At 41.6% G+C, this 72,089-nt stretch overlaps 1 protein-coding gene and 3 long non-coding RNA genes across 4 annotated transcripts; 1 reads left to right on the top strand and 3 right to left on the bottom strand.

Annotated features, from left to right (window-relative positions):
- Positions 1–27,787: 27,787 nt before the first annotated feature.
- On the bottom strand, positions 27,788–29,069 carry LOC117519728. Its single transcript, XM_034180976.1, has 3 exons — positions 28,923–29,069; positions 28,458–28,745; positions 27,788–28,254 (listed from the first exon to the last, which is right to left on the bottom strand). The coding sequence occupies exons 2-3, from the start codon at positions 28,672–28,674 to the stop codon at positions 27,788–27,790; spliced, it is 684 nt and encodes a 227-aa protein (XP_034036867.1). The 5' UTR covers positions 28,675–28,745; positions 28,923–29,069.
- Positions 29,070–29,216: 147 nt separating this feature from the next.
- LOC117519640 lies at positions 29,217–30,774 on the bottom strand. Its single transcript, XR_004563384.1, has 3 exons — positions 30,682–30,774; positions 29,539–30,236; positions 29,217–29,369 (listed from the first exon to the last, which is right to left on the bottom strand). It is a non-coding gene; the product is annotated as an uncharacterized LOC117519640 (long non-coding RNA).
- A 2,690-nt stretch (positions 30,775–33,464) lies between these two features.
- Positions 33,465–48,080, top strand: LOC117519639. The gene is made up of 3 exons (XR_004563383.1): positions 33,465–33,823; positions 35,326–35,448; positions 48,070–48,080. It is a non-coding gene; the product is annotated as an uncharacterized LOC117519639 (long non-coding RNA).
- Positions 35,330–57,915, bottom strand: LOC117519641. Its single transcript, XR_004563385.1, has 4 exons — positions 57,895–57,915; positions 57,432–57,435; positions 43,382–43,389; positions 35,330–35,445 (listed from the first exon to the last, which is right to left on the bottom strand). It is a non-coding gene; the product is annotated as an uncharacterized LOC117519641 (long non-coding RNA).
- Between the last annotated feature and the right edge of the window lie 14,174 nt (positions 57,916–72,089).

The following is a 72,089-nucleotide window of genomic DNA, read 5'->3' as shown; positions in this document are numbered from 1 at the left end:
TACAGGTAAGAAAGTTTTATTGTGTTTTCACATCATGTGGTCCTCAGAAAGAGAGTTTAGGTGCATTTGAGTGGAAAATAGTGTTAGTTGTTGACACGCATCGCGGAGGATCAGCTGTTTTTAACGAGACGATACGGAGCGACTCAGCTCAGAATTCTAAATAAAGGAGAAAAATAAAGCATAAAAATGACTTTGTAAAGCTCAGTTCGGGTGTGCTGTTTTCACCGCGCTTTAAGAGGTGAGGACGAGTCGGAGCTGATGAAAAGCTCACAGCTCGCTTAAAGTGGGCATTTCAGTCAAACCCCGACCTCCTGCCCACGGACAAAGTTTAATGCTGCTATCGACCCACAATTCAAAAATAATAGTAACGCACAGTGACTTGGAGAAGTAACTTTAATATGATTACTGATTTGGAAAGATTAACGCGTTAGATTACTCGTTACAAAAAAAGTGGTTAGATTAGAGTAATGCGTTACTAAGTAACGCGTTACCGGCATCACTGGTGGTGAGGACAGGACAGGTGAGACAAGATTTCATTTACTTAAGATTGGCTGACCAAAACTTAAATAATGAACCATGCAGAGAAACAACACCACATGGTAATAGAGAGGACCAGAAAAGTTGAGTGAAATTAGTATGAAACTAACAAGGTGTTGTAAATTATAGATACTGTAAATGAAGCTTCACTTTATCTGCTGTATGAGGCTGGATTCAAAGGCTCCCAGCAGAGTTGACTCATTTTCTCTCACTTTCAAAGATTTCTATCAGCAAGCCACATGCAGATTTTGCTTTTATGCTTTTGAACAGGTTTAATAAAATGATTATAATTAAAAAGAGATAACAGAAATTACACCATGTGAGAAATCTGGAATCCAGAATCCATATGCTCATTTGTTACTTGCTGATCATTTCAGGTCAACTCAGGAGAAATTTGCTTGGATTATACATTGAAAGGGGTCAACAAAAATTCCCATTGCACTGGCACTGTCTGATGTGAATACCAAAAAATTAAAAAAATAAATTCTCACAAGGAACCCAGGAACACCTCTTTGGCACAATTTAAAGATTTTTTTGTCAACTGTCAACTGACACTCCTCTGCGTTAAAAGTCACGTGACCTAATTAAGCAGACATAGCACGCAATCCGCTCCACTGAGTCTCTGTATGAATGCATGTTGAACGGTAGAATTGAAAATGTATACCACTTTTTAAATTTTGTTAATAGGCCAGATATAACTTGAATTATGATTAATATGTTATGTGTCGGACGCAGCTCGGAGAACCGACCAGCGTTTGAAGGACCCAGTATGAAATAAGCAGAGCACGGTACAAAGGCTAACTGAATTTAATACATAACAGTGAAAATGTAATAACAGAAAGGTGCGGCCTGGCGTGGTGCGCTCCCAGCAGCGCTAACGGTCCGGAGCCAGAAGCTGTTTCGGACCCAAGGACCCCGCCGACACCCCCCAGGTGGCCGCAACAACCGAGTCTGTGAAAGAAGGAACCATTATGTGAGTCCACACTCTACACACAGAACACTTAAAGGTGTACAAACAGCAAACACTTCCTGGCTTGATTGCTGATCAGCTTCCAACCTGCGGGCATGGAACATCCAGTTCACAAAACTCCACCGCAGTGGAAGCTGATACATGACTAACAAACAGCTCAATACAATAAGGTGTGAGGGACACCACATTTACTGACTGTATAACTGTTAGTCACAAAATCTAACGTACCTCAGGAAGTGTGCTGACGAGCGTGAGACCTCACCCCCTCCTCTTTCACAGACCGTGCATCAAACCTGGACATTCTCAGCATCCGCTGCTGATGAGATGGCTCCCGAGACGACGATCTCACCCGTCTGGTCACAAGGTCGAGTCTCTGGCAAATACACACTGTGCACTCCAGTCTTAAATGCCAACATGCTCCAATCCATCCAGATGCACCTCAGCTGTGAGTCCTGACGAGTCGCAGGTGATCAGGGTGAGGTCCTGACAGCCTCAGCAACACAGCCACTCAGTCCCAAATGCACGCCACCTGGGAGGAAAACAAAAAGACAAACAAACCGGCAGCCAGGCCCCCCCAGCCATATAACAGTACCCCACCCCCACGGGAAGCCTCCCGGCGACCACACACACCTGGCCCAGGAGAAACACCCCCCTCCAGGGACCATGGCTGGAAACCGCGTCTGCGTTCGTCCTCCAACAGACTGGTGAACTGGCTGCATCTTTGCCCTTGTTTGACAGTCTCAGCACAGGTGTGGCCAGGAGTTCCTACACCTGTGCGGTCAGCCTTTAACCAACATGTGGGATCAGTCATAACACAAAACAACCAAAACACCCCCCCCGCCCCAGGGGACCGTCCCATCAAACCCCAGGGAAGGGGAGAAAAGAAAAACAACCCACATGTAAACTCACAAACAAAAATGCCAAAATACCCCCCCTCCTCCCCCCCAAACGACACGCAGGGACCAACACCCCCCAGAGGGCCACCCGCCAGCTCCAGGAGTAATAACCACGGCCGAGGTCCCTCTGGGATCCACCGTCACCCACGGGGACTACCAGCGCCCCCCAGAGGACCACTCGTCAACCCCAGGAGACGCCTCCCCTCACGACCAATGGACCCAGCCCCGGCCGTCCACGGCTAGATGGACCCAACGCCTTTTCCCCCCCAGAGGACACCACAGTCAAACCCTGAGGGCGGAAACTGGGGGAGGGAAAACAAAAAAAACCCCAAACCCCCCCCCCCCTCCCCTCCCGGGTGCAGAGGCCACCTGGGAAACGCCCAGCACAACCTAACTGCACCCCTCCAGCAATGCCGACACTACGGCACACCCGGCTGGAGTCAGAGGAGAAGAGAGGGCACAACAAAAAACAAAGAGAAAAAACAACCCAAATACCACCCCATCACCCCCCAGGGGACCGTTCCATCTAACCCTGGGGATGTGAAACAAAAAGAAACAAAAGAAAAAAAAAAAACAGACCAACACACAGTTGTTTGGGTCCCCGTTTTTCTTTCTTTTTTTTTTTTTTTTTTTTTTGTTTTTGTTCTTCTTTAGCAAAGGCTACAGGGTCACACCCCCAGACAAATAGTGGACAACAAAAAAGAAAAGCCCACACAAAAACCAACTCAAAAAACACCCACACAAAATGAACTAACACAAAACAAATCAGTGAGTTATACCGTCAAGCTCAACCAAATGGAACACACCTGTTCCTACTCCAGAGCTTGACGGTACCGTGATTCAGTCACCACAAGGGGGAACCAGAGTGCTAAAAATGAAAAAACCCCTTGGGCGACAGAAAAAAACAAACGAGCTGCTTTTGTGTGCGCAGCTGAGTGCAACACACAACCAAAATGTGCTCAACTAAATAACGCCGGAGCTGATACAACAGACGCAGTAGTTACCTTTATCCGGGGAAACGGGGCTACGACTGTAACACCGGAAGCCCAGCGACCCGTGCTAACAGAGCTCCGCCGTGCGTGTGAACCCATTACAAACGCACTCTTGCAGCTCCCGTTTACACCTCCCATCCGGTCGGAGTGTGACGCGAAGCCGTCGCCAGTCACACTCCACCACGATCCACGGATGAGGCACAACACAGGAACACGGCTGCAAGAGAGCACAAATTAGTATCCAGTAATGGGTCTCAAACACGCACCTTCCGGGCGGAGAGCCCCGCAACTGATCCGGATAACCACTGAACGTCTGCTGCCGCCTTCCCGGCGCGTTACCGTCTCTGCTAACGCTGGGTCCGTGATGTTTGGCCAGAGACTACTGTTATGTGTCGGACGCAGCTCGGAGAACCGACCAGCGTTTGAAGGACCCAGTATGAAATAAGCAGAGCACGGTACAAAGGCTAACTGAATTTAATACATAACAGTGATAATACAAAAAGGTGCGGTCTGGTGTGGTGCGCTCCCAGCAGCGCTAACGGTCCGGAGCCAGAAGCTGTTTCGGACCCAAGGACCCCGCCGACACCCCCCAGGTGGCCGCAACAACCGAGTCTGTGAAAGAAGGAACCATTATGTGAGTCCACACTCTACACACAGAACACTTAAAGGTGTACAAACAGCAAACACTTCCTGGCTTGATTGCTGATCAGCTTCCAACCTGCGGGCATGGAACATCCAGTTCACAAAACTCCACCGCAGTGGAAGCTGATACATGACTAACAAACAGCTCAATACAATAAGGTGTGAGGGACACCACATTTACTGACTGTATAACTGTTAGTCACAAAATCTAACGTACCTCAGGAAGTGTGCTGACGAGCGTGAGACCTCACCCCCTCCTCTTTCACAGACTGTGCATCAAACCTGGACGTTTCTCAGCATCCGCTGCTGATGAGATGGCTCCCGAGACGACGATCTCACCCGTCTGGTCACAAGGTCGAGTCTCTGGCAAATACACACTGTGCACTCCAGTCTTAAATGCCAACATGCTCCAATCCATCCAGATGCACCTCAGCTGTGAGTCCTGACGAGTCGCAGGTGATCAGGGTGAGGTCCTGACAGCCTCAGCAACACAGCCACTCAGTCCCAAACGCACGCCACCTGGGAGGAAAACAAAAAGACAAACAAACCGGAAGCCAGGCCCCCCCAGCCATATAACATAATAATTTACACAATGACTTTTTTCTGGTTAATATGCTCATATTTACTGTGTATTTTGCAGACATCCACAGCAAAAATGACTCATTTCCTCATTCTGCTGCAGGAGAGAGAGAGAGAGGAGTGGGAAGAAACATGACTCCCACTTCATTATTCATCATTCATTGGTGGACTTTTCTTCTGTCTCTCTGTCTGCAGCAGCGAATGACAAGTAAAAAATATGCACACATTTTTCTTCATCACTGGTGTAAAAAATATATGACCTAATAATCAATGATCCCCAGAAAAATAGTGGTTTTGTGCGGAGCAAAAAGCAGACAGCAATCAGTTTTGTATGGAACCCAGGTGAGGTCACATTTTTTTTTCTGGCCATGATAATTTGTGCACACGTCTTCCTTTAATTCAGCCCACAAATTAATAAAACGTGCTCTCAATAAAACGTGTGCATGTTTTCCTGGCCATGGGGACGGGGAGACGTGTGGCCCTCAGCTTCCTTTTTAATGTGCTTAAACACCAGCTGATGTCATGCTGGGTAGCTAGAGTTCTCTATATGTCCTTGTGCACCCAAACCATGATATACCCTGACCACATCCATTTCTAATAGGGAAATGTATTACACTGTCTGCTGGTTTGTTAGCTCTTTTCTTCTTGCTTGCCTCTACTGGTGGTTGGCTCTCACTGCGGTATTGTATCACTTCCTGTTCCGGAGCACAGCGGTGTTTTTCTGTATCTGTTAGCTGTTTAATCTGCGCAGTTAGATTGATCTAGTTATCTAGATTACGATTTGTTTCCCAGTGTAATCTTTACGTGCCTTAACTAAAGCACTCCTTCTGCTGAATCACCTCTAAATTATTTACACATTATTCACTTTGCGTGTTTTTAGGAATTCGCTAGCTTAGCATAGCTACTAGCTCTTAGCCGATTTAGCATGGCGGCTTCTCCTGTCTCTCCCGCACTTTTCTGCTCTGGGTGTGAAATGTTTAGTTATTCCTCGGCCTCCTTTAGCAGTAATGGTACTTGTAATAAGTGTAGCTTATTCGTAGCTTTGGAGGCCAGGCTGGGCGAATTGGAGACTCGGCTCCGCACCGTGGAAAATTCTACAGCTAGCCAGGCCCCTGTAGTCGGTGCGGACCAAGGTAGCTTAGCCGCCGTTAGTTACCCCCTGGCAGATCCCGAGCAGCCGGGAAAGCAGGCCGACTGGGTGACTGTGAGGAGGAAGCGTAGCCCTAAACAGAAGCCCCGTGTACACCGCCAACCCGTTCACATCTCTAACCGTTTTTCCCCACTCGACGACACACCCGCCGAGGATCAAACTCTGGTTATTGGCGACTCTGTTTTGAGAAATGTGAAGTTAGCGACACCAGCAACCATAGTCAATTGTCTTCCGGGGGCCAGAGCAGGCGACATTGAAGGAAATTTGAAACTGCTGGCTAAGGCTAAGCGTAAATTTGGTAAGATTGTAATTCACGTCGGCAGTAATGACACCCGGTTACGCCAATCGGTGGTCACTAAAATTAACATTAAATCTGTGTGTAACTTTGCAAAAACAATGTCGGACTCTGTAGTTTTCTCTGGGCCCCTCCCCAATCGGACCGGGAGTGACATGTTTAGCCGCATGTTCTCCTTGAATTGCTGGCTGTCTGAGTGGTGTCCAAAAAATGAGGTGGGCTTCATAGATAATTGGCAAAGCTTCTGGGGAAAACCTGGTCTTGTTAGGAGAGACGGCATCCATCCCACTTTGGATGGAGCAGCTCTCATTTCTAGAAATCTGGCCAATTTTCTTAAATCCTCCAAACCGTGACTATCCAGGGTTGGGACCAGGAAGCAGAGTTGTAGTCTTACACACCTCTCTGCAGCTTCTCTCCCCCTGCCATCCCCTCATTACCCCATCCCCGTAGAGATGGTGCCTGCTCCCAGACTACCAATAACCAGCAAAAATCTATTTAAGCATAAAAATTCAAAAAGAAAAAATAATATAGCACCTTCAACTGCACCACAGACTAAAACAGTTAAATGTGGTCTATTAAGCATTAGGTCTCTCTCTTCTAAGTCCCTGTTGGTAAATGATATAATAATTGATCAACATATTGATTTATTCTGCCTAACAGAAACCTGGTTACAGCAGGATGAATATGTTAGTTTAAATGAGTCAACACCCCCGAGTCACAGTAACTGTCAGAATGCTCGTAGCACGGGCCGGGGCAGAGGATTAGCAGCAATCTTCCATCCCAGCTTAATAATTAATCAAAAACCCAGACAGAGCTTTAATTCATTTGAAAGCTTGTCTCTTAGTCTTGTCCATCCAAATTGGAAGTCCCAAAAACCAGTTTTATTTGTTATTATCTATCGTCCACCTGGTCGTAACTGTGAGTTTCTCTGTGAATTTTCAGACCTTTTGTCTGACTTAGTGCTTAGCTCAGATAAGATAATTATAGTGGGCGATTTTAACATCCACACAGATGCTGAGAATGACAGCCTCAACACTGCATTTAATCTATTATTAGACTCTACTGGCTTTGCTCAAAAAGTAAATGAGTCCACCCACCACTTTAATCATATCTTAGATCTTGTTCTGACTTATGGCATGGAAATAGAAGACTTAACAGTATTCCCTGAAAACTCCCTTCTGTCTGATCATTTCTTAATAACATTTACATTTACTCTGATGGACTACCCAGCAGTGGGGAATAAGTTTCATTACACTAGAAGTCTTTCAGAAAGCGCTGTAACTAGGTTTAAGGATATGATTCCTTCTTTATGTTCTCTAATGCCATATACCAACACAGTGCAGAGTAGCTACCTAAACTCTGTAAGGGAGATAGAGTATCTCGTCAATAGTTTTACATCCTCATTGAAGACAACTTTGGATGCTGTAGCTCCTCTGAAAAAGAGAGCTTTAAATCAGAAGTGTCTGACTCCGTGGTATAACTCACAAACTCGTAGCTTAAAGCAGATAACCCGTAAGTTGGAGAGGAAATGGCATCTCACTAATTTAGAAGATCTTCACTTAGCCTGGAAAAAGAGTCTGTTGCTCTATAAAAAAGCCCTCCATAAAGCTAGGACATCTTTCTACTCATCACTAATTGAAGAAAATAAGAACAACCCCAGGTTTCTTTTCAGCACTGTAGCCAGGCTGACATAGAGTCAGAGCTCTATTGAGCTGAGTATTCCATTAACTTTAACTAGTAATGACTTCATGACTTTCTTTGCTAACAAAATTTTAACTATTAGAGAAAAAATTACTCATAACCATCCCAAAGACGTATCGTTATCTTTGGCTGCTTTCAGTGATGCCGGTATTTGGTTAGACTCTTTCTCTCCGATTGTTCTGTCTGAGTTATTTTCATTAGTTACTTCATCCAAACCATCAACATGTTTATTAGACCCCATTCCTACCAGGCTGCTCAAGGAAGCCCTACCATTATTTAATGCTTCGATCTTAAATATGATCAATCTGTCTTTGTTAGTTGGCTATGTACCACAGGCTTTTAAGGTGGCAGTAATTAAACCATTACTTAAAAAGCCATCACTTGACCCAGCTATCTTAGCTAATTATAGGCCAATCTCCAACCTTCCTTTTCTCTCAAAAATTCTTGAAAGGGTAGTTGTAAAACAGCTAACTGATCATCTGCAGAGGAATGGTCTATTTGAAGAGTTTCAGTCAGGTTTTAGAATTCATCATAGTACAGAAACAGCATTAGTGAAGGTTACAAATGATCTTCTTATGGCCTCGGACAGTGGACTCATCTCTGTGCTTGTTCTGTTAGACCTCAGTGCTGCTTTTGATACTGTTGACCATAAAATTTTATTACAGAGATTAGAGCATGCCATAGGTATTAAAGGCACTGCGCTGTGGTGGTTTGAATCATATTTGTCTAATAGATTACAATTTGTTCATGTAAATGGGGAATCTTCTTCACAGACTAAAGTTAATTATGGAGTTCCACAAGGTTCTGTGCTAGGACCAATTTTATTCACTTTATACATGCTTCCCTTAGGCAGTATTATTAGACGGTATTGCTTAAATTTTCATTGTTACGCAGATGATACCCAGCTTTATCTATCCATGAAGCCAGAGGACACACACCAATTAGCTAAACTGCAGGATTGTCTTACAGACATAAAGACATGGATGACCTCTAATTTCCTGCTTTTAAACTCAGATAAAACTGAAGTTATTGTACTTGGCCCCACAAATCTTAGAAACATGGTGTCTAACCAGATCCTTACTCTGGATGGCATTACCCTGACCTCTAGTAATACTGTGAGAAATCTTGGAGTCATTTTTGATCAGGATATGTCATTCAAAGCGCATATTAAACAAATATGTAGGACTGCTTTTTTTGCATTTACGCAATATCTCTAAAATCAGAAAGGTCTTGTCTCAGAGTGATGCTGAAAAACTAATTCATGCATTTATTTCCTCTAGGCTGGACTACTGTAATTCATTATTATCAGGTTGTCCTAAAAGTTCCCTAAAAAGCCTTCAGTTAATTCAAAATGCTGCAGCTAGAGTACTGATGGGGACTAGAAGGAGAGAGCATATCTCACCCATATTGGCCTCTCTTCATTGGCTTCCTGTTAATTCTAGAATAGAATTTAAAATTCTTCTTCTTACTTATAAGGTTTTGAATAATCAGGTCCCATCTTATCTTAGGGATCTCGTAGTACCATATCACCCCAATAGAGCGCTTCGCTCTCAGACTGCAGGCTTACTTGTAGTTCCTAGGGTGTGTAAGAGTAGAATGGGAGGCAGAGCCTTCAGCTTTCAGGCTCCTCTCCTGTGGAACCAGCTCCCAATTCAGATCAGGGAGACAGACACCCTCTCTACTTTTAAGATTAGGCTTAAAACTTTCCTTTTTGCTAAAGCTTATAGTTAGGGCTGGATCAGGTGACCCTGAACCATCCCTTAGTTATGCTGCTATAGACGTAGACTGCTGGGGGGTTCCCATGATGCACTGTTTCTTTCTCTTTTTGCTCTGTATGCACCACTCTGCATTTAATCATTAGTGATCGATCTCTGCTCCCCTCCACAGCATGTCTTTTTCCTGGTTCTCTCCCTCAGCCCCAACCAGTCCCAGCAGAAGACTGCCCCTCCCTGAGCCTGGTTCTGCTGGAGGTTTCTTCCTGTTAAAAGGGAGTTTTTCCTTCCCACTGTAGCCAAGTGCTTGCTCACAGGGGGTCGTTTTGACCGTTGGGGTTTTACATAATTATTGTATGGCCTTGCCTTACAATATAAAGCGCCTTGGGGCAACTGTTTGTTGTGATTTGGCGCTATATAAAAAAATTGATTGATTGATTGATAATAGCCAACATTTATGTGTCAAGACATTATTTAGTAATTGAGTGCACGTTTTACAAATTGTGGCCACATTTAAGTAGATTGTGCCCTTGTTTTACTCAAACAATGCTTAAAACGTGCGCACAATATAATAAAATGTGTGCATAATATAATAAAATGTGTGCACAATATAGTAAAACGTACACACAATATAATAAAATTAGCGCACAATATAATAAAATGAGCGCACAATATAATAAAATGTGCACACAATATAATAAAATGAGCGTACAATATAATAAAACATGCGCACATTCTCTCCACACACAAAATATTTTGCGATGACACTTCCACGGCTCCGTAGTTTTTGGTATTTGAAAGTTGTGTGATATTTGCCATGCTTGGAGTGTGTTTTTAGTGTCTGTGGTTAGTGTGTGGTATTGTAGTTATTTATTTATGTATTTGTGCATCAAAATAATGAGGCGTCTTGGACCAGCACTTCAACTTTTTTTGAACTGAATGAAGATGATCAAAGGGCAGAGCACGTCATCAGAGTCTGATCAGTGAGTGATCAGACTGATGATAAAGTGGACTTTATCGTTCTGGTCTGGACGAACATGAGAGCATTTGGATCCACCGATGTGCGCACAGATCTGCACAGTGGATCAGATCGCTCGCTTCTCTTTCCAGTTTCTCCAGTCTACAGCATTTGTGGTTGGACCCAGAAAAAAATTGCAACAGAATTTCTTTTAGCATGGCTTGCATCTATATACATCCTAGTACTCCAGATAAAAAAAAAAAAAAAAAAAATCTAAAAAAATTTGTGTGGGGGGGACATGTTTAAATCTTGATGTTTCTTACCCACTACTGCCTGTAGGGTTGCGGATAGATGTTTCAAGATGTAGGCCTATATTTATGTAGTGTATGTGGTTTTTATCAATTACTGGTCTCCTCCCATGACTAGAGATATTGCAGTCACTGGCAAGGTGCTTTTGTAGACTATTATAAAGATGCAGACATGGAATTTTATACTAAAAGAAAGCTTTATTTGGCTTTAGGGGCTATACAAGTTTATGTTCAAGTCGCAAGTTGTTTTTATGTACTCAGTCAAAGTCATCAATGTCCTCCCCTTCCACTGCAGATGCATTTCTACAGCTGTTGCCACTCACCACAGGCGACAGAACACTCCAGTCGCATCTTTCTGCATGAACATCTGCACGAGTTGCAGTCTGTTTTGCAACTGCAGGGAACAACTCTTAGCAGTGCCTCTGGTGCAGCAGGTAAGTCCATTGTTGTGGGGTCTAGTCGGCCCTCTACCAGAGTCCATCCCCATTGTTGTGGATCCAATGCACAATGGCCCGTCCAGTCTTGCACCTGGTAGTACACTCTGGCACTGTGGTTCTTAGCAGCTGCTGATGTAGGTGGTAGAGTATGTACTTGTACTGGAGCGGTGCTTGTGGACACTTTCTCATAGAACTGCAATGACGTAGCTTGTCCAATACTTCATTGGATTGGCCACCATATAAACATGCGAGGGCTTCTTCTCTGACATGGTGTATCTCCTTCGTTGCCTCGCCAGAGTACACATGAGCCAGCTTCCTGATGTTCTGGTCACCCTTGTCGATGCCAAACAGGTGAGATGTGATATCACAGCCACTAATAGCACAGGCAAATGGCAGAAGGGAGCACATCTCTGCCTGTAGGGATATCTGAAATCAGTGAATGTCCCAGGCTCTGAACTTCTTACCCTTCTTCTTGTCAGACTGCATGTAGAGTGGGTGAGATTCTGGATCAGCATGACAGATCAACAGAACCAAGAGGTCAGTGTCTTCTCCAGTCACTGGAGTTGGGCTCTCCGTTGCACTCTTCACTGCTTAATTTCTTTCCAGAAATCACTGGATCTATGTATGGATGTATGCTCTCATTCCATATAATAAATCTAAAGGCATATTTAAAACTAGCATTTGCATATTGTAGTCACATAATGTGCCATGTTTTGATAGGACTAATACGGAGAAATTAGGAGTTTTATGTAACAGTCAGCAGTGGATGTTGAAAATAAAATTCTGTACTCACACTCCATTCCAGCAGTGGGTGGTAAATCATCTATATATCAGTACGAAGTGGCCTCTGTGTACACGTATGCGTGTGTGCGTTTGTGCATGAACCTTCAAATATGGACTGGGGAGATCTGACATTTGCCATTTGTAAGCTTACATATTGTGGGTCAAGGATGAACAATGCCAAAATGGAATGTTGATAGGACTAATATTTTTAGAGAAACTGTGGATATTATGTAACAACAGTGAACAACTGACATTAATAATTACATTTTGGACTCACACGTCTTTCCAGCAGGGGATGGTAAATCATCTATATATTAAAAGCGAAGTTGCCTTTGTGTACGTGTATGAGTGTGTGCAGCTTCGAACATGGAGAAAGCGTGGAGAGCCATCATTTGCCGTTTGGTATGGTTATGTATTTTGGTCAAGGAGGAATACGCATTCATAATTTCATCATAAAAGAACACAGCTTTCTATGAGTGTATATCTTACAGTGTATATCACAGCATACTATGACATCCTCTAATGCCTCAATGTTTGCCATGATTTCAGTTTGAAAAGTGCATACTTTATTGTTTAACTCAGTCTAATCCACTTTCTCTGGATAATGTAGATACGAATATCGGTACTGTGATTTGGCTGAGGTATGTTTATTTTTTTTTTATATGTTATCACTGAAGCACTTTTTGTGCTAAAAAAGTCAACTGGTAAATCTGTGAGTTGTGGCCTATCATTGGTTGATATCTGATTAATGTCGTGTGCAATCTGAAGGACAGCCAAAAAACACCAATATTGGGCCAAACCTGGCTCTGAAAAGCCCAGGTGCACTTCAAAACATCTTGAGTGCAATCTATTGCATTCATTTTAAAGGTTTATCATGATATTCAGGTCATCAGTAGTGTTTCAGGGTACTAATTCTAATCAATTTTCTTTTTTTTTTTTTTTTTTTGAAAAATGAAGATTTTTTAATGTTGCCGCACATAAGGGGTTAAAATACCATGTTGTACCATATTAACTTCACCACAAGACCCGATTCCATAAACTACAGATCCAGACGGTCAAAATGAGACCAATTATAGCTGGTTATAGGTCGGGGAGGGGTTGGTCAAAAATTATGAGGTCCTGCCGATAGCCTATAAATCGAACAGAGGAAAACAGCCAGTTGAAGCCAGTGATCAGATTATTTAACCCAGAAACTTTGGAAGCATTTCTCTAGTTTCACATTTCAGCATTTCACTAGTTTAGTGATTCACAGGATTGCTAAAAAAGCAGTTTGAACATAAAAGTTTTGAGTTTGTAGCATCAACAGCAGATGCTACTATTATTATGAACACCCCCTTTTTTCTACTTTTTTTTACTAATAGCCCAATTTCATAGGCTTAAGAGTGTGAATATTATGAATGCTTGGTCTTGTTGGATTTGTGAGAATCTACTGAATCTACTGGTACCTTGTTTCCCATGTAACAATAAGAAATATACTCAAAACCTGGATTAATCTTTTTAGTCACATAGCACTACTATTATTCTGAACACTACTGTATGTTACAACCGAATTTGTACCGAACCATGATGTCTAACTGCAAATATGAACCGAACCGTGACTTCTGTGTACTGTGACACCTCTTTCCTGAAGAGGAGTTTTTGTGTAGTCTTAAGAACTAAAAAAAAGAAAGTGTCATCAAAGTACAATTTTTGTTGTGGAAATGAGTAGACATGGTGATGTTTGGAACAAAGCCATGATTAATCATTGTGCTGAGACAGTCTTCAAAGGAATTTCTCTTTGACTTTCAAGAGGTCAGAGCTGAATTCCCCACAAATTATTACATTGAAGGTATAAGCGCCATTAGGGTTTTTAACATTTAATTCATAAAAAAAAAAAAAAAAATGCTTTGGCACAATATTATTTTATTCCTTAGCATTTAGATAAGGGATGCATAATATGATATTGCCAATTTGATTAAAATTCATGCTGTCTGGAAACAATTTAAAATTTCAAGCCCCGAGGGGGAAAAATTTAAGGGATCAGATACTATGACCAACATTTCTTAGGGCCCCTTCACATATAACACGATTGAAGCCGACTGGTGCACATAGGATGCCACTCGTGAAAAATCATAGCCGCCTTGTACAGCAGTCGCCACAACCATTCGGGCACAGCACATGTACTCTACATTCGCGTGCTGCTCATGCCAGAAATCGATTCGAACAGTGTTCAAGATGAGGTCACACTGCCATCTGATCATGCTTGCAGCATTCACACGGCATGTTGAACACAGGTCGGACATATCGTGATGCGGCCGAGGAGCTAAACGAAATCATCAGCCATGTTGAATCGTGGCCGAATGGCGCAATTGAGGCAGTCTTCACACCAGCAGCCAAATGTTGGCAAATCCTAGATGAATCTATGTCACATCCCCACAAGATGCTGGGGACGTGACATGGTCCATGTGACGCGGTGTCCTTTGGTGCGCCGCTCACTGGACACACGGTGCCGGCTGATGTGGACATAATATGAGCGTACGGCTTCATTCATGTCAGCCCATTATTGTTTACATCCATGAACATGGGTCATGTACAGAGTAACAGGAAGATGATACTTGTATTGTCCAATCTTTATAACAGGCATAAGATATAGCTAACGCATTATTTTATGCTACCATATTTTTGTTGTTTTATGTACATATGTCCAGCACCTAATTGCTCCATGGCTGTGGGAGCGTGACATGGTGTCACACTTTTCACGGGCTTGCAGTGTTTGTGCACGTACACACCATCCCCACCGGATCATTCACACCTGTCCGACTGTGTCCCTCCCGGGTGGGTGGGTGGGTGGAATTTTTCATGGATCGCCCATGGAAATATAGACCTGGAATGGACGTGCGCAACTCAGTGTATGAGCGTCACTCAAGACAGGGCTATGTCATTGCTAAGGGTGGAGATGTGCAGATCATAAATAAAAAACTGACCGCTTTTTTCGCACTAGCGTCGCTATTTCTTTTATTTCTAATAAATGTAGGCTTGTGTTAAATTAATCAATTAATTAATTAATTAATCAATTTTTTTATATAGCGCCAAATCACAACAAACAGTTGCCCCAAGGCGCTTTATATTGTAAGGCAGGCCATACAATAATTATGTAAAACCCCAACGGTCAAAACGACCCCCTGTGAGCAAGCACTTGGCTACAGTGGGAAGGAAAAACTCCCTTTTAACAGGAAGAAACTGTTAAGGATTTTATATATATATATATATATATATGTTATCACTGTTAAACATTTGTAGCTTTGTCTTCTTTCTCATGAGAACGGTGTTGTGCTGTTTTGCACTTCACCCTGAGAACTTACGTGTTATTCAACCTTGTTTTAGCTTTGTCTTCTTTCTCATGAGAACGGAGATGTGCTGTTTTGCACCTGTCTTAATGCAATCCTGAGAATTCAATTTTGTTTTAGCACTCTGGGGTCAATCTGAACTGGGAATGAAGGACTGGATGTACTTATTGTTATAACATAAGGTTGTTTTCGTAGCCGCTAACGACTGGGAGTAAAAGAACTGAAGGTTGAATTTTGACTGATTGTGATGCTTAGTGTTCCAGGCAGATGCAAAACAGCTGATAACTGCAACAGACGAACGAGATGTGCTGACCTGAAGTGTTCTTCCTTACAGCTGCACTTGACGTATGCGTTTATGTTATGGAAGAAACTTGTCCTTGCGTCATTACCCCCACCCTTAGGACAAGTTTCTTGTTTATGTGATGAGGGCGTCTCTTAATAAAAAGAGCGGAAAAGCAGGCCAGACTTTAGTGTAGCCTTGGTGTACAGCCTGGCCGCACTCCCACGCGTAATATTTGACTTTCTGTCTCACTGGTGTTTCTTGACTCTGTTTGTCTTGTAAAGGTTTTAAAATGTTTGGAGGAGGAAAATACCCAACATTGACTGGGGGGCTCGTCCGGGATCTCAACAATCACCGGAGGTGTCCAGCGGAGGTCGTCAAGTCCAGACGTAAATCCTTGGCCAAGGTCCGATTCGATTGATCGTGTCTGCAATGTCGACCCAACGTTGGCATCGTCTGGGTTGACGAGATTTTCCCGAAGAAGACAGACAGGAAGTCGAGTCAGTGAGTAGAATTTTCTTTGTAAACTAGTACTGAGTGAGTGGTGATCAGAATCACATAAACAGTTAAATTCCGCAAGCGAGGATACAGAATCGTCTGTTAATGCAAGCAGTTAAACTCTGTAAGGAGGGTGCGGACTCCTCTGTTTATATACGCGTACCGGTAGGGGATAAAAGTGATCACATAAAACAGTTAAACTCCGTAAGCGATGATACAGAATCGTCTGTTAATGCAAAGCAGTTAAACTCTGTAAGGAGGGCGGACTCCTCTACGGTTGCGAGGGACGCAAGTAGTTAAATTCCGGAAGGAGGATACGGACTCCTCTGTTTTAATACGTAAAGGAAATCCCGGGTAGAAATACGTGCACTGTAAAAAGTAGTTAAATTTGGCAGGGACGGCGGAGTCCCCTAAGGCAGGACATTAGTTAAATTTCACGGGAGGGTGAGCTCCCCTGGCATAAGAATACGCGTACGATTATTAGGAGTGTTTCTATGTGTAAATAGTGTTTTGCGCAAGTGTAAATAACTGTGTGAAAACTGTGTGTGTGTAATACTTTGGACAACGTTAGTGACAACCGTGCGTGTGGAAGCAGAGGCAAGTGATTCCGCTTCCTACGGGGAGGTGAAAGGAATCAACCACACGACGGCAAATTAATTGTCACGTCCAAAGAAAGTGTGAAAACTTCAGATTTAGAACACCCTAGGTGTGCCCCCGTCTGAAGTCCAAATTATAACAAGGGATAATAAAAATGGGGGGTAAGACGTCTATAAATAAGGAAAATTTATCAACTGACGACTGGAAATTTATGGAAGCAAAAAATCCAAAAACAACAAAAAATTGGAGACCTGGATTAATAAACATGACTTTGACGGACGACTGAACCTGATCAGTATACAGAAGCTGAAGAAGGAGTTAGAACAGCAACATAAAGGTGATGAGAAAAAGATGCAGAAAGTAGGGGCAGATTTAGTGGCATTTTGGGAGGAAGAAGCAGAGAACAGACAGAAGGGAGCAGAGAAGCGACGATTAGAGAAAGCAAGAAAAAAGAAAGCTGTAGGTAAGGCAGAAGAAGATGTGATAATTCAGCACAGAGAACCAGAACAGCCTCAACAACCACCGCCGGCTGGACCGTCGGTGGCAAAGAGACCTTTATCTCCTCTACCAGAGGATGACGATGTATTGCCACCACAGTATGATTTGGCAGTAAAACCTAAGGTAAAAAGAGAAAAACCAGAAAAACCACAAACACGCAGTCAAGCAAAAGTGCCTACAGCCCCTCCCATGGTGGAACATAGTGATCAGGGAGGTGCCTATCCTATGATAGAAGTACCAAATCCTCGTGCAGAAACAGCAGGACAGCTACCAACCATGCTCGTTTATCGGACATGGAATGCTGATGATATCAAAGCAGCAGTCGACATGATACCATCGCCACATGTCGACATTGAGGGATTTATGCAGGATATAGAAAACATTAGAACATCTTACCACCTTAATGGACCTGAAGTCCAACAGGTGTGGATGAAAGCATGTGGCCCTAAATGGAGTCAGGTACGTGGAGACTGGAATCCTGCAGATCAACAAGGCGTACCACTGACACATGATCTAGTCTTGAAAACAAGAGTGGAAGCTACGATTACACGTGCAAAAGGAGTGTTAGGACCAAAGATAAATTATACTGAAATTACCAGGACAACTCAGAAAGAAGGAGAACCATGGATAGAGTTTAGATGCAGATTTGAGTGTATTTAGAGTCCATAGTGGCATATTGCCAGGAACACCAGTGTATGAAAACAAATTGAAAAATATTTCACCTGTGAAGCTGATAATGACCGATTTGATTCATGATGGCAACTCAACAGCTGTCATAACAGTAACAGGTGCCACTGAAGATGTTTTAAAATTGAGATTCACAGGTATGCCATTACATGTGTCACTTTGTAAACCATATTTGACAGAATGGCAAGAATTGGGACTGACAGTCATAACAGCTTTGTCAGCCACTGATTGGAGCAGAGTTGGACCACGAACGGAGTTCAGTCCATCAACTAAATTGTATAAAGTGCCAGTTAATGTCTCATTGGTGCTGACAGCTGGAACACAGATTGATGTGTCCACTTCACAATCCTGAGTGTTTCAGTTGAGTCCTGAAGAGGACGATCTTCTCTCTTCTGTACCATCAGGATTGTGGACAACAGGTCCTTCAGACGTAGGACTGATAAAAAAATGCACAACCTGTAGTTATAAGACCAAAAACAGAATACAGACCATGTGTAAGACAGTATCCATTGAAACCTGATGCAATTGAAGGAATCAGGCCAGTAATAGAGAATTTATTAACAGCAGGAGTAATAGTGCCATGTCCAGATTCACCATGTAACACACCCATATTTCCTGTAAAAAAAGGCTCCGCCCTCAGTGGGATGGAGAATGATTCAAGATCTGCAGGCAGTAAATGCTGCTGTAGTAAAAAGAGCTCCATGTGTACCAGATCCGCACACACTGTTAAGCTCATTGAGATTAAATTCTAGTTGTTTTTCTGTAATAGATATCAGTAATGCATTTTTTTTTTTTTCCGTACCAGTACACCCAGATAGTCAATTCTGGTTTGCTTTTACCTTTAAAGGACAACGATATACATTCACCAGATTACCGCAGGGTTACGCAGAGAGCCCAACTATTTATTCTCAAGTCATGTCAGCATGTTTAGCTAATTTCGTTCCACCGGCAGATAGCCAACTATTAGTGTATGTTGATGACATTTGATTGCCTCTGACACACGAGAAAACTGCATAACTGACACAGTAGCATTATTATGTTTCTTATTTGATAATGGCCACAAAGTGAGTAAAAACAAAGTTCAGTTGTGTAGGGATAAAGTAAATATTTAGGACATGAATTATCAGCCACAGGGCGCACAATCCTGTCTGACAGGAAGGAAGCAATTTTGCACGCTCCAAAACCACAAACCAAAAAGCAGATGATGTCATTTTTTGGACTGACTAATTACTGCAGGGCATGGATTCCCTGCTATGCAGAATTGACTAGTCCACTTTCTGATTTGATGTACAAGGATGATATTTCAATGTCAACCGTGTTGGAATGGAACAAAGATGCTGAGGAAGCTTTTGTAAAAGTAAACAAACAGTGTCATCCACAGTTTTGGCACTACCAGATTATAGTAAACCATTCATTCAAACAGTTGATTGTAAGAATAAGTTCATGACTAGTGTTTTGGTTCAAGTGTATGGCTCAAAATTGAGGCCAGTTGCCTACTACTCATCTAAATTGGATGCAGTAGCAAGTGCTCTACCACCATGTGTACAGGCTGTTGTTGCAGCCTCTATGGCTGTTCAAAGTAGCAGTAATGTTGTTCTATTCCATCAGTTGACACTGAAAGTTCCACATGCAGTCTCTGCACTTCTGTTGCAGACAAACATGAGCCTTTTGTCCCCAGCAAGACATCTTTCGTGTATGTCCTTGCTATTATCACAACCACATCTTACGGTAGAGCGATGTACAACATTGAATCCATCCACATTGATACCCTTACCTGAGGATGGTGAGCCGCACAATTGTCTTGATGTAGCTACGGTCTGTACGAAAGCACGTCCAGACCTCCAGGACACACCCATCCCAAACAGTACAATTGTGTATGTGGATGGTTCTTCCACTAAAAACGCTTATGGACAAACACAATCTGGATATGCTGTTGTCACAAATTCAGAGTATTGGATTCTGCTTCATTGCCATCCTCATTTTCAGCACAAGCAGCTGAATTAGTTGCTTTAACTGCAGCTTGCTATCTGTTTAAAGGTACGGCTGTATCAATTTATACAGACAGCCAGTACGCTTTCAGTACGCTGTGAAATTGCCTAACCAAATTGCTATATGCAAATGTGCGGCTCACACCAAAGGCTCTGACAGTGTTTCAAAAGGAAATGACGTTGCTGACAAAACCGCAAAGGCGGCAACAGCTCTTTCTATTTTTCTCCTATATGACACCCCTCCGGATATGACCACAAAAGAAACCCATATTGCCAAAAAAAAAATATGTTTAAATGGGCAGCTATTATGAGCCATGGCGTGACGCATGTCTCATCAGGGGGTATGATATCGCAATTGCAATCTATTTTTTGTCTTTATGGGTTCGATGCATATGCAAAACAGCATTGTAGAGCATGCATGACATGTGCAAAACACAACTCACAAGGCAATTTGAGACCCCAAAGAGGTAAATTTCCAACACCACAATATCCCTTTCAAGTGATTCATATGGATTATATACAGCTGAGTAAACATGAAGGGAAGGAATTTTGTTTAGTCATAATTGATGCCTTCTCAAAATGGGTAGAATTGTTCCCTACAAAACATGCAGATGCACTTACAGTGGCTAAGGCATTGTGCAAAGACATCATTCCATGATTTGGAATACCAGAAACAGTCTATTCAGATAATGGAGCGCATTTTGTTAATACAATAGTGCAATACGTAGGAGAAGCGCTACAGGTCAATCTCAAAACTCATTGCGCTTATCATCCACACAGTGCCGGATTAGTGGAAAGGACAAAGGGCACAATAAAAATAAGATTAAGGAAATGTATAGAAGAGACAAAACGAACCTGGATTGAATGTTGGACCTAGTAAAATTGTATATGAGAATAACACCAACACCATCAGGGTTAACACCATTTGAGATACTTTATGGACGACCATATCGTCTACCAATTTTGACATGGATACTAAAACAGCAGATGAGGAACAAACATTAGCAAATTTTATGAAAAAGACATTAACACAGAAAGAGATAACTTAAACACATTTACTGCCGAATAATTTTGATCTTCCACAGGACGGCCTTCCAGTAGTCTAGCCAGGAGACTGGGTGTTCATCAGAGTGATTAAGAGGAAGAACTGGTCCAGTCCTCGTTGGGAAGGTCTATACCGAGTGCTGTTAACAACACCAACTGCAGTAAAGATAGCGGAGAGATCAACGTGGATACATCACTGTAAGATACAGCGTGTGTTGGCGGCCTCCACAGTGTAAGGGGAAGTCTGGCTACAAAGGGAGTCTATTTAATTAGCAATAGATTGTCTCAATGCCAGTGAAGCAGGGAGATCCTTGCACTATTAGGTGAGGTGGTTAACAACACTGTATCCTAGCAATCATGACTGAACTACAGCAGACCCCGGAGCGGCGTGCTCAGCGCCGCCGCTGCCGGACTGTTGGTAGGGCAGCCGGTTGTGTTGTGATCTTAGTGTGTTTCGTGCTCCTCGGATTCCTGGCCTGGTGGTTGACCCAAGAATTGCAGCTCACTGTGGACCGAGCCAGAGAACAACGCAAGCAACATCAGAAGAGGTTTATTCATAATGTGAACGAGACAGATGGACACCCTCATATATACCATACTAATATGTGGTACAGATATGTTCATTTATTGGCTATGGAATTACGTTACTAATTATTATGTTTGTTCGCAAATACCTATATCCTCAACACACCCAGCTCTGACGGCTAAACCGTACCCTGCTAGGGTGACAGAATGTCTTATCATACGGATGCATAATCAAACTGTATTTCGGGGGGCAGCAGTTCTCAGCAAATCTGATAAGATGTAACACCACTTGCCTCAGTGCAACCACTTATATGATAGGGATTTCAACAGAGGACGTACAAGCGTGCCCAAGTGCTGCTCCATTGACTAGACTGAAGGGAAACGCAAAAATATCATCACGTTAAATTGTCATCACAACGGCCATTCCCAATTTGCTTTTACGGGACAGGGAATAAAAATGTAGGTAAAATTAAGAAACGTCTGTGTACCCAAACGTATGTTTTATCAAATAATTTAAGCCTAACCAAAACATAATATGTGGATGGTACTTATCTTCATCACATTGGACGGGGATGTAATTATACAGGCTCCTGTCCATGGGGAACGGATGAATCATGTGCTTATGTTAGTAAGTTTTGCTACCACCTGTAAATGGTACTCCGGTGTATGATGACATCTATTGGCTTTATGGTTCCAGACTGTACATGAGTCTCCCACCAAATTGGGGTGGTGTGTGTGCACCTACCCAGGTGACTGACCATACATATGTGGTAAGACCTCCACAGAGAAGAATGGCAGCACCAGACGGAGGAGATTGATATACCCAGATGTGTTACCACATAATCACATGTGGGGCTCGGATGTACTAAAGGACCAAAAAATTGTGGTCTGTAGGAGATAAAATAGCACATTCATTGTTCCCCTGGATAGGAGTGGGAAAAAATTCATTAATGATTGAAACTCTGAATTATTGATTGGGTCTGTTCATGAATGTAACAAAAAAAATAGTAGCAGCTCAAAACACTGAAATAGATGCTTTACGTACCATGGTGATGCAAAATCGCATGGTTTTAGACTTGCTTACTGGTTCACAGGGAGGAGTTTGTGTTCTGCTGAACACAACATGCTGTACTTTCATCCCAGACTCCATTCATTCAGTGGATATGCAGGACGCATTGGAGGAGCTGAATGAACTTCGTGATGCAATGCATAAAGACACCCTAGCCGTGAACCGGTGGAATCCCTGTCCTGGTTGACTTCAGGACCATGTTGGCAGTTACTATTGAAAATGGTGTCAAATACATTTGTACAGCGTAATCTGGCCTTCCAACAAACTATGCCAAAATTCAAGCATTGAAACAGTCAGACCTTAGTGGAGAAAACTGTAATGACTGTACTGAGAATTATGATGATATTGAAAGCTCACAACTCCAGTTCAAGCTTGAACGTTGACGTGATGAGTTAACACACTCTTAGCCTATGAAGCTTAGCTGAAAAAGTAATAAGACAAGTGGTGTAGTCGAATAATACAGAAAAACGGTTCATTTATACCAGTCGGTAGGAGTGATGTATGGTGGGTGTGGTGATAACAGAATCTTGATAGACCTGCCACGAAATTGTGTCAGGTTATTGTGCATTAATATCATTATTGTTACCCATGACCCCTGAAGACGGTACGACATATGCAGCCTCTTATTCCTGAGGATTGGCAGAAAGGCATAGCCAGACATAGAGTAAAAGAGATTGGAAAGGAGTAGGAAATCCACATATATTGACGCAATAGAGTCCCAGAGGAGTGCCTGACGAGTATAAACTGGTTGATCAAATAGCAGCTGGATTCAAATCTTCCATCTGTTGGTGGTGTTCAATTAATAAAAACGTGGACAGAATAAACTAAGTTAATAAACTAACTAACTAAGCTGGGTGATGCCTGCTATACGTTTAACAGGTGATAAACAGGTGGGAAATGTTAAGGATTTTATATATATATATATATATATGTTATCACTGTTAAACATTTGTAGCGTTGTCTTCTTTCTCATGAGAACGGGTTGTGCTGTTTTTGCACTTCACCCTGAGAACGTACGGGGTTATTCAACCTTGTTTTAGCTTTGTCTTCTTTCTCATGAGAACGGAGATGTGCTGTTTTGCACCTGTCTTAATGCAATCCTGAGAATTCAATTTGTTTTAGCACTCTGGGGTCAATCTGAACTGGGAATGAAGGACTGGATGTACTTATTGTATAACATAACTTTGTTTCGTAGCCGCTAACGACTGGGAGTAAAAGAACTGAAGGTTGAATTTTGACTGATTGTGATGCTTAGTGTTCCAGGCAGATGCAAAACAGCTGATAACTGCAACAGACGCACGAGATGTGCTGACCTGAAGTGTTTCTTCCTTACAGCTGCACTTGACGTATGCGTTTATGTTATGGGAAGAAACTTGTCTGCGTCATTACCCCCACCCTTAGGACAAGTTTCTTGTTTATGTGATGAGGGCGTCTCTTAATAAAAAGAGCGGAAAAGCAGGCCAGACTTTAGTGTAGCCTTGGTGTACAGCCTGGCCGCACTCCGCGCGTAATATTTGACTTTCTGTCTCACTGGTGTTTCTTGACTCTGTTTGTCTTGTTAAAGGTTTAAAAATGTTTGGAGGAGAAAATACCCAACAGAAACCTCCAGCAGAACCAGGCTCAGGGAGGGGCAGTCTTCTGCTGGGACTGGTTGGGGCTGAGGGAGAGAACCAGGAAAAAGACATGCTGTGGAGGGGGAGCAGAGATCGATCACTAATGATTAAATGCAGAGTGATGCATACAGAGCAAAAAGAGAAAGAAACATGCATCATGGGAACCCCCCAGCAGTCTACGTCTATAGCAGCATAACTAAGGATGGTTCAGGGTCACCTGATCCAGCCCTAACTATAAGCTTTAGCAAAAAGGAAAGTTTTAAGCCTAATCTTAAAAGTAAGAGAGGGTGTCCTGTCTCCCTGATCTGAATTGGGAGCTGGTTCCAGAGGAGAGAGGAGCCTGAAAAGCTGAAGGCTCTGCCTCCCATTCTACTCTTACAAACCCTAGGAACTACAAGTAAGCCTGCAGTCCTGAGAGCGAAGCGCTCTATTGGGGGGATATGGTACTACGAGGTCCCTAAGATAAGATGGGACCTGATTATTCAAAACCTTGTAAGTAAGAAGAAGAATTGTAAATTCTATTCTAGAATTAACAGGAAGCCAATGAAGAGAGGCCAATATGGGTGAGATATGCTCTCTCCTTCTAGTCCCCGTCAGTACTCTAGCTGCAGCATTTTGAATTAACTGAGGCTTTTTAGGTAACTTTTAGGACAACCTGATAATAATGAATTACAATAGTCCAGCCTAGAGGAAATAAATGCATGAATTAGTTTTCAGCATCACTTGAGACAAGACCTTTCTGATTTTAGAGATATTGCGTAAATGCAAAAAAGCAGTCCTACATATTTGTTTAATATGCGCTTTGAATGACATATCCTGATCAAAAATGACTCCAAGATTTCTCACAGTATTACTAGAGCTCAGGTAATGCCATCCAGAGTAAGGATCTGGTTAGACAGGCCATGTTTCTAAGATTTGTGGGGCCAAGTACAATAACTTCAGTTTTATCTGAGTTTAAAAGCAGGAAATTAGAGGTCATCCATGTCTTTATGTCTGTAAGACAATCCTGCAGTTTAGCTAATTGGTGTGTGTCCTCTGGCTTCATGGATAGATAAAGCTGGGTATCATCTGCATAACATGAAAATTTAAGCAATACCGTCTAATAATACTGCCTAAGGGAAGCATGTATAAAGTGAATAAAATTGGTCCTAGCACAGAACCTTGTGGAACTCCATAATTACTTTAGTCTGTGAAGAAGATTCCCCATTTACATGAACAAATTGTAATCTATTAGACAAATATGATTCAAACCACCGCAGCGCAGTGCCTTTAATACCTATGGCATGCTCTAATCTCTGTAATAAAATTTTATGGTCAACAGTATCAAAAGCAGCACTGAGGTCTAACAGAACAAGCACAGAGATGAGTCCACTGTCCGAGGCCATAAGACGATCATTTGTAACCTTCACTAATGCGGTTTCTGTACTATGATGAATTCTAAAAACCTGACTGAAACTCTCAAATAGACCATTCCTCTGCATATGAGCAGTTAGCTGTTTTACAACTACCCTTTCAAGAATTTTGAGAGAAAAGGAAGGTTGGAGATTGGCCTATAATTAGCTAAGATAGCTGGGTCAAGTGATGGCTTTTAAGTAATGGTTTAATTACGCCACCTTAAAAGCCTGTGGTACATAGCCAACTAACAAAGATAGATTGATCATATTTAAGATCGAAGCATTAAATAATGGTAGGGGCTTCCTTGAGCAGCCTGGTAGAATGGGGTCTAATAAACATGTTGAGGGTTGTGGAAGAAGTAACTAATGAAATAACTCAGACAGAACCATTGGAGAGAAAGAGTCTAACCAATACCGACATCACTGAAAGCAGCCAAAGATAACGATACGTCTTTGGGATGGTTATGAGTAATTTTTCTCTAATAGTTAAAATTTTGTTAGCAAAGAAAGTCATGAAGTCATTACTAGTTAAAGTTAATGGAATACTCAGCTCAATAGAGCTCTGACTCTTTGTCAGCCTGGCTACAGTGCTGAAAAGAAACCTGGGGTTGTTCTTATTTTCTTCAATTAGTGATGAGTAGAAAGATGTCCTAGCTTTACGGAGGGCTTTTTTATAGAGCAACAGACTCTTTTTGCCCAGGCTAAGTGAAGATCTTCTAAATTAGTGAGACGCCATTTCCTCTCCAACTTACGGGTTATCTGCTTAAGCTACGAGTTTGTGAGTTATACCACGGAGTCAGGCGCTCTGATTTAAAGCTCTCTTTTTCAGAGGAGCTACGCATCCAAAGTTGTCCTTCAATGAGGATGTAAAACTATTGACGAGATACTCTATCTCACTTACAGAGTTTAGGTAGCTACTCTGCACTGTTTGGTATAGTGGCATTAGAGAACATAAGAAGGAATCATATCCTTAAACCTAGTTACAGCGCTTTCTGGAAAGACTTCTAGTGTAATGAAACTTATTCCCCACTGCTGGGTAGTCCATCAGAGTAAATGTAAATGTTATTAAGAAATGATCAGACAGAAGGGAGTTTCAGGGAATACTGTTAAGTCTTCTATTTCCATACCATAAGTCAGAACAAGATCTAAGATATGATTAAAGTGGTGGGTGGACTCATTTACTTTTTGAGCAAAGCCAATAGAGTCTAATAATAGATTAAATGCAGTGTTGAGGCTGTCATTCTCAGCATCTGTGTGGATGTTAAATCGCCCACTATAATTATCTTATCTGAGCTAAGCACTAAGTCAGACAAAAGGTCTGAAAATTCACAGAGAAACTCACAGTAACGACCAGGAGGACGATAGATAATAACAAATAAAACTGGTTTTTGGGACTTCCAATTTGGATGGACAAGACTAAGAGTCAAGCTTTCAAATGAATTAAGCTCTGTCTGGGTTTTTGATTAATTAATAAGCTGGAATGGAAGATTGCTGCTAATCCTCCGCCTCGGCCCATGCTACGAGCATTCTGACAGTTAGTGTGACTCGGGGGTGTTGACTCATTTAAACTAACATATTCATCCTGCTGTAACCAGGTTTCTGTAAGGCAGAATAAATCAATATGTTGATCAATTATTATATCATTTACCAACAGGGACTTAGAAGAGAGAGACCTAATGTTTAATAGACCACATTTAACTGTTAAAGCTTGGCTGATGCAATCACACGTGATTCAAATCCATATGGTTTTTGAAAAAAATAAAAACGTCGATACTTTCTAACAGACCTCGTATATGATTTTTACTAACATTTTATTACAAGTAGATATAAAGCCATTCAGAATTTATGACTTTTGCCCCTCAATCAGGGTAAAAAGTACTACCCCCCCAACCACAGTGTCAAAAATTTAAATGCCACCTGTGACCACCATGTACATGTCATATTAAACAACTGCAAGTATATATACATAAATATATTTAAACATTTTTGTTTCTGTATTTGTATGCATGTGAATGCAGATTAATGAAAATAATTTATGGTGTTGAGTTATTTTCTCAGTATATTGATATTAAATTGCTACATAATGTTTTTAAAATAGACATTTGTTTTACATAATTACTATGCATTAAGGCTATTGTACCTTTCATTTTAGTACTGAGTAGTGACTTTCAATGCATATATTGCATATATTTTGCATATATACACTGCATATATTTTGTTTTACAATTTCGCACAAATTTTTATTATTTTACATTGGTCTACATTTCATTTACATCCAAAATTACATTTAGATTCCAAGCATATTTTCTTATTGACCTTTAAAGAGAATCAGTTTAGTGTACTTCTGGCGAACACACATGCCCTGTAGTCGCTGAGTATGGAGTCTAGCAACATGGTGGTATTGGGCATCGTAATAGATGGTCACCAGGAGACAAACCAATTCATAGTAATGATTGTCAACTCCACACATTGTCTCTGCAGCATGTTCTGCCAAGTCAAGAGCATCAGTGCCCACATCTTCCAGCACTCTGTACTGCAAACGAAGTTTGCTGCAGCTCCTGTTCACACGGTCAATGTCAGAGAGCTGACGTAGATGTCTCTCTGCCGACATCAACACTCGGACAACACCATCAGATGGCAACTTCAGTTTGCCAAGGTTCTTCAGAGTGAGCAGCTGAAACACCTCTTTGTAGTGGATGGATGGAGCACAGGCTACTAGGCTCAGTCTACATGCCTCACAAGTCAGCATAGCTATGGCCTTCTTCACAAACCATCCTTTAACAAAACAAGCACATATCCACAGCTGATTGGATACCAGCAGATCTTATAATAGAAGGGTCTTATAATAGCAGCTGTATCAATTTCTGCAATGTTTTATGAACATTTCTTAAGGTTGGGTCTTATAAGAGCAGTTGCACTGTATTTTCAGAATGTTTCAAGAATATTTCTAAAAGTTTTAATAAATAAATGGTTCATACCTGAGATGTACACAGCTACATTTTTGATGAGAAGGCCAATACTCTTTGTAGTTGAAGTAACTGAGTAGCTGTGATTCACATCATGCTGGTTGCTGCTAGGCTGGTCATCAGCACCCCTAACTCCGTAATGTGGTACATAGGTGGACATTGACGCTCGCAGAAGTGATGTTTGGTCAAGGGACTGCACATTGGCTCCTGCTGATTCTGGTAACAACATACCTGTTCTGCCAAGGAGATGCCGAAACACTGACTTAAACTGGAGTGCAGTAGGACTGTTTGACCCACCATCTGAAACCACCATGGAAACCACCTGGACAACTGAGAGCCTTCTCAGAAACATCTGAGCAAGACAAAACATGCTTTTATATTAGATATCTCTGACAGTATAATGTTCAACTTATTTTTTCTTAACTGATTTTATGTAAAATGAACAGAAATTTCACAAAAAATAGGAAAACAACTTACTACACTGCCTGACAGAACTAAAGAAGAGTTCAACATGATCCTGCCTTGTAAGCTAAGATGTACTGCAGGTTCTGTACCAGCGTCAGCAGCACATCATTCACAAAGCCCATGATCCTGTCTGTCTGTCACCAGGCCCAGGATGCAGTTCCTCTGTAAAATTTGTTTAAAATTATGATTATAGTTTTACAGAGTGCAATAAAATGAAGTCTGTTCAAAGTACTACACTTGAGGCAGTCTATGTTCATTCCATTTTATAGCTTATAGTGTTATATCCAGCTGAGTTGTATAACCCAGGAGTCTTATGCAGTGGTGTACCATTGACCAGGGTGAGGGAGGGCAGGTAGCTGCGAACATCCACTAGGAATGCTCTGGTCTCTTCCCAGTTCTCTTCCAGCCACGTCCAAACTGTGAACGACTGTTCAGAACATCAAAAATAGCATCTACTTTCTGAAAACAGATTTAACATAACATACAGGTTTAAAATTTAAATACCAGAAAAATAAAACTGTAATACAAAAGTCTACATACATTGTCACGTTTAATAGTTAGAGACATAAGTAAAAGTGTTGCAAAGTGCAAGACCTCAATTGTTAAGATAGCTATACAAAGGACTGACCTTTAGAAACTCCACAGTGGCATCAACATAGCAGAACTTAGGTACACCCATCTTTAGCAGTGTTTCCAGTGCAGAGGCTACAGATAATGACAGTGTCTGAAATGCCAGGGAAACCTTCATCCTCTTTGTGTGGAAGTTGATGTGTCAGAGGTTAACTTGTTGCCAAGGTGACACCCACTTCTTCCTGAGTAGCATTGAGGTCCGTGATGAGCTGCCAAACTATACGAGCAACTGGGGAGACGATGCTGCCATAAGCTTGTAATGTATTTCTTAGCAGCTTAACCATGTGACAAGCATCAAGCATGACATATATCTTGTCATCATGAAGAAATGAGGTGCAGAAGTCATGACCTATGTCGCTGTTAAGGTTAGCTCCAAGAAGCATAGCTATTGCAATATTCATGGCATGGCCGTCCATGGTGACTGTTATCACTCGAAGTCCAGTGTCTTGTATTGCATCAAGACATTGTACCAGGAGTTCTTTCTGTACTTGTCCATTCAGACCCCGCGTACAGTAGAACGATATTGGCCACTTCCAATGGCCACGCGGACCCACAGTGAGAACTACCAGAACTTCCTTGTCCTCATCGTTGGAGTCGTCACCAATGCCTAGATCCACAAACCCCACTACTTTGTCCTTATGCTGATCATACTCCATTTTTTGCTTGATGGACATTACATCCAACATCAAACAGCATCTGCACATAAGAATAATTACATTAATATTTTTACAAATTAGGCTCTGACAGTACCTGTGTCATAATAGTAATATTTAATCAAATAAATACATTTTTTTAGTCTGGAAAATAATACAGAAGAGCTTCTCATTAGAACTTGTTTACAAATGCTAAGGAAGTTACATCTACTGTAATTGTCATGGTATTGTAATTATGCAACACATACAATTAAATTCAGCATGTAAAATTCAAAATATTACCTTGTAGATTTTCCATGACACTGTAATTACCGAGTCAGACATATCAACATTTCATGCAAGCATGATAAATGTCAAAGTCTGTCAACAACTGTAATAGAACTATGAATAAAACATTTAAACAGGTTGGTGGAACTATATTATTATACAATATGCAGTAAATATAAGAATATAAACTATATGAATTAGTATTAAAATTATAAACGCACAGTGTGTACTGTATTCCTCTGGATTTGACTTGTGCTTTTCTGCCAAAGATGCCAGCATTTGGTTATTGATGCCCGGATCCGCATTGACCTTTTTCCAACCATCTACAGCAAAGCCAAACTGTTTTACTTATTCTACATACAGTGTGCAGATGCTGCGGCACCACATATAAGAGAAACTATGACTACCTTTGGAGTGTTCGAGGTTCAGGAAGTTGAAGCCCTGCTGTCTCTCTGAGGTATATACAACCCCTGGCAAAAATTATGGAATCACCTGCCTCGGAGGATGTTCATTCAGTTGTTTAATTTTGTAGAAAAAAAGCAGATCACAGACATGACATAAAACTAAAGTAATTTCAAATGGCAACTTTCTGGCTTTAAGAAACACTATAAGAAATCAAGAAAAAAAAATTGTGGCAGTCAGTAATGGTTACTTTTTTAGACCAAGCAGAGGGAAAAAAATATGGACTCACTCAATTCTGAGGAATAAATCATGGAATCACCCTGTAAATTTTCATCCCCAAAACTAACAACTGCATCAAATCAGATCTGCTCCTTAGTCTGCATCTAAAAAGGAGTGATCACACCTTGGAGAGCTGTTGCACCAAGTGGACTGACATGAATCTTGGCTCCAACATGAGAGATGTCAATTGAAACAAAGGAGAGGATTATCAAACTCTTAAAAGAGGGTAAATCATCACGCAATGATGCAAAAGATGTTGGTTGTTCACAGTCAGCTGTGTCTAAACTCTGGTTCAAATACAAACAACATGGGAAGGTTGTTAAAGGCAAACATACTGGTAGACCAAGGAAGACATCAAAGCGTCAAGACAGAAAACTTAAAGCAATATGTCTCAAAAATCGAAAATGCACAACAAAACAAATGAGGAACGAATGGGAGGAAACTGGAGTCAACGTCTGTGACTGAACTGTAAGAAACCGCCTAAAGGAAATGGGATTTACATACAGAAAAGCTAAACGAAAGCCATCATTAACACCTAAACAGAAAAAAACAAGGTTACAATGGACTAAGGAAAAGCAATCGTGGACTGTGAATGACTGGATGAAAGTCATATTCAGTGATGAATCTCGAATATGCATTGGGCAAGGTGATGATGCTGGAACCTTTGTTTGGTGCCGTTCCAATGAGATTTATAAAGATGACAGCCTGAAGAGAACATGTAAATTTCCACAGTCATTGATGATATGGGGCTGCATGTCACGTAAAGGCACTGGGGAGATGGCTGTCATTACATCATCAATAAATGCACAAGTCTGCGTTGATATTTTGGACACTTTTCTTATCCCATCAATTGAAAGGATGTTTGGGGATGATGAAATCATTTTTCAAGATGATAATGCATCTTGCCATAGAGCAAAAACTGTGAAAACATTCCTTGCAAAAAGACACATAGGGTCAATGTCATGGCCTGCAAATAGTCCGGATCTTAATCCAATTGAAAATTTTGGTGGAAGTTGAAGAAAATGGTCCATGACAAGGCTCCAACCTGCAAAGCTGATGTGGCAACAGCAATCAGAGAAAGTTGGAGCCAGATTGATGAAGAGTACTGTTTGTCACTCATTAAGTCCATGCCTCAGAGACTGCAAGCTGTTATAAAAGCCAGAGGTGGTGTAACAAAATACTAGTGATGTGTTGGAGCATTCTTTTGTTTTTCATGATTCCATAATTTTTTCCTCAGAATTGAGTGATTCCACATTTTTTTGTCCCCTCTGCTTGGTCTAAAAAAGTAACCCTTACTGACTGACACAATGTTTTTTTCCTGATTTCTTATAGTGTTTCTTAAAGCCAGAAAGTTGCCATTTGAAATGACTTTAGTTTTGTGTCATGTCTGTGATCTGTTTTTTTTTTTTTTTCTACAAAATTAAACAACTGAATGAACATCCTCCGAGGCAGGTGTTTCCAAAATGTTTGCCAGGGGTTGTATATGCCTGTGCAGAATACAGGTGGAGAGTCAGTGCAAAGTTATGCTGTTCTTGGGTATACCGCTTTGTTGGTTTCTTGAACAGCTCACAGGGTATATCTGTTAAAACAAAATGTAGCAAGCACATTAGGTCATTGTTGACTGTGATAAGGCAACTAGATTACTATGTAGAATGGTGATAACTGGCTATCACTAACATTTATTATATTAAACAATTTACTTAGACAAATTTTATAAGAAATATTTGTACTGTCAAAGTCCATTTTAACTTTACTATTACAGTGATTTTTATTCACTATTAATTTTAATGATATGGTGTTTCAACTTTTCATACAACATACAGACCCTTGTACAACTCCAGACGAGCTTCCAGTTCAACGTCTATAAGGTTATGTTCTTTGATTTCATTTATGAGATTTTGACCCGTTGTCTTTGCTTTTTTCTCTGTGTTTTGCATTCTTGAGTTGTTTTCAAAAAGTGTTGATTTGTGCTTTCTTATTTTGGAGTTTCTGTTTTGCTGCTTCTTAGCAATGCAAGATAATGCTGTGGCACAATGGGGATAGATAGATAGATAGATAGATAGATAGATAGATAGATAGATAGATAGATAGATAGATAGATAGATAGATAGATAGATAGATAGATAGATAGATAGATAGATAGATAGATAACTTTATTTTTCATTAAAAATGGAAATTTTGTATAGGACTCAACAACTCTAAAAAATTGCCACCTATTAAGCCCTTTTTAACACAGTCATATTTAAATATAAATTTTCAAGTAGGCCTACTAACCTTTGTGATAATGGCTACTGGTGGAATCTTTGGCAACTGTGGACCAACCTCTAGAGCAGGGCTATTCAACTGGTGGCCCGCTGGCCAGAACCGGCCCTTTAATAAGTTTGGACCGGCCCGCAGCTCATCTACCCAAAAATAATAATAAATACACGGATTATAAGCTGCTACAAAGTGCATTCGCCAATTTTCTGCATTTTATGACACTTTGTGGCGCTTTGTGGCACGATGAGTCCTTTACGGCACGTTAGTACTGTTTCCAAACAGACCCACCTCACATGAGGGCATTGCGGGCACTCGAACAGTTGGTGGCGGCAATGCACCGTATTAGTTTGCAAACCGCTACTAAACTCGAATGAAGAAGAAGAAGAAGACAACAGGGCACATTCAAAGGAGAGGAGACGTAAAGTTGACAACTTTATCTATAGAAGATTTAATAATGACTGGACTGATGAATATGTGCACCTAGAAAATGCTGAAGGCAATCCTATGTGCCTGCTGTGTTCTGACTGTTGCTCGGTGAATAACGAATATAACGTGCGGAGGCACTTCATTACGACTCACTCCCATTTTGACAATGAATATCCACCAGGTTCTGATGCTTGTCAAAAATAAAAGGACTTAATCTGAACTACAAGCGAAGCACTGCAATCTTCTCCCATAGCTGAACTCTGCAACAGAAGACAACAGCAGAATCCCTGCGTGTTGCAAGTTCTTACTAAAAAGAAAATGCCGTTCACTGACTCCGAAACAGTGAAAGAACGTATATTAGCTGCCGTCGACGAGGTGGTAGCGGACGACAAGCTAAAACAGCAGGTAATGTCTTCAATAAAGTCAATCCCTCTGTCAGATACAACAGCTGCAAGACGACTGGATGTTTTAGCCACAGACATTTTCGAGACTCTTCTAAGTCAGTTGAAGAAAGCTGAATTCATGTCGCTGGCTGTGGATGAGTCAGCTGACAGCTCCAATACAGCACAACTTTGTTTGTATGTGCGGTTTTTCAACGGTGACCGTTTCAAGGAGGATCTGATGGGCCTAATTCCACTGGAAGGACAAACAACAGGGGAAATAATTTTCCAAAAGATTATTGCTTTTTTTAAAGACAGTGGACTGGACCTGGAGCGTGTTAACCTGCTGGTTACAGATGGAGTTCCCTCGACCGCAGGAAGGGTCAAAGGACTGTCTGCACGACTGTCTGCTGTTGCACCAAAACTACAGTCTGTCCACTGTCTTGTTCACCAGAGTGTCCTCTGTTCTCAGCTTAGTGGTGAGTTGAAAAGTACCATGGACTCTGTGATTGCTGCAGTGAACTTTATCAGAGCAACATCCAGTCTTCAACACAGGTTGTTTCACAGACTACTTGTTGATATGTCAGCTGAGCACTCTGACCTACAGTACTTTTACACAGTGTCAGGTGGTTAAGCCGGGGCAATGCACTTCAGAGAGTCTGTGAACTGAGCGAGGAAATGGTCACCTTCTATGTGAATGCAGCACAAGAAGGCTGAAACATTTCTGACAAAAATGCTGTTTGAGAAATTTGCCTCAGAAATGTGCTTTATAAGTGATATCATGCATCATTTGAATGATCTTAATCTGAGTCTTCAGGTGAGGATAAAACAGTGCCTGATGTGGTTGAAAAGCTGACTGCTTTTATAAAAAAAAAAAAAAAAAAAACTAGACATTTTCACATGTGACAGGCTGCTGCACTTTCCCACAGTCAGTAACTTCATTAGTGTATATTGTGTTATTGTATGGCTTTGCCTTACAATATAAAGCGCCTTGGGGCAACTGTTTGTTGTGATTTGGCGCTATATAAAAAATTGATTGATTGATTGATTGATTAGTATATACCTTTGATGTTCTGTTAAATAAAACGGGCAAAAGAAATGTAGTAGCATTTGTCTCAGTTATACAGCCAAGAGTAATAGTACAGGTCACGTGAATGTCCGGCCCACAGATCATAGTATTCTGACAAATTTGGCCCCAGGAAAAATATAGTTGAATAGCCCTGCTCTAGAGCCAATATGCTTGTGCGCCTTTTCCTTTTAGCAGGAGACTTGTGCTGTAGCAGACAGGCACATCATGTTATTTCTATTATTTAAGCACCAGACAGTGATAATTAGCACAACCGGTACAATAAATTAGCAAATTAATACTATGTAATGTTGATTGCAACAATGATGACATCCTGCCACCTATTATGAAACACAAATTATACAATTTGGCAACAGAATGATTCAGCGACTTGTTAATTTACCTCACTGCCCCTACTACGTAAAACTCACTGCCCTTACTTTTTCTCACTGATCTATCTCACCACCTCTAGAACTGCAGCTTGTTTTTACCTGCAACTGATCTGGCAGCTTGAAGATGGCAGGCACTGCACCCTCCTTCAGCACTACTCGTTGCATTGTTGCGTTGATGAACTGAGGCTCAAAGTGTGTGCTGCAGACTCTGGCATGCTGACTAGAGGTTATAGTCCTTCTGCAGTTCTCAGCCCACTGCTTGTATAGTGCCTTGTCCTGGCTCTTGTCAGGAAACCTGGTACAAATAAATGAATCTGACATATATATATATATATATATATATATATATATATATATATATATATATATATATATATATATATATATATATATACTCAACAAAAATATAAACGCAACACTTTTGGTTTTGCTCCCATTTTGTATGAGACGAACTCAAAGATCTAAAACTTTTTCCCCATACACAAAATATCACCATTTCCCTCAAATATTGTTCACAAACCAGTCGAAATCTGTGATAGTGAGCACTTCTCCTTCGCTGAGATAATCCATCCCACCTCACAGGTGTGCCATATCAAGATGCTGATTAGACACCATGATTAGTGCACAGGTGTGCCTTAGACTGCCCACAATAAAAGGCCACTCTGAAAGGTGCAGTTTTGTTTTATTGGGGGGGGGGATACCAGTCAGTATCTGGTGTGACCACCATTTGCCTCATGCAGTGCAACACATCTCCTTCGCATCATCCGTGAAGAGAACACCTCTCCAACGTGCCAAACGCCAGCGAATGTGAGCATTTCCCCACTCAAGTCGGTTACGACGACGAACTGGAGTCAGGTCAAGACCCCAATGAGGATGACGAGCATGCAGATGAGCTTCCCTGAGACGGTTTCTGACAGTTTGTGCAGAAATTCTTTGGTTATGCAAACCGATTGTTTCAGCAGCTGTCCGAGTGGCTGGTCTCAGACGATCTTGGAGGTGAACATGCTGGATGTGGAGGTCCTGGGCTGGTGTGGTTACATGTGGTCTGTGGTTGTGAGGCTGGTTGGATGTACTGCCAAATTCTCTGAAACGCCTTTGGAGACGGCTTATGGTAGAGAAATGAACATTCAATACACGAGCAACAGATCTGGTTGACATTCCTGCTGTCAGCATGCCAATTGCACGCTCCCTCAAATCTTGCGACATCTGTGGCATTGTGCTGTGTGATAAAACTGTACCTTTCAGAGTGGCCTTTTATTGTGGGCAGTCTAAGGCACACCTGTGCACTAATCATGGTGTCTACTCAGTATCTTGATATGGCACACCTGTGAGGTGGGATGGATTATCTCACCAAAGGAGAAGTGCCCACTATCACAGATTTCGACTGGTTTGTGAACAATATTTGAGGGAAATGGTGATATTGTGTATGTGGAAAAAGTTTTAGATCTTTGAGTTCATCTCATACAAAATGGGAGCAAAACCAAAAGTGTTGCATTTATATTTTTGTTGAGTGAATATATATATATATATATATATATATATATATATATATATATATATATATATATATATATATATATATATATATATATATATATATATAGGCTCACTGAGCTGGGGGGATCTCTACTGCCTCTACTGGTGGTTGGCTCTCACTGCGGTATTGTATCACTTCCTGTTCCGGAGCACAGCGGTGTTTTGCTGTATCTGTTAGCTGTTTAATCTGCGCAGTTAGATTGATCTAGTTAACTAGATAACGATTTGTTTCACAGTGTAATCTTCACGTGCCTTAACTAAAGCACTCCTTCTGCTGAATCACCTCTAAATTATTTAACCATTATTCACTTTGTGTGTTTTTAGGAATCCGCTAGCTTAGCGCAGCTACTAGCTCTTAGCCGGTTTAGCATGGCGGCTTCTCTTGTCTCTCCCGCACTTTTCTGCTCTGGGTGTGAAATGTTTAGTTATTCCTTGGCCTCATTTAGCAGTAATGGTACTTGTAATAAGTGTAGCTTATTCGTAGCTTTGGAGGCCAGGCTGGGCGAATTGGAGACTCAGCTCCGCACCTTGGAAAATCCTACAGCTAGCAGGCCCCTGTAGTCGGTGCGGACCAAGGTAGCTTAGCCGCCGTTAGTTACCCTCCAGCAGATCCCGAGCAGCTGGGAAAGCAGGCCAACTGGGTGACTGTGAGGAGGAAGCGTAGTCCTAAACAGAAGCCCCGTGTACACCGCCAACCCGTTCACATCTCTAACCGTTTTTCCCCACTCGGCGACACACCCACCGAGGAACAAACTCTGGTTATTGGCGACTCTGTTTTGAGAAATGTGAAGTTAGCGACACCAGCAACCATAGTTAAATGTCTTCCAGGGGCCAGAGCAGGTGACATTGAAGGAAATTTGAAACTGCTGGCTAAGGCTAAGCGTAAATTTGTTAAGATTGTAATTCACGTTGGCAGTAATGAGACCCGGTTACGCCAATCGGAGGTCACTAAAATTAACATTAAATCGGTGTGTAACTTTGCAAAAACAATGTCGGACTCTGTAGTTTTCTCTGGGCCCCTCCCCAATTGGACCGGGAGTGACATGTTTAGCCGCATGTTCTCCCTGAATTGCTGGCTGTCTGAGTGGTGTCAAAAAAATGAGGTGTGCTTCATAGATAATTGGCAAAGCTTCTGGGGAAAACCTGGTCTTGTTAGGAGAGACGGCATCCATCCCACTTTGGATGGAGCAGCTCTCATTTCTAGAAATCTGGCCAATTTTCTTAAATCCTCCAAACCGTGACTATCCAGGGATGGGACCAGGAAGCAGAGTTGTAGTCTTACACACCTCTCTGCAGCTTCTCTTCCCCTGCCATCCCCTCATTACCCCATCCCCGTAGAGAAGGTGCCTGCTCCCAGACCACCAATAACCAGCAAAAATCTATTTAAGCATAAAAATTCAAAAAGAAAAAATAATATAGCACCTTCAACTGCACCACAGACTAAAACAGTTAAATGTGGTCTATTAAACATTAGATCTCTCTCTTCTAAGTCCCTGTTAGTAAATGATATAATAATTGATCAACGTATTGATTTATTCTGCCTTACAGAAATCTGGTTACAGCAGGATGAATATGTTAGTTTAAAAGAGTCAACACCCCCGAGTCACACTAACTGCCAGAACGCTCGTAGCACGGGCCGAGGCGGAGGATTAGAGCAATCTTCCACTCCAGCTTATTAATTAATCAAAAACCCAGACAGAGCTTTAATTCATTTGAAAGCTTGACTCTTAGTCTTGTCCATCCAAATTGGAAGTCCCAAAAACCAGTTTTATTTGTTGTTATCTATGGTCCACCTGCTCTGTGAATTTTCAGACCTTTTGTCTGGCTTAGTGCTTGGCTCAGATAAGATAATTATAGTGGGCGATTTTAACATCCACACAGATGCTGAGAATGACAGCCTCAGCACTGCATTTAATATATTGTTAGACTCGATTGGCTTTGCTCAAAATGTAAGTGAGTCCACCCACCACTTTAATCATACCTTAGATCTTGTTCTGACTTATGGTATGGAAATTGAAGACTTAACAGTATTCCCTGAAACCCCCCTTCTGTCTGATCATTTCTTAATAACATTTACATTTACTCTGATGGACTACCCAGCAGTGGGGAATAAGTTTCATTACAGTAGACGTCTTTCAGAAAGCGCTGTAACTAGGTTTAAGGATATGATTCCTTCTTTATGTTCTCCAATGCCATATACCAACACAGTGCAGAGTAGCTACCTAAACTCTGTGAGTGAGATAGATTATCTCGTCAGTAGTTTTATATCCTCATTGAGGACAACTTTGGATGCTGTAGCTCCTCTGAAAAAGAGAGCCTTAAATCAGAAGTGCCTGACTCCATGGTATAACTCACAAAGTCACAGCTTAAAGCAGATAACCCGTAAGTTGGAGAGGAAATGGCGTCTCACTAATTTAGAAGATCTTCACTTAGCCTGGAAAAAGAGTCTGTTGCTCTATAAAAAAAAGCCCTCCGTAAAGCTAGGACATCTTACTACTCATCACTAATTGAAGAAAATAAGAACAACCCCAGGTTTCTTTTCAGCACTGTAGCCAGGCTGACAAAGAGTCAGAGCTCTATTGAGCCGAGTATTCCTTTAACTTTAACTAGTAATGACTTCATGACTTTCTTTGCTAATAAAATTTTAAATATTAGAGGAAAAAATTACTTATAACAATCCCAAAGACATATCGTTCTCTTTGGCTGCTTTCAGTGATGCCGGTATTTGGTTAGACTCTTTCTCTCTGATTCTTCTGTCTGAGTTATTTTCATTAGTTATTTCCTCCAAACCATCAACATGTCTATTAGACCCCATTCCTACCAGGCTGCTCAAGGAAGCCCTACCATTAATTAATGCTTCGATCTTAAATATGATCAATCTATCTTTATTAGTTGGCTATGTACCACAGGCTTTTAAGGTGGCAGTAATTAAACCATTTAAAAAGCCATCACTTGACCCAGCTATCTTAGCTAATTATAGGCCAATCTCCAACCTTCCTTTTCTCTCAAAAATTCTTGAAAGGGTAGTTGTAAAACAGCTAACTGATCATCTGCAGAGGAATGGTCTATTTGAAGAGTTTCAGTCAGGTTTTAGAATTCATCATGGTACAGAAACAGCATTAGTGAAGGTTACAAATGATCTTCTTATGGCCTCAGACAGTGGACTCATCTCTGTGCTTGTTCTGTTAGACCTCAGTGCTGCTTTTGATACTGTTGACCATAAAATTTTATTACAGAGATTAGAGCATGCCATAGGTATTAAAGGGCACTGCGCTGCGGTGGTTTGAATCATATTATCTAATAGATTACAATTTGTTCATGTAAATGGGGAAACGTCTTCACAGACTAAGGTTAATTATGGAGTTCCACAAGGTTCTGTGCTAGGACCAATTTTATTCACTTTATACATGCTTCCCTTAGGCAGTATTATTAGACAGCATTGCGTAAATTTTCATTGTTACACAGATGATACCCAGCTTTATCTATCCATGAAGCCAGAGGACACACACCAATTAGCTGAACTGCAGGATTGTCTTACAGACATAAAGACATGGATGACCTCTAATTTCCTGCTTTTAAACTCACATAAAACTGAAGTTATTGTACTTGGCCCCACAAATCTTAGAAACATGGTGTCTAACCAGATCCTTACTCTGGATGGCATTACCCTGACCTCTAGTAATACTGTGAGAAATCTTGGAGTCATTTTTGATCAGGATATGTCATTCAATGCGCATATTAAACAAATATGTAGGACTGCTTTTTTGCATTTGCGCAATATCTCTAAAATTAGAAAGGTCTTGTCTCAGAGTGATGCTGAAAAACTAATTCATGCATTTATTTCCTCTAGGCTGGACTATTGTAATTCATTATTATCACGTTGTCCTAAAAGTTCCCTGAAAAGCCTTCAGTTAATTCAAAATGCTGCAGCTAGAGTACTGACAGGGACTAGAAGGCGAGAGTATATCTCACCCATATTGGCCTCTCTTCATCGGCTTCCTGTTAATTCTAGAATAGAATTTAAAATTCTTCTTCTTACTTATAAGGTTTTGAATAATCAGGTCCCATCTTATCTTAGGGACCTCATAATACCATATCACCCCAATAGAGCGCTTCGCTCTCAGACTGCAGGCTTACTTGTAGTTCCTAGGGTTTGTAAGAGTAGAATGGGAGGCAGAGCTTTCAGCTTTCAGGCTCCTCTTCTTTGGAACCAGCTCCCAATTCGGATCAGGGAGACAGACACCCTCTCTACTTTTAAGATTAGGCTTAAAACTTTCCTTTTTGCTAAAGCTTATAGTTAGGGCTGGATCAGGTGACCCTGAACCATCCCTTAGTTATGCTGCTATAGACTTAGACTGCTGGGGGGTTCCCATGATGCACTGAGTGTTTCTTTCTCTTTTTGCTCTGTATGCACCACTCTGCATTTAATCATTAGTGATTGATCTCTGCTCCCTTCCACAGCATGTCTTTTCCTGGTTCTCTCCCTCAGCCCCAACCAGTCCCAGCAGGAGACTGCCCCTCCCTGAGCCTGGTTCTGCTGGAGGTTTCTTCCTGTTAAAACTGAGTTTTTTCTTCCCACTGTCGCCAAGTGCTTGCTCACAGGGGGTCGTTTTGACTGTTGGGGTTTTTCTGTAATTATTGTATGGCTTTGCCTTACAATATATAAAGCGCCTTGGGGCAACTGCTTGTTGTGATTTGGCGCTATAAAAATAAAATTGATTTGATTTTATATATATATATATATATATATATATATATATATATATATATATATATATATATATATATATATATATATATATATATAGATAGATATATATATATATAGATATAGATATAGATATATAATTTAACTTACACAGTTCAGCCTTTAATAGATTAAAGCCAAGTGATTTCTGATAATTTTGCTGTTAAATAGATGCTTGTTAAATAGATGCTGCATTGCAGGCACGTGTGGTAGCTACCACAGCTTGGTGGCTGTAACTGACTGAAAACCAACAAAAACCTCAACTTGTGAAAAGAAGATGCCCTGTTGCTTCAAGAATTTGTTTCTGTAGTTGTTGCAATTGATGGCGAAGTACTGGCTGCCTTTTTTCCTCTCATTTCGTTTGTGTTTAACATGTGCCATAACTGCACCCTTAACAATGTCTGCTGTGGTGCATGCCACTAGTCATGTGGCGTCCATTCCAGGTGTATATTTCCATGGGATCGCCAATTCATTTTTTTTTTTTTTTTTGCTGTTTTTCAGGTGGTTTCTGTTTCTTTCGCCCACCTAGAAACTAAATTTTCTCAGGTTTTGTGAAATTTTAAAGACTCTCTAGAGCTTTAAGCTTGAGAGGCTGTGCTTTATACCCCCGCCACACATAGCCAGAATCACACCGCGTTGCGTCACCCAAAATGACAGATATTCACCTGAGTTAGACAAGGGCGAATATCTGTCATTTTGGGTGACTGGACATGGACGAAGGGACTCAGAAAATGCATACCACATGACAACTGCATGTTATTTGCATTATTATCACTTATTGAGATAAACGTGGAATCACATTAACAATCTTTAATGTTATTTCAAAACGCATGACACCCATCAAACACGTACATAAAAAGTTGGTTCACTTTAACTTTTGTCATGTTGATTGGTACCGCACTGCTCTCCAAATTCACCAGTGCATCCTCATCAAGCTGGCTGCTTTGGCTGCTGTTCATTGTCATACTGTCCATGGGAAAATCATCTATAATATCCATAATGGGACCAACACACACTTCTTGCCTTTTCATCTTTTCCTCTGCAGACAGTTCTTGGGCTGTGCGTGCTATGACATCATCAGTTTATGCACAGTGGGCAGGTATTGGGATACCTGCCCGCAGTATAGCCAGGTAGCGTAAATGTAAATCTATGCTACCGGCCCAGCAACGCCTCAGTAAGTGATAATAATGTGCAATATTGTGCCCCTCAAATCTTCTACACCATGTCGGCTGGCGGGCAGTTGCACACGCTGTCACACCTCATGTCAGAGGCTCAGAGCTGAAAAGATCTCCTAGCTGTAATTAACAAATTATTGCTTGATCCCATTTAATTGTGTTGGACATATGAAGTGGAACTGTGTCTCCATGACAACATATGAAACATGAATCTCACCTCCAGGAGCATTTCGCAGCGCTGTGTGCCAGGATCCAGGACCACACAGCCTGTGGTGGAATGCTGCAAACGACAACGCCAAACATAAATCCCGTGGGATAATCCAATCACAAATCACCATGTAGAGTTGTGTGGTGGGGGGAGGTGACTGAAAAGGGGCAGAATGCGCAGGAGCTGAAAATATCGCAAGAGTGTCCAGCAGGCCTAAAAAAAACCCACTTGTTTCCCATGTTGGCTGCTGTATCAATTGCATTACGTTACAAAGCCATACATATTGATTTATAACACAAAAATGTCAAAAGGGGTAATAGATATAAGTGTAAAGATGGTTGAATATATCATTAGAGCAATAAACTGGTCAGTCCATGTGAATGCCGTGCAGAATGCTGCTGCGTTCATGGCCCGTCGGAAATTACAGGACTTTTTTGTTGTTTCAAACTCAGCAGTTGCTTGTGGCAGGAGCATGGCTTTTGTTTTATTTTTGGTAAAATAATTAATTCTATCCACACAAAAGAGCCCAGTGAACCAGACTCCTGCGATATTTTTCAGTTCCTGTGTATTGTGCACGACCTGTGTGTCCTGCACCTTTCAGTCCAGCCGTATCACCAGTTTTACTCACACACACGCACGTGAGGTCAATGAGCCTGGGGAAAAGAGGACAAGCGAAGTTGTGATTGAATGGGATTGGGTGAGCGCACGGATGGACACATATAGCGTGAGTCCGGTCCATATGTTGGTTGTTCTTTGATGTCCACTACAGGTCCTGCTCAAAGGGAGGAACACAGCGCTCCCGTCCTGTGTTTGCCATCCAGAAATTTGGAGGTCGGACACTCTGCAGTGCCTTTTATGGCCATCTGACACAAGTCTGTGTCATCTACATACGCTCTGGATGCAATCTGACAGGTGTGGACGAGGCAGTCTGTCTGCATTCTGACATAGTTGGCCACGCCTCTTTTCCTCCCAACTGCATCGGATTATGGCAATATATCGGGCATGCTTTTGGCACATTCTTGCTATGTGTGACAAGGGCTTTAGTAAGTAAGTTGATAAACTGTGGCAAGAATGCTGAGATAGTCAAACTATTATTCTAGTATCTTGCGACCGATATATGTTCTTGCATGACTGTCCAACCAAGATTCTTGTTGGCATATGGCATTAAAATGAATGTAATTTTCTTGTAACCCAAGAAAACAGGCATGAACAATTTCAGAATTGGCATTAAAATGTTGAATATTAAGATGGATTACTTTGAACTTAGTGGAAAGTTTTCTTAATATATACCCCTGTGACACTAGAGGCCAAATGAGCGTGAATGCCACCCAGATGGTAATTAAACTCACATTCGGGATTAGTTAAGGTGCATTCCAAACAATCAGACACAGTCATGTGACCAGTCCAAATGTTAAGCTTATGCACCCAAATGTCGAGGTGGAAATATAATCGAACGGCAGTCAAGGTGGACTCTAACTGCATTCTGACTGTGTTCTAAATATTGTCACAGCATCAAAACAGCATTAGAAACAGTCTGATCACATTTCAGAGAAATGTGCCATGGACAGGGAAGTCAACTGCTGCCAGGATGTCCAGGTTGTAGCAGGATGAGCCAGACTCCACACCAGTGCATCCCAATTCTGGGTGCACAAAGGAAATATGAGGTCTGTTAGAAAAGTATCGGACATTTTATTTTTTGCAAAAACCTGATGGATTTGAATCACTTGTGCTTGCATGAGCCAACCTTGAACCTTCGTGCACATGCGTGAACTTTTTCACGCCTGTCGATTGCGTCAGGTGCTGGCAAGCAGCCTTTCTGTGAAGACGTGTGTCCGAGAAAATGCAGAAGAGGTGGACATCAGCACTTTTTTGGCACATTCCACTGTGACAGAAGATTTGGCCATGAAAAGAGTGGTGGTGAAATTTGTGGCGAAGCTGCTAACGTCGGAGCAAAAGCACCTCTGTGTTGAAGTCTCACAGGACATGCTGGACTCCGAAAAATGATGCCCACCTCTTCCACAATTTCTCGGATAGTCACACGACTGAAAAGCCACCGAAAGCCGTCTGAATCTTCCGAATGGTTTCCACCTGGCTATCGCCCAGTTTCTGGCAAAATTTGATGCAGTAGCGCTGCTCCAGTCGTTCCGTCATTTTCCTTGCAATGAAAATCCACCGAGAGCACTACATACGTCTTCACACAAAGGCTGCTTGCCAGCAACTGACGCAGTCGACAGGAGAGAAAAAGTTCACGCATGCGCAATCAATCAATCAATCAATCAATTTTTTTATATAGCGCCAAATCACAACAAACAGTTGCCCCAAGGCACTTTATATTGTAAGGCAAGGCCATACAATAATTATGTAAAACCCCAACGATCAAAACGACCCCCTGTGAGCAAGCACTTGGCTACAGTGGGAAGGAAAAACTCCCTTTTAACAGGAAGAAACCTCCAGCAGAACCAGGCTCAGGGAGGGGCAGTCTTCTGCTGGGACTGGTTGGGGCTGAGGGAGAGAACCAGGAAAAAGACATGCTGTGGAGGGGAGCAGAGATCGATCATGCATGAATTAGTTTTTCAGCATCACTCTGAGACAAGACCTTTCTGATTTTAGAGATATTGCGTAAATGCAAAAAAGCAGTCCTACATATTTGTTTAATATGCGCTTTGAATGACATATCCTGATCAAAAATGACTCCAGGATTTCTCACAGTATTACTAGAGGTCAGGGTAATGCCATCCAGAGTAAGGATCTGGTTAGACACCATGTTTCTAAGATTTGTGGGGCCAAGTACAATAACTTCAGTTTTATCTGAGTTTAAAAGCAGGAAATTAGAGGTCATCCATGTCTTTATGTCTGTAAGACAATCCTGCAGTTTAGCTAATTGGTGTGTGTCCTCTGGCTTCATGGATAGATAAAGCTGGGTATCATCTGCGTAACAATGAAAATTTAAGCAATGCCGTCTAATAATACTACCTAAGGGAAGCATGTATAAAGTGAATAAAATTGGTCCTAGCACAGAACCTTGTGGAACTCCATAATTAACTTTAGTCTGTGAAGAAGATTCCCCATTTACATGAACAAATTGTAATCTATTAGACAAATATGATTCAAACCACCGCAGCGCAGTGCCTTTAATACCTATGGCATGCTCTAATCTCTGTAATAACATTTTATGGTCAGCAGTATCAAAAGCAGCACTGAGGTCTAACAGAACAAGCACAGAGATGAGTCCACTGTCCGAGGCCATAAGAAGATCATTTGTAACCTTCACTAATGCTGTTTCTGTACTATGATGAATTCTAAAACCTGACTGAAACTCTTCAAATAGACAATTCCTCTGCAGATGATCAGTTAGCTGTTTTACAACTACCCTTTCAAGAATTTTTGAGAGAAAGGAAGGTTGGAGATTGGCCTATAATTAGCTAAGATAGCTGGGTCAAGTGATGGCTTTTAAGTAATGGTTTAATTACTGCCACCTTAAAAGCCTGTGGTACATAGCCAACTAACAAAGATAGATTGATCATATTTAAGATCGAAGCATTAAATAATGGTAGGGCTTCCTTGAGCAGCCTGGTAGGAATGGGGTCTAATAAACATGTTGATGGTTTGGATGAAGTAACTAATGAAAATAACTCAGACAGAACAATCGGAGAGAAACAGTCTAACCAAATACCGGCATCACTGAAAGCAGCCAAAGATAACGATACGTCTTTGGGATGGTTATGAGTAATTTTTTCTCTAATAGTTAAAATTTTGTTAGCAAAGAAAGTCATGAAGTCATTACTAGTTAAAGTTAATGGAATACTCAGTTCAATAGAGCTCTGACTCTTTGTCAGCCTGGCTACAGTGCTGAAAAGAAACCTGGGGTTGTTCTTATTTTCTTCAATTAGTGATGAGTAGAAAGATGTCCTAGCTTTACGGAGGGCTTTGTTATAGAGCAACAGACTCTTTTTCCAGGCTAAGTGAAGATCTTCTAAAATTAGTGAGACGCCATTTCCTCTCCAACTTACGGGTTATCTGCTTTAAGCTACGAGTTTGTGAGTTATACCACGGAGTCAGGCACTTCTGATTTAAAGCTCTCTCTTTTAGAGGAGCTACAGCATCCAAAGTTGTCTTCAATGAGTATGTAAAACTATTGACGAGATACTCTATCTCACTTACAGAGTTTAGGTAGCTACTCTGCACTGTGTTGGTATATGGCATTAGAGAACATAAAGAAGGAATCATATCCTTAAACCTAGTTACAGCGCTTTCTGAAAGGACTTCTAGTGTAATGAAACTTATTCCCCACTGCTGGGTAGTCCATCAGAGTAAATGTAAATGTTATTAAGAAATGATCAGACAGAAGGGAGTTTTCAGGGAATACTGTTAAGTCTTCTATTTCCATACCATAAGTCAGAACAAGATCTAAGATATGATTAAAGTGGTGGGTGGACTCATTTACTTTTTGAGCAAAGACAATAGAGTCTAATAATAGATTAAATGCAGTGTTGAGGCTGTCATTCTCAGCATCTGTGTGGATGTTAAAATCGCCCACTATAATTATCTTATCTGAGCTAAGCACTAAGTCAGACAAAAGGTCTGAAAATTCACAGAGAAACTCACAGTAATGACCAGGTGGACGATAGATAATAACAAATAAAACTGGTTTTTGGGACCTTCCAATTTGGATGGACAAGACTAAGAGTCAAGCTTTCAAATGAATTAAAGCTCTGTCTGGGTTTTGATTAATTAATAAGCTGGAATGGAAGATTGCTGCTAATCCTCCGCCTCGGCCCGTGCTACGACCATTCTGACAGTTAGTGTGACTCGGGGGTGTTGACTCATTTAAACTAACATATTCATCCTGCTGTAACCAGGTTTCTGTAAGGCAGAATAAATCAATATGTTGATCAATTATTATATCATTTACCAACAGGGACTTAGAAGAGAGAGACCTAATGTTTAATAGACCACATTAACTGTTTTAGTCTGTGGTGCAGTTGAAGGTGCTATATATTTTTTTCTTTTTGAATTTTTATGCTTAAATAGATTTTTGCTGATTATTGGTAGTCTGGGAGCAGGCACCGTCTCTACGGGGATGGGGGTAATGAGGGGATGGCAGGGGGAGAGAAGCTGCAGAGAGGTGTGTAAGACTACAACTCTGCTTCCTGGTCCCAACCCTGGATAGTCACGGTTTGGAGGATTTAAGAAAATGGCCAGATTTCTAGAAATGAGAGCTACTCCATCCAAAGTGGGATGGATGCCGTCTCTCCTAACAAGACCAGGTTTTCCCCAGAAGCTTTGCCAATTATCTATGAAGCCCACCTCATTTTTTGGACATGTTGGAGTTATTCTGTAGATACACTGTTTTATTTTATCATGCATGTTTTGTGTTCTCTGCTCTGGTAGAATGTAGTTCTCTCTGCTCTGATAAAGTGTACTGTACTGATGTGATGGGTGAAGGTTACTTAAGATATGTGACATGACGTGCTTCTGCAAGTTGTGGTATCTCTGTGTGCACGCTAAGCTCTTTTTCAGGACATGTGAAGATGACCCAGGCAGAATGCAGCCATAAGCGGAGAGCAGTGAGATAAAGAATAGAGAATTGAATGTTCCAACCACAGTGTGATTATGATACATTAGTCCTTGTGTCAGAAGAAGTGTGATTAATTGTTAGATGTCTTAAACACATCTTAATCGAGCGCAAGATTAAAAAGGTTCTGAAAGTCCTGAATGTATTGTGCAATCAGCGGTTCTGCGGCAACAGCTCACGCGCTATCACTCCTCCCCTTAGGAGCTGTACCGCCCATGTATGTAGGGAAGTCCTAAATAAAAGAGCAGGAGCGCAGGCCAGACTTTAGTGTAGCTTTGGTGTACAGCCTGACTGCACTCCGCGCGAGATTAATTTGACTTTCTGTCTCACTGGTGTTTCTTGACTCTGTTTGTCTTATCAAGGTTTTAAGAATGTTTGGAGGAGAAAATACCCAACATTGACTGGGGGCTACGTCCGGGATCTCAACAATACCCGAGGTGTCCGGCGGGGGTCGCCAAGTCCAGACGTATATCCTTGGCCAAGGTCCGATCGATTGATCGTGTCTGCAATTGTCGACCACCGTTGGCATCGTCTGGTTGACGAGATTTTCCCGAAGAAGACAGACAGGAGGTCGAGTCAGTGAGTAGAATTTCTTTGTAACAGTACTGAGTGAGTGGTGATCAGATCACATAAAACAGTTAAACTCCGTAAGCGATGGCGTGGAATCGTCTGTTAATGTAAAGCAGTTAAAATCCGCGAGGAGGGCGGACTCCTCTACGGTTGCGAGGAGCGCACGTAGTTAAATTCCGGAAGGAGGGTACGGACTCCTCTGTTTTAATACGTAAAGGAAATCCCGGGTAGAAATACGTGCACTGTAAAAAGGCAGTTAAATCTAGCAGGGACGGCGGAGTCCCCTAATGCAGGACATTAGTTAAATTTCATGGGAGGGCGAGCTCCCCTGGCCTAAGAATACGCGTACGGTTATTAAAGGTGTTTCTATGTGTAAATAGTGTTTTGTGTAAGTGTAAATAGAATAACTGTGTGAAAGTGTAATACTTTGGACAACGTTAGTGACAACCGTGTGTGGATGCGGAGGCAAGTGATTCCGCTTCCTACGGGGAGGTGAAAGGAATCAACCACACGATGGCAAATTAATTGTCACGTCCAAAGAAAGTGTGAAAACTTCAGATTTAGAACACCCTAGGTGTGCCCCCGTCTGAAGTCCAAATTATAACAAGGGATAATAAAAATGGGGGGTAAGACGTCTAAAAATAAGGAAAATTTATCAACTGACGACTGGAAATTTATGGAAGCAAAAAATCCAAAAGCAACAAAGAAATTGGAGACCTGGATAAATAAACATGACTTTGACGGACGACTGAACCTGATCAGCATACAGAAGCTAAAGAAGGAGTTAGAACAGGAACATAAAGGTGATGAGAAAAAGATGCAGAAAGTAGGGGCAGATTTAGTGGCATTTTGGGAGGAGGAAGCAGAGAACAGACGGAAGGGAGCAGAGAAGCGACGATTAGAGAAAGCAAGGAAAAAGAAAGCTGTAGGTAAGGCAGAAGAAGATGTGATAATTCAGCACAGAGAACCTGAACAACCTCAGAAACCACCGACGGCTGGACCGCCGGCAACAACGCATTTGTACCCTCCTCTACCAGAGGATGATGATGTGCCGCCACCGCAGTATGATATGGCGGTGCGACCTAAGTAAAAAGTGAAAAACAAGAAAAGCCACAAACACGCAGTCAAACAAAAGTGCCTACAGCTCCTCCCATGGAGGAACACAGTGACCAGGAAGGTACCTATCCTTTGATAGAAGTACCAAATCCTCGTGCAGGAACTCCAGGGCACGGATCAACCATGCTCGTATATCGAACATGGAATGCTGATGATATCAAAGCAGCAGTTGACATGATACCATCACCTCATGTTGACATTGAGGGATTCATGCAAGACATAGAAAACATTAGAAAGTCGTATCACCTAGATGGAACTGTGGAAGGTGTAACTCCCCCACAAGAAGATGTAGCCCAGTACATTATTGACGTAACCGCTTTGGTTAAATCCTACAATCTTAGAGGGGATGAAGTTCAACAAGTCATAATGGCAACTGTGACAAAGGATTGGGCTGATGTAAAAGGAGATTGGGATCCTGCAGAGGCAGACCATGATAGTCAGGAATTGGAAGATCGATTGGCCGCACTATTGCTGAGAATTAAGCAGAAATACCAGCAGAAGTCAAATTACACAGAAATAAATCGCACAAAACAGAAAGATGATGAACCATTCGAAGACTATCGACATCAAATGGAAAAAGTTTTTAAAGTGCACAGTGGTCTTCTACCACTGAAAAATGATAGCGTGTATGAACAACAATTGAAAAATGCACTCCATGCCAACTCCAGATCAGATATCCAAGCATGGGTAGACAAACACATGATAACGTTCCCAACAGCTGGGTTACAAGAGTATGTAGACCACGCCATACACGCAGAAAGAAATCTGAAAACAAAAAAGGCAGCCCGCTACTGTATATACAAATTTGGCCCAGGCCTGGCAGCGCTCTTTGGATCTGTCGGAATTGAGACAAACTGAACAATTATTGGAGGAAGGTCTGATGACCTGTGAAAACAGAGAACATGTAGTAATGATGTCACCTAAAGATCTACACATAACTATACTATTCACTCCATGAAAGGATGAAAGGTATGGAGCAGGATTTCTGAAAATTCCATCAGAATTACAGACAGTAGCACACCTATACACAGACAGAAAAACCACCTCTGTGTGTAGTGTAGTGCTGACCCAAAGTGCAGACAAATGGTACAGAGGAAAACCTGAGGCTGTGCCGCATATTTCACTGATAAGGGCAGACACTCAGTCCTGGAAGGACCTTGGAGGAATTGTTAAGATAGCTGAGGAAGCAACTGATTGGCATGAAGCAGATGCAATGTCGGTGTGGGATTTCAGTCCATCCACAGGCTTGTATCGGAAATACAAGTTTGTAAGTGCTTGAACGACACCGGTGATACATGAAGTAGATCTGGATGATTGAAATTTAACAACATCTGTGTTGTTGACACAGGAAGATGAGACTTTATTGGCCAAACTGCCTCCTCATCTCTGGGTGAAAGCACCCACAGATGTAGGACTGTTGAAAAATATTCCGCCAGTCAAAATTAAGCCACGATCTGATTGGAGACCACGGATCAAACAATATCCGTTAAAACCTGAAGCAGAAAAAGGAAATGATGACTTTTCTAGGTATCTGTAATTATTGCAGAGCCTGGATTCCATGTTATGCAGAGATGGTGCAGAAATTGCAGGATTTAATACACTCTATACCAATGGATATGACTGACAAAATACAGTGGAATAAAGAAGCTGAAGAACAGTTTACAGCTCTTAAACAAGAACTTGTGAGTTCCACAGTATTATCTCTGCCCAATTATGCCAAGCCATTCACTCTCATGGTGGACACAAAACGGGGATTCATGTGTGCAGTCTTGCTACAACAACATGGTAATAAAAATAAACCAGTTGGCTATTATTCCAAACGTTTGGATACATTCTTATCGCCTGCCAGACAGACAATGAACCATTAATAGATTCTGACCTTTTATTGGATATGCAAAAACAGGCACCAGCGCAGGAACGACATTTGTGGTTGAAAAATGGGGCAACCCCAAACCCCAAAGGACTTTATTGTATACATAACAAACCCATCCTACCCAAAAGCTTATTCAAGCAGCTGCAATTGCGACATATGGGTGTGTCGACAGGGGGGATGGTATATATGGTAGACCAATACTTTACTACCTATGAATTTAATTTATACTCAAAAAAAAATTTTGTAAAGCCTGTGTTACCTGATTGAAACACAACCCACAGGGAAGTATAAGACCCCGGAGAGGGCAATTCCCAAAACCACAGTATCCTTTTCAAATTGTCCATATGGACTTTATTGAACTAAATCGATGTGGACCTTATCAATACAGTCTAGTATTATGGAATACCAGAGACATTGTACAGTGATAATGGAACACATTTTGTAAATGAAGTTGTACAAAGAGTAGCAGAACACATGAAAATTAAGTTAAAACATCATTGTGCTTACCACCCACACAGTGCAGGATTAGTGGAAAGGACAAAGGGCACAATAAAAATAAGATTAAGGAAATGTATAGAAGAGACAAAACGAACCTGGATTGAATGTTTGGACCTAGTAAAATTGTATATGAGAATAACACCAACACCATCAGGGTTAACACCATTTGAGATACTTTATGGACGACCATATCATCTACCAATTTTGACATGGATACTAAAACAGCAGATGAGGAACAAACATTAGCAAATTTTATGAAAAAGACATTAACACAGAAGAGATAACTTAAACACATTTACTGCCGAATAATTTTGATCTTCCACAGGATGGCCTTCCAGTAGTCCAGCCAGGAGACTGGGTGTTCATCAGAGTGATTAAGAGGAAGAACTGGTCCAGTCCTCGTTGGGAAGGTCCATACCAAGTGCTGTTAACAACACCAACTGCAGTAAAGATAGCGGAGAGATCAACGTGGATACATCACTGTAAGATACAGCGTGTGTTGGCTGCCTCCACAGTGTAAGGGGAAGTCTGGCTACAAAGGGAGTCTATTTAATTAGTAATAGATTGTCTCAATGCCAGTGAAGCAGGGAGATCCTTGCACTATTAGGTGAGGTTGGTTAACAACACTGTATCCTAGCAATCATGACTGAACTACAGCAGACCCCGGAGCGGCGTGCTCAGCACCGCCGCTGCCGGACTGTTGGTAGGGCAGCCAGTTGCGTTGTGATCTTAGTGTGTTTCGTACTCCTCGGATTCCTGGCCTGGTGGTTGACCCAAGAATTGCAGCTCACTGTGGACCGAGCCAGAGAACAACGCAAGCAACGTCAGAAGAGGTTTATTCATAATGTGAATGAGACAGATGGACACCCTCATATATACCATACTAATATGTGGTACAGATATGTTCATTTATTGGCTATGGAATTACGTTACTAATTGTTATGTTTGTTCGCAAATACCTATATCCTCAACACACCCAGCTCTGACGGCTAAACCGTACCCTGCTAGGGTGACAGAATGTCTTATCATACGGATGCATAATCAAACTGTATTTCGGGGGCAGCAGTTCTCAGCAAATCTGATAAGATGTAACACCACTTGCCTCAGTGCAACCACTTATATGATAGGGATTTCAACAGAGGACGTACAAGCGTGCCCAAGTGCTGCTCCATTGACTAGACTGAAGGGAAATGCAAAAATATCATCACGTTAAATTGTCATCACAACGGCCATTCCCAATTTGCTTTTACGGGACAGGGAATAAAACTGTAGGTAAAATTAAGAAACGTCTGTGTACCCAAACGTATGTTTTATCAAATAATTTAAGCCTAACCAAACATAATATGTGGATGGTACTTATCTTCATCACATTGGACGGGGATGTAATTATACAGGCTCCTGTCCATGGGGAACGGATGAATCATGTGCTTATGTTAGTAAGTTTTTGCTACCACCTGTAAATGGTACTCCGGTGTATGATGACATCTATTGGCTTTGTGGTTCCAGACTGTACATGAGTCTCCCACCAAATTGGGGTGGTGTGTGTGCACCTACCCAGGTGACTGACCATACATATGTGGTAGTGCCAAGGACCTCCACAGAGAAGAATGGCAGCACCAGACGGAGGAGATTGATATACCCAGATGTGTTACCACATGATCACATGTGGGGCTCGGATGTACCAAAGGACCAAAAATTGTGGTCTGTAGGAGATAAAATAGCACATTCATTGTTCCCCTGGATAGGAGTGGGAAAAAATTCATTAATGATTGAAACTCTGAATTATCGATTGGGTCTGTTCATGAATGTAACTGAAAAAATAGTAGCAGCTCAAAACACTGAAATAGATGCTTTACGTACCATGGTGATGCAAAATCGCATGGTTTTAGACTTGCTTACTGGTTCACAGGGAGGAGTTTGTGTTCTGCTGAACACAACATGCTGTACTTTCATCCCAGACTCCATTCATTCAGTGGATATGCAGGACGCATTGGAAGAGCTGAATAAACTTCGTGATGCAATGCATAAAGACACCCTAGCCGTGAACCGGTGGAATCCCTGGTCCTGGTTGACTTCAGGACCATGTTGGCAGTTACTATTGAAAATGGTGACACCAGTTATTATAGTCCTAATTCTGATTGGACTTTGCATGTGTTGTGTGATCCCTTATATCAAAACAATGGTTGGCAAAATGGTGTCAAATACATTTGTACAGTGTAATCTGGCCTTCCAACAAACTATGCCAAGATATCAAGCATTGAAACAGTCAGACCTTAGTGGAGAAAACTATAATGACTGTACTGAGAATTATGATGATATTGAAAAGCTCACAACTCCAGTTCAAGCTTGAACTGTTGACGTGATGAGTTAACACACTCTTAGCCTATGAAGCTTTAGCTGAAAATGTAGTAAGACAAGTGGTGTAGTCGAATAATACAGATAAACGGTTCATTTATACCAGTCAGCCGAAGTGGCGTGTGGTGGTGGTGTGGAGATAATAGAATTTTTGACAGATTGCCTAGGAATGTGTCAGGCTACTGTGCTTTAGTGTCCCTACTCCTCCCAGTAAAAGCCATTCCCATTTTAGCCAAGGACTTGTTGACGCACCTAAAGTCTGTGGTGCCTGAAAATTGCAGCTGAAAATCTGAATAAGAAGTGGTTGCTTAGTAACAATTGTTTACTTTTAGGTGAAGCTGTAATACTGTTGGAATGCATGATAAACAGAGGGGAATGTTGGAGTTATTCTGTAGATACACTGTTTTATTTTATCATGCATGTTTTGTGTTCTCTGCTCTGGTAGAATGTAGTTCTCTCTGCTCTGATAAAGTGTACTGTACTGATGTGATGGGTGAAGGTTACTTAAGATATGTGACATGATGTGCTTCTGCAAGTTGTGGTATCTCTGTGTGCACGCTAAGCTCTTTTTCAGGACATGTGAAGATGACCCAGGCAGAATGCAGCCATAAGCGGAGCAGTGAGATAAAGAATAGAGAATTGAATGTTCCAACCACAGTGTGATTATGATACATTAGTCCTTGTGTCAGAAGAAGTGTGATTAATCGTTAGATGTCTTAAACACATCTTAATCGAGCCCAAGATTAAAAAGGTTCTGAAAGTCCTGAATGTATTGTGCAATCAGCGGTTCTGCGGCAACAGCTCACGCGCTATCACTCCTCCCCTTAGGAGCTGTACCGCCCATGTATGTAGGGAAGTCCTAAATAAAAGAGCAGGAGCGCAGGCCAGACTTTAGTGTAGCTTTGGTGTACAGCCTGACTGCACTCCGCGCGAGATTAATTTGACTTTCTGTCTCACTGGTGTTTCTTGACTCTGTTTGTCTTATCAAGGTTTTAAGAATGTTTGGAGGAGAAAATACCCAACAGGACACCACTCAGTCAGCCAGCAATTCAAGGAGAACATGCGGCTAAACATGTCACTCCTGGTCTGATTGGGGAGGGGCCCAGAGAAAACTACAGAGTCCGACATTGTTTTTGCAAAGTTACACACCGATTTAATGTTAATTTTAGTGACCTCCGATTGGCGTAACCGGGTGTCATTACTGCCGACGTGAATTACAATCTTACCAAATTTACGCTTAGCCTTAGCCAGCAGTTTCAAATTTCCTTCAATGTCGCCTGCTCTGGCCCCCGGAAGACAATTGACTATGGTTGCTGGTGTCGCTAACTTCACATTTCGCAAAACAGAGTCGCCAATAACCAGAGTTTGATCTTTGGCGGGTGTGTCGTCGAGTGGGGAAAAACGGTTAGAGATGTGAACGGGTTGGCGGTGTACACGGGGCTTCTGTTTAGGGCTATGCTTCCTCCTCACAGTCACCCAGTCGGCCTGCTTTCCCGGCTGCTCGGGATCTGCCAGGGGGTAACTAACGGCGGCTAAGCTACCTTGGTCCGCACCGACTACAGGGGCCTGGCTAGCTGTAGAATTTTCCACGGTGCGGAGCCGAGTCTCCAATTCGCCCAGCCTGGCCTCCAAAGCTACGAATAAGCTACACTTATTACAAGTACCGTTACTGCTAAAGGAGGCCAAGGAATAACTAAACATTTCACACCCAGAGCAGAAAAGTGCGGGAGAGACAGGAGAAGCCGCCATGCTAAATCGGCTAAGAGCTAGTAGCTACGCTAAGCTAGCGGATTCCTAAAAACACGCAAAGTGAATAATGTGTAAATAATTTAGAGGTGATTCAGCAGAGGGAGTGCTTTAGTTAAGGCACGTAAAGATTACACTAGGGAAACAAATCGTAATCTAGATAACTAGATCAATCTAACTGCGCAGATTAAACAGCTAACAGATACAGAAAAACACCGCTGTGCTCCGGAACAGGAAGTGATACAATACCGCAGTGAGAGCCAACCACCAGTAGAACCAAGAAGGTTCAAGGTTGGCTCATGCAAGCACACGTGATTCAAATCCATCAGGTTTTTGCAAAAAAAAAAAAGGTTGGATACTTTTCTAACAGACCTCGTATAGTAATGCGCAAAGTCTGTGGCACCAGACGTGAACGTTGCGCAATCACACCAAAAACACTCAAAAACACACAGTGTGAGTCAAAGCATCTCAGGTAGGTAACATATTTGTAATAATATGTTCGACATGTATGTAACATCCCGGTCACATGCGCTGCGGGCAGTGCGTCACAGAGCCACACTGTGAGCTGTCAGTGTGTGAGCACTTAACAGATGGACGCAGCGCTGTGCGAGCGTGAGGCTGGAGCAAGCGAATGCTCAGCTGTGTGTGGTCGAAACAGCTGATGTGCACGTGCATGAGGCTTTATCAAATCAAATCAATTTTATTTATATAGCGCCAAATCACTACAAACAGTTGCCCCAAGGCGCCTTATATTGTAAGGCAAGGCCATACAATAATTACGGAAAAACCCCAACGGTCAAAATGACCCCCTGTGAGCAAGCACTTGGCAACAGTGGGAAGGAAAAACTCCCTTTTAACAGGAAGAAACCTCCAGCAGAACCAGGCTCAGGGAGGGGCAGTCTTCTGCTGGGACTGGTTGGGGCTGAGGGAGAGAACCAGGAAAAAGACATGCTGTGGAGGGGAGCAGAGATCAATCACTAATGATTAAATGCAGAGTGGTGCATACAGAGCAAAAAGAGAAAGAAACACTCAGTGCATCATGGGAACCCCCCAGCAGTCTAAGTCTATAGCAGCATAACTAAGGGATGGTTCAGGGTCACCTGATCCAGCCCTAACTATAAGCTTTAGCAAAAAGGAAAGTTTTAAGCCTAATCTTAAAAGTAGAGAGGGTGTCTGTCTCCCTGATCCGAATTGGGAGCTGGTTCCAAAGAAGAGGAGCCTGAAAGCTGAAAGCTCTGCCTCCCATTCTACTCTTACAAACCCTAGGAACTACAAGTAAGCCTGCAGTCTGAGAGCGAAGCGCTCTATTGGGGTGATATGGTATTATGAGGTCCCTAAGATAAGATGGGACCTGATTATTCAAAACTTTATAAGGAAGAAGAAGAATTTTAAATTCTATTCTAGAATTAACAGGAAGCCAATGAAGAGAGGCCAATATGGGTGAGATATGCTCTCTCCTTCTAGTCCCTGTTAGCACTCTAGTTGCAGCATTTTGAATTAACTGAAGGCTTTTCAGGGAACGTTTAGGACAACCTGATAATAATGAATTACAATAGTCCAGCCTAGAGGAAATAAATGCATGAATTAGTTTTTCAGCATCACTCTGAGACAAGACCTTTCTAATTTTAGAGATATTGCGCAAATGCAAAAAAGCAGTCCTACATATTTGTTTAATATGCGTATTGAATGACATATCCTGATCAAAAATGACTCCAAGATTTCTCACAGTATTACTAGAGGTCAGGGTAATGCCATCCAGAGTAAGGATCTGGTTAGACACCATGTTTCTAAGATTTGTGGGGCCAAGTACAATAACTTCAGTTTTATCTGAGTTTAAAAGCAGGAAATTAGAGGTCATCCATGTCTTTATGTCTGTAAGACAATCCTGCAGTTTAGCTAATTGGTGTGTGTCCTCTGGCTTCATGGATAGATAAAGCTGAGTATCATCTGCGTAACAATGAATATTTAAGCAATGCTGTCTAATAATACTGCCTAAGGGAAGCATGTATAAAGTTAATAAAATTGGTCCTAGCACAGAACCTTGTGGAACTCCATAATTAACCTTAGTCTGTGAAGAAGATTCCCCATTTACATGAACAAATTGTAATCTATTAGATAAATATGATTCAAACCACCGCAGCACAGTGCCTTTAATACCTATGGCATGCTCTAATCTCTGTAATAAAATTTTATGGTCAACAGTATCAAAAGCAGCACTGAAGTCTAACAGAACAAGCACAGAGATGAGTCCACTGTCTGAGGCCATAAGAATATCATTTGTAACCTTCACTAATGCTGTTTCTGTACTATGATGAATTCTAAAACCTGACTGAAACTCTTCAAATAGACCATTCCTCTGCAGATGATCAGTTAGCTGTTTTACAACTACCCTTTCAAGAATTTTTGAGAGAAAAGGAAGGTTGTAGATTGGCCTATGATTAGCTAAGATAGCTGGGTCAAGTGATGGCTTTTTAAGTAATGGTTTAATTATTGCCACCTTAAAAGCCTGTGGTACATAGCCAACTAATAAAGATAGATTGATCATATTTAAGATCGAAGCATTAATTAATGGTAGGGCTTCCTTGAGCAGCCTGGTAGGAATGGGGTCTAATAGACATGTTGATGGTTTGGAGGAAGTAACTAATGAAAATAACTCAGACACAACAATCGGAGAGAGAGAGTCTAACCAAATACCGGCATCACTGAAAGCAGCCAAAGATAACGATATGTCTTTGGGATGGTTATGAGTAATTTTTTCTCTAATAGTTAAAATTTTATTAGCAAAGAAAGTCATGAAGTCATTACTAGTTAAAGTTAAAGGAATACTCGGCTCAATAGAGCTCTGACTCTTTGTCAGCCTGGCTACAGTGCTGAAAAGAAACCTGGGGTTGTTCTTATTTTCTTCAATTAGTGATGAGTAGTAAGATGTCCTAGCTTTACAGAGGGATTTTTTATAGAGCAACAGACTCTTTTTCCAGGCTAAGTGAAGATCTTCTAAATTAGTGAGATGCCATTTCCTCTTCAACTTACGGGTTATCTGCTTTAAGCTGCGAGTTTGTGAGTTATACCACTTCTGATTTAAAGCTCTCTTTTTCAGAGGAGCTACAGCATCCAAAGTTGTCTTCAATGAGGATGTAAAACTATTGACGAGATACTCTATCTCACTTACAGAGTTTAGGTAGCTACTCTGCACTGTGTTGGTATATGGCATTAGAGAACATAAAGAAGGAATCATATCCTTAAACCTAGTTACAGCGCTTTCTGAAAGACTTCTAGTGTAATGAAACTTATTCCCCACTGCTGGGTAGTCCATCAGAGTAAATGTAAATGTTATTAAGAAATGATCAGACAGAAGGGAGTTTTCAGGGAATACTGTTAAGTCTTCAATTTCCATACCATAAGTCAGAACAAGATCTAAGATATGATTAAAGTGGTGGGTGGACTCATTTACATTTTGAGCAAAGCCAATTGAGTCTAATAATAGATTAAATGCAGTGTTGAGGCTGTCATTCTCAGCATCTGTGTGGATGTTAAAATCGCCCACTATAATTATCTTATCTGAGCTAAGCACTAAGTCAGACAAAAGGTCTGAAAATTCAGAGAGAAACTCACAGTAACGACCAGGTGGACGATAGATGGACAAGACTAAGAGTCAAGCTTTCAAATGAATTAAAGCTCTGTCTGGGTTTTGGATTAATTAATAAGCTGGAATGGAATATTGCTGCTAATCCTCTGCCTCGGCCCGTGCTACGAGCATTCTGTCAGTTAGTGTGACTCAGGGGTGTTGACTCATTTAAACTAACATATTCATCCTGCTGTAACCAGGTTTCTGTAAGGCAGAATAAATCAATATGTTGATCAATTATTATATCATTTACTAACAGGGACTTAGAAGAGAGAGACCTAATGTTTAATAGACCACATTTAACTGTTTTAGTCTGTGGTGCAGTTGAAGGTGCTATATTATTTTTTCTTTTTGAATTTTTATGCTTAAATAGATTTTTACTGGTTATTGGTGTTCTGGGAGCAGGCACCGTCTCTACGGGGATGGGGTAATGAGGGGATGGCAGGGGGAGAGAAGCTGCAGAGAGGTGTGTAAGACTACAACTCTGCTTCCTGGTCCCAACCCTGGATAGTCACGGTTTGGAGGATTTAAGAAAATTGGCCAGATTTCTAGAAATGAGAGCTGCTCCATCCAAAGTGGGATGGATGCCGTCTCTCCTAACAAGACCAGGTTTTCCCCAGAAGCTTTGCCAATTATCTATGAAGCCCACCTCATTTTTTGGACACCACTCAGACAGCCAGCAATTCAAGGAGAACATGCGGCTAAACATGTCACTCCCGGTCCGATTGGGGAGGGGCCCAGAGAAAACTACAGAGTCCGACATTGTTTTTGCAAAGTTACACACCGATTCAATGTTAATGGATTCGGTGTCAAATGATTGCCTTGGTGCTCCTGCATGGGCTCACACCATCTGATCGCATTGGTGCATGTGCTGTCATCATCTGATCGCCTTGTTTTAGCGTGTCTGAGTGTTCATCAGCTGATTATTTTGCTGCGCGTGCTCAGTGCTCATCATTTGATCGCATCGGTGCCCTTGCGTGGGCTCACATCATCTGCTTGCTTCGGTGCATGTCTGGCCCATCTGGACAGAACAGCATCCAGTGGTTAAGTGACAGTGGTTTCCGCGTGGGTTCCTGAGCCCACGCGGTAAGATCCTTTAGACAATGATGTCGGCTTTTAATGCAGTGCTGCATGAGGAATCGAAGGGCACGGGCATTCAATGTTGGTTTTTGGCTTTGCCGCTTACGTGTAGAAAGTTCTCCAGATTCTCTGAATCTTCTGAACTGTAGATGATGGAATCCCTAAATTCCTTGCAATTGAACGTTGAGAAACATTGGTCCTAAACTGCTGGATTATTTTTTCACGCAGTTATTCACAAAGTGGTGATCCTCGCCCCATCTTTGCTTGTGAACAGCTGAGACTTTTGGGGATGCTCCTTTTATACCCAATCATGACACTCACCTGTTTCCAATTAACCTGTTCACCTGTGGAATGTTCCAAACAGGTCTTCTTTGCACACTGATGATGTAACACAGTGGTAAACATACCACTCTCCTAGCTTTATTGAAATGTGTTGCAGGCATCCATTTCAAAATGAGCAAAAATATTTGCACAAAACCAATAAAGTTTAGCAGTTTGAACATTAAATATCTTGCCTTTGTGGTGTATTCAATTGAATATAGGTTGAAGAGGATTTGCAAATCATTGTATTCTGTTTTTATCTACATTTTACACATCCCACTTTCATTGGAATTGGGGCTGTATTATGTATGTGTGCTCCCTCACCCACTGGTGATGGATGGCACATTGAGGATGGGGAGTTAACAGTGACCTGGATGACTAACAATCCTGCTTCTCAAAGTGTGTTGCAGTTAGTCTACTGCAATTGCAAGCAAGGCAAATATTGTACAGACAGCTGTTCCTGTAGGTCAGCACAACTGTCTTCAACTGTGTGAATGTTCAGTAGGAAACAGAATATATAGCTACATGGGATGATGTTTCTGACAGTAATGGGGATGATTTCAGATGTTTACATGTATGTGTGTGTGTGTGTGTGTGTGTGTGTGAAAAATCACCATGTGTAATATCCCAGTTGAAGAAGCATTTCTTCCACAAATTTGCAAGATTTCATTTTCTAAATTCACATTTCATTGGAATAATTCATAAATATATAAATGCCAATGTGAGAGACATTTTGTGTTGCTAAAGTGAATGATGTTCAATAAAACACATAGAACTAGCACCATATATTTTTCATTCTTTTTTGGCTTGAGACAAAACAAACAAACGAACAAAAAAAAAAGTACAGGATATATTGTGGACAACTTCATAAGTCCATAAGGGTATAGTCTACACAAAAATGCATTTAAAAAGTAGTGCCCAGATATGTGAATGAAAACTTTTTTCTCGCCACTTTTTCTTGATTCACCTTGGGGCCTATGTGTCAGAGGTTCAGGCGGTCTCTCCAGGATGTGAGAGTCAGAAGAGCAGGTGCAGCTTCAGACCATCATATGGTTTTGACAATTCTCAAGCTATGCCTAAAGCACCACAATCCACTAAGATAAGTTGAAGATCAACCGTCAGGTGCTACAGCAGCTTTATTATGATGAAAATGTGCAGCCTGAGGAGAAGTGGCAGCAGACAAAGAAGATGTGGACCAAGATATGCAAGGTGACTGTTGGCAGAAACACAACCCAACATAAGGATGGGATAAGATACAAGATCCAATAAGATCCAAGAGCGAAAGATAAAGAAGATCATTTTCAACACGTGTAGAACAAGATCAAGTAAGGCAGCAGTACACAAGCGCACAGAAAGAGGTGAAGAGGAGTATAAAGACAAATAAAAAGAGCCACATCATCAACCGGGCCAGGGAGGCAGAGGAAGCAGCAACACGGGGGAACATGAAGAAGCACTACAATACAACTAGGAAGCTTGCAGCAAGATATGAAATGATGAACAAGCCAATCAAAGACAAGCAGACAAAAATATTGACAACAATAGAAGAACAGCTAAAGACATGGGTGGAGCATTTTAGAGAACTCCTAAAAAAAACCTGGCCCTGAAGACCCCACATATACCACCAGCAGTGACAGAGCTGTCCATTAACTGTGTTAAACCATCTCAGCAAGAGATTAGGCATTCCAGGCACTGAAGAATGGTAACGTAGCTGGGCCAGACAGTGTTCTTGCAGAAGCTCTCAAGGTGTAGACATAGGTACTTCAAGTGAAATTCTTTACAGCGTATACATCGATTGCAACTGACGTCACATTTCCCATGATCCTCCGCGATCCGCTTGTGTCCGCCATCTTTGCTGTATATATTTGCATTGCGACACCGCTCAATGGCAGACGTGTGTAATTTTTCTAAGATTTATTGCAAATTAAGTACCAATGATAAGGCTAGATATTGTGAAAAGATCGCGGAGTGTGGGGGGATCGATCCGTACAGTAAGCTAGTCAATTTTGAGGACGATGTGCACCTGTGGCCATCAGTGGACTACACCGACATTGTTAATTATGTAGTTTTGACTACGAGCTTTGTAACAAGTAAATAAATGAAAGCTTACAAAAGCCACACGTAAATCACACGTTTGATTGTTACTTGCATAAAAAAAAATGTCTTCTACACTTGCTGCAACAGTGAAAAATGAAAACTGTCAATTGCAATTGGATTGTAACTTTACGTAAAAATACATGTTTGTCTGTAGTATAATAAGACCATGGAATAAGAACTTAAATGTTTCTATTCTGTTTCAGTGTCCTCACAGTTATAAAGACCACACTATTGATTCCACTGTGAAAGATCCACGGTCCTTTCTGAAACAGACAGATGATGGCCCTATCCAACTCGACAAGACACATGCATATTATTATCAGGTATGAAATGAAGTCAGAACATATGTGACCGTGTACTTCATAAGTGCTTTCAACCAAACATTTTCTAGTTAAAAACACACCTTGACACATAAGTAAACATATATATTTTGGTGACTTCAGATATAGCATTTATTTATTTTTTATAAAGTACTGCTAAGAAAACTTGAGTGTTCTAAAATCGTCATTTCAAGCCATCCTTTGCTTCTTCTGTTTTTTTTTTTTTAGATCCAGTGCCAAATTTTCATGTGCAAAGTGCAGTATGGTGACTTTGTGGTGTACACAACCAAGGAGGTGTGTATTTTGTGAATTGTACCTGAAGAGTTGTGGACTGATATTGTTGAGAAGTCGAGGCTACTTTTCAAGGTTAGTTATTAATGTGCATATATGATCTGGAACTCCTACGATACTGAATTGTAAGAGTATTTTTAGTGAACAACACGCATGCAAATATCATCCTGAAAATTAACCAATGTCATGGATTGTTAAACACATGTGATTTTATGAATAAAAGTGTTTGAGTGAATTGATAATAACCTTTGGCTGTAAAATGTATTTCCATTTTGTTTGTTTTTCTAGGTTGCAGTCTTACCAGAGTTGGTGGGCAACTGGTACAGCTGCACCGTGTCAAAAACATCCCAAAAAGAGAATGTCGAGCCAGAACAGGAGCGATTCTGCTACTGTCAAAAGGAAGACAGCAACACACGGACTGCAAGTGGAAATGGTTCCATCTCAACTGCCTGGGATTGAAGAGAGCCCCCAAGCAGGTAGTTGGTTGTGCCCAACATGCCGTAAGCTGCCACATCAAAGGAAAAGGAAAAGGCCCACAGCAGAGAAGGCACTCTGAAGAATGTTTATACTCCATGCATATGACAATAATTCAAAAACCTTGGTTTCTTGAGGCAGTTTATTACAAATGTATTATGGATGTATGTCAATTACAATAAAAATTGCAACAATTGATCACTGCTGAATGGTAAGTGGAAACTGTATTTCCATTTATTCCAAGCAACTGTACCATATTGATGCTCAACAGTAATAAAGTCTGTAAAGAATATAAATAAGTTTTTGTTTACATTAGTCCTTTCCTACATTCATGCTGGAATTGTTCATTCAAAAGGCACAACTGAAGGACACAAGTTGGTCAGGGTACAGCAAACTCTAACAATCATGTCAAGTGCTGTGTCTTCTTGTCCATTCTTACACATGACAGTCTCTATAGGCAAAGTTGACTGTAAAATTGAGTACTTCCTTCGAACCAATCCAATCACTCGTTCAACATGTATTTTGACATTTGCTGTCTTCCTGGTCTCTTCAATTTCTAATGCAGGGAGTTGACTTTTACCATGTGTAAAGGCAGGTATTGCTAGTTTAGCAGAGTAGAAACCAACACTATCTGCAATGTCAAATCCTCGATCTGCTAGCACTAAATCTCCAGGAAGCAAATTTGTTAATATTGAGGAATTTTCAGTAATATGCTTGTCACGCACACGGCCACCCCATGCTTTTGAGATGGTGATCACTCCTTGAGGGCATCTCCCTATGAGAAATTTTGCAGTGTTATGGTGTTTGTAATTTGACCATGTCATGGCCCTAGCTGACAGTGTAGATGGATGGTCAATAAACACTTCAAAGCATCTATGATGACAGCAACCTTATTTCCAAATGACTGTCTGAATGAAAGCGGCATGGTTTTCTGTAACACTTCCCGTTCTGGCCAAAAGATTAAGAATGACAATCTGAGAAGTTCTTGAAATTGACTCAATACATTTTTATGTGTGGTTGTTATAAGGTGCAACAAAGTTAAATACACACATAAGAACACTGAAACTGGGTAAACTAGTATAAAACTTGACTTTGTCATTGTCATTTCTAAATGAATCTTCATTAATGGAAAGGTCTTTTACTTTTTTCGATGTGTATATATGTATTTGTTCGTTGGCATCTTTCAGTCCTTCCTCAAGGCCAATTATATCAGAAGCTAACATCTCTGTTTGAGTTTCATGATCCATGCCCATGGCCTGGGCAGGGATACAGTAGATCCAGCACCGACAGATGACAAGGTTGCAGATGTAATGTCTTCATTGTCTTCTGACTGGTCCAAGTGAACTGTAAATAATAATAAAAAAATACTGTAAATTTAAAGAATCATCATCTTATAATATTACACAGTCACTGCTTGGGATCCCATTATTTATATAAAAATATAATGCCCGGGCATTCATTTTTCATAACCTATAGCAATGGATTAGCATCCATAGTAAGGCAGGTATGAGTTCAGAAAATTTGTGGAAGATGAGCACAGGAAAAATATTTGGTGTAATAAAAAAACACACGCAACCAGTCAGTAAGTATATAATATTTTAGAAATTGTTACTGTAATATAACTGTGAAATAATTATGCCAGGGTCAAAATGTATTTCAGACAGTAAAATATCACTGTATAATTGAGTGACTGAATGAATAATTAATGAACCTGTATGAACAAATGATTTGTAATCTACAGTGTTCGTTCACAATTTTTTTGCATCAGTTTTTTTTAATGTATCACCTTTGTATCAGATACATTATCAGCTAATGTATCAATTTTTTTAAATGTATCAGCTCAACTTACATGTAACATCTTCACACTTAGAGTCACTGGAAGTTGAAGGCTCCACATCAAAGTTGTTGGCACCAGCAGAAATCTTGGATTTCTGTGCTCTTGCTTGTCTTCTCTTCAAACATTCAACTGATCAAGCAACTGTTGCACTTTTGATTTTGGAGTGCCCAAGTTTCAAAGTGGGGGCCCAGTCGACATCTGTCTCGTGCACCTCATACGCAGGTCTTCCTACAAGAAATTTTTTTTTCATATTATTTAAAAACACAAATGTCACGGGAATTTATGGACAGTGTGTGAAGATTTATAATTTACAATTTAACTGGTTTTGTCTCTGTTGCAAAAGATTCACCTAGAATCTTGACACATGACTGCTGTATTTATTTTCACACCGGGATTTTCACTTTATTTGTAATGTAACGTTTCAATGTCTGTTGTTATGTGCAGACGCAGGTTGATGAGTGGACCAACGTCTGACCGAACCCAGCGCTAAATAACCAGAAAGCGGTTCCACAAACAAAATGATTTTATTTCCCCTCCAGTGCAATAATTAGTGTACAACATAAATATTTGGTTTGTCTGGCAGAGTGAAGGACGGCGCGCTCTCCAGCGCCCAAAAGGATCGAAGCCTTGGCGCTTCTGGACTCAGATTCACCGCCAAACACCCCCCAGGTGGACACGACAAACTGACTCTGTGAAGGATGGAAAAGGTGAGGTAAATCAACAGAGCTACAGCAAATATCTTTCAGAGGCACACACTATCAGCAACACATTCAGGTCTGAATTTAAGCTTTATGTAAATGAGCAGCTTCTCACAACAGGTGGAGGATCATCAGTCCGTACGCCACAGCAGTGAGAAGCAAACTGCACAATTCTCATCAATGTTCAAATATACTGTGTAACAAAATACCAAATTACTATTAACGATCATTCAGACAATAATCACCTCTGATGTGTGCTGACAGCATGTGTCCCTCACCCGTCCTCCTTCACAGGCACGATGTGTCAAACCCTGGCGCGGTCCTCAGCGTCTCACAAACGAACGTCACAAGGTCGAGTTCCCGGCAATTCTGCTTGAACCACTCATGGCTTAAATGCAGAATGCCATCTCATTATCTGCTTCAGCTGAAAGTCTTTAAGTTTACACATGAGCATCATCCACAGGTGCTGCGAGTCAGTAGGCCTGCACGTGAACATCCTCCACAGGTGCAGCTAATAATGCTGATGAGGGTGAAGGACTCTTCTGCCAGCACCGTCTCCACAGACAAAACCAGTTTGCATACCACCTGGAGAGCAAAGAAAAGAAAACAACACAAAAACATCCAGCCAAACCCCCAACACACAACAGTACCCCCCCATCAACGGGAAGCCTCCCGGCGACCGAACAGACCAGGCCCGAGAACAACACCTCCCTCCGGGGTCCATGACAGAAAGCAGACGGCAGGACAGGGCACCGCAGCTGGAAGGCCGGCTGGCATCAACAAAAACCCCAAACAAGTCCCATATACAACCCAACATAGAAGAAAAACACAAAACCTACCCAAACCCTCCCCAGGGGACCGTCCCATCCAACCCCGGGAAGAAAAGAAAAACTCCCAAATGCAATAACCCAACACAGCCCCAACAACACAATACAAACATAAATTCACAAAGAAAAATAACAAACAACTCCCCCAGAACGACTTGCAGAGCCAAACACCCCCCAGAAGACCTTTACCGCCAGTTCCAGGAGTAACAGCCAAAGCCGGAATCCCACAGAGGTCCCCAGGTATTCATGGAGCAACAGCGCCCCCCAGAGGACCGTACCATCAACGCCAGGAGGCACCCTCCCCACAACCCAGGAACCCCAGACCCGGCCACACTTGGTTAATCGGCCCCACAATCAATTCCCCCCCAGAGGACCGTCCCATCGACCCTGGAGGTGGAACCTGGAAGGAAACATAACCACACAAAAATAAAACCCCCGGCGGACTTCATTAAAACACCTGGGGGGCAAAATAAAACAACTGTCAAACCCTGTTACCCCCCCCCAGCACCCCGAAAGACCCCAGATCACTCCCAGAGCCTATCGTTAGCCTAATTTTGGCGAACGGCACAAAACTACTAAGCTGGGGAAGGAAACAGGAAAAACTAACCCGGTCCCATCCCCGAAGCGCAGCGGAAAACCGGAAAGACGTCCGGTGCCCCAACACGACCATACCACCAGCCTATCGGGAGGGGTGGAACTACCGAAATGGCGAACAGCAACAGATCGGCCCACAACTCCAACTGAGGTATGTTCCCGCTGCACCACACCCCGGTAACACCAATGACGAATGGTCAAAGGCCCACTGGGGCTGGAGAGGAACCGGGCCCTAACCAAACCCAAAAAAACGCCCTGACAACCCCCCCCTAGGTGCAGAGGTCTTCTGAGAAATGCTCAGCGTGACCAACCTGCACCACCCCACAGCCCAAAAGACAAAACGGTCTCAGAGCAATGTGAGGTTGGGGTTAGGGAAGCAGGGAAATAAAACAAAACAAAACGACCCAATCCTCAAACAGAAAATACCTAAGTCCAAATAATGAAAACAAACGATTACCTGAGTCCAGCCGAGCTCCGAACTGCCAGTCGTTCACTCCTCTGGAACCGCCTCTAAATCCCCAAACAATTTATAACCCCTTACAAAAAAAAAAAAAAAAAATAGCCCAAATAACTAAACAACCAAAGGTTTTTTTTTTTTTTTTTATGTGTCCATTTTTATGCCTGTCCCAGAACACCTGGAGATACGTCATCACTATCTTTCTTGACGCTTATGTGACCGGGGCAATATGGCAGCTTCAGCTCGTCCGAGCTGCATGGGCTCATCCGCAAGAGGAGCCAGAAGTCCTGTCGGAGGAGTCTCAGTGGAGCGAAGAAGAGGCAGCCCAGATCTGTGTCGGGGAAAGCCCTGAGACGAAAAAACCCGCTGTGATGTCCGTCCTCTCTCACGTCCACGTTCCTTTATCCGATCATCTAGACGAATAACCAAAGATATTAGTTCATCTAAATCTTTTGGTTCATCACGGACTGCTAGCTCGTCTTTTAATGGATCGTTCAAACCATCTACAAACACTCCTCTTAAAGCTGCGGCATTCCAACCGGACTGAGTAGAAAAAAGTCGGAAATCCACGGAATAATCCGCCGCACTCCGCCTCCCCTGCCTGAGATTCAGCAACCGTTGGGCAACGGTATTTGTTTTCACCGGATGGTCAAAACCAAGCGGAACTCCCGGGAGAAATCCTTAAAGGATCCTAACAATGGAGAGTTATTACCCCCAACGCAGTGACCCAAGCTAAAGCGTCACCTCGGAGCAAATTTGTCACATATCAATCAATCAATCAATTTTTTTATATAGCACCAAATCACAACAAACAGTTGCCCCAAGGTGCTTTATATTGTAAGGCAAGGCCATACAATAATTATGTAAAACCCCAACGGTCAAAAACGACCCCCTGTGAGCAAGCACTTGGCTACAGTGGGAAGGAAAAACTCCCTTTTAACAGGAATAAACCCTCCAGCAGAACCAGGCCCAGGGAGGGGCAGTCCTCTGCTGGGACTGGTTGGGGCTGAGGGAGAGAACCAGGAAAAGACATGCTGTGGAGGGGAGCAGAGATCGATCACTAATGATTAAATGCAGAGTGGTGCATACAGAGCAAAAAGAGAAAGAAACAGTGCATCATGGGACCCCCCAGCAGTCTACGTCTATAGCAGCATAACTAAGGGATGGTTCAGGGTCACCTGATCCAGCCCTAACTATAAGCTTTAGCAAAAAGGAAAGTTTTAAGCCTAATCTTAAAAGTAGAGAGGGTGTCTGTCTCCCTGATCTGAATTGGGAGCTGGTTCCACAGGAGAGGAGCCTGAAAGCTGAAGGCTCTGCCTCCCATTCTACTCTTACAAACCCTAGGAACTACAAGTAAGCCTGCAGTCTGAGAGCGAAGCGCTCTATTGGGGTGATATGGTACTACGAGGTCCCTAAGATAAGATGGGACCTGATTATTCAAACCTTATAAGTAAGAAGAAGAATTTTAAATTCTATTCTAGAATTAACAGGAAGCCAATGAAGAGAGGCCAATATGGGTGAGATATGCTCTCTCCTTCTAGTCCCCGTCAGTACTCTAGCTGCAGCATTTTGAATTAACTGAAGGCTTTTTAGGGAACTTTTAGGACAACCTGATAATAATGAATTACAATAGTCCAGCCTAGAGGAAATAAATGCATGAATTAGTTTTTCAGCATCACTCTGAGACAAGACCTTTCTGATTTTAGAGATATTGCGTAAATGCAAAAAAGCAGTCCTACATATTTGTTTAATATGCGCTTTGAATGACATATCCTGATCAAAAATGACTCCAAGATTTCTCACAGTATTACTAGAGGTCAGGGTAATGCCATCCAGAGTAAGGATCTGGTTAGACAACCATGTTTCTAAGATTTGTGGGGCCAAGTACAATAACTTCAGTTTTATCTGAGTTTAAAAGCAGGAAATTAGAGGTCATCCATGTCTTTATGTCTGTAAGACAATCCTGCAGTTTAGCTAATTGGTGTGTGTCCTCTGGCTTCATGGATAGATAAAGCTGGGTATCATCTGCGTAACAATGAAAATTTAAGCAATACCGTCTAATAATACTGCCTAAGGGAAGCATGTATAAAGTGAATAAAAAGGTCCTAGCACAGAACCTTGTGGAACTCCATAATTAACTTTAGTCTGTGAAGAAGATTCCCCATTTACATGAACAAATTGTAATCTATTAGACAAATATGATTCAAACCACCGCAGCGCAGTGCCTTTAATACCTATGGCATGCTCTAATCTCTGTAATAAAATTTTATGGTCAACAGTATCAAAAGCAGCACTGAGGTCTAACAGAACAAGCACAGAGATGAGTCCACTGTCCGAGGCCATAAGAAGATCATTTGTAACCTTCACTAATGCTGTTTCTGTACTATGATGAATTCTAAAACCTGACT

Source organism: Thalassophryne amazonica, chromosome 11 (assembly GCF_902500255.1).
Source record: "Thalassophryne amazonica chromosome 11, fThaAma1.1, whole genome shotgun sequence".
NCBI classification, from domain to species: Eukaryota; Metazoa; Chordata; class Actinopteri; order Batrachoidiformes; family Batrachoididae; genus Thalassophryne; species Thalassophryne amazonica.
Note: the sequence above shows the minus strand (reverse complement) of the source record. Positions and strands in the feature narration are given on the sequence as shown.

What these genes read in the sequence shown, in the direction of transcription:
- LOC117519728 (XM_034180976.1), bottom strand. Translation starts at nt 28,674, where the DNA reads ATGTTGTTACCAGAATCAGCAGGAGCCAATGTGCAGTCCCTTGACCAA. An exon ending in TGTAGCTGTGTACATCTCAG is followed by an intron (nt 28,255 to 28,457) that starts GTATGAACCATT and finishes GTTTTGTTAAAG; the next exon opens with GATGGTTTGTGAAGAAGGCC.